Below are 69,934 nucleotides of genomic sequence, written 5' to 3'. Positions count from 1 at the left end.
TGTCGCCTTGAATGTAGATAAGCTCGTTGTGATTCATGATGATCAGCCCTCTTCCGCTACAGGGTATGGATCTGCTGAGTTTGATAAAGCTGGAGACATTTCCAATAAGGAAGAATCTAGTGATATTGTTGGAGATAGCAAATCATATGAAGACAAATCAGAAATTTTCAATGAATCTGCTACGTGTGATGAGTGTTCCTCCAGAATTGGAAACGAAGGTTCCTCTACAATTAATGAGGAGACACACAAAGATATCTGTTCTGAAAATGTGAAGGCGTCTACTAAATCTTCTGATGAGGTTGAAACCAAAGGCATGGAAGGTATGCAGCCATTTTCTTTTGGTATTCATTTTATTTCTTTAAATGTATTATTCCCCTTAATGCTAATATTATTCATTTCGGGAGTTGAATGCTTACTATCATAATTCTTGTATAACAGCATTAGAACATTCATCTGTTGACATGGTTATTCCGGCTAATCTGGCAGAACACAAGGATGATGACAAACATGCATGTCATGAAGAGACAAAGATTGTCGAGGATTCCATTGAGTTGCATGGAGATCTGGATAACAATAATACAGGAGATGCACAGGTTATTGGGCAACAGAAGGTATACATAATAAAAGTCCCAAGATTTGCGGGTGAAGATCTCTGGGCTAAGACACAGAATGCGTATGCGCATTTGGATCAACTGACCCAGGAAAGAGATGCAATTAATATTCGTAAGCAAAAGCAAAAGGTAGTACACTTCTTAATGTTTGTATTTTAAAAAAGTTACCTTTCATCGTCTTTTTCCTCCCTAGCATGCTTCTTACTTTTGTACAAATATATTGCAGGCTGTATGCGATCAATACAGGGAGAAACTAGAGGCAGCATGTCGAGAAGAGAGGGAAGCTAGGGCTGCCCATGGAGATAAGAAGAATGATTTAAATAGTGTACGATCAATGATTGGGAAATTGAACCAAGCAAATTCAGTTGAAGAAATCAATGAGTCGGTAGGAATTCTGCAATGGTGTATTGACTTTGTCCCCCTTTTAATACTATGCTATGGTAGTTTAAGATCTTAACTCCTTTTCTTCTTCTTTTCCTTGATGTTATAGATTGCGACAAAAGAGAAGATTATGCATCATGAGACCATTTCTTTGAAAGAAGAAAAGCTTTTACTTAAAGATATTAATGATCTTAAAGCACGACGGAAGCAATTGTACTCGGATATGGGATCACAGACTGAAATCAATGAGGCATTTGACCAAAAAGATCATATTCATGAGCGGCATAAGGTATTAAAAACAGCATCTTGTAATTGTACTTTTAATTCAATTCCATCATTTTTCATACTGACCATTTTTTATCTTGTCTAGACATTGAAGAAGGATTCTGATGTTTTATTTACCAACCTGAAATCCCTAGAAGAAAACACAAGAAAGATTCAAAAATCTTTTGACGATGAAAGAATAGTTCTCAGAAAATTAAATGAGGAATACCGATCTGCTAATGAAATGCGTCAAAAGGCCTACAGGGACTGGTCTGAGCTTAAAGCAGAACCCTTCAAGAAGGTATGAATCTTTACTTCTATCAACTTCTATCAATGTACGCTTTCAGTTTTTATGCATTTGGTTCTGCAATATCTTTTCTTTTATGTTAAATTGACGAGGGAGCCGTATGACATGGTTAAATATTCAGAAAGTTGTGTATGTCATGTTAAATTGCAGTTCTTTTCTTTTATGTATGTCTAGTTGTACATCATCCACAAATTTGAACTATATGACATGGTTAAATATTCAGAAAGTTAAAATATACTAGATAAAGCAGCAAATTGAATATAGGATTAGTTCGAGAAAATACCTGATCACATGGGACTGAAAGATTGACTATGTGTTAGCAATAGCAATACCCTTTATCAGTATTATCACTCATCAGTGTACATATTTTCCTCCTATCTGTTACACACATGTGGTCATGTTATCAGAATTTGATAACTGAGGGTTCCCCTAGCTAGCATAAAAGTACCGCACCAATGGCATGCAACACACTTAACACACACTGGCAACTTTCTTAGAAGGGAAGCATGTGAACAAGATCCTTCACGTTTGTTTTGCGTTGCAGAACCAGTACTTTTTCATGTACAAGGATGACCGCAAGATTGCAGATGATTACAAATCTTCTGGTGATATGTATGGGCTTCAGTTATACTGTAATAATCAGGTAAACCACACATTCTGTCTTCAATATGGCCACACTTATGCATTCCGCAGTATATCAGCATTTAGCCCTGGTTGTGATATTTGGTCGATTAAGCTGGTCAACTTGCATTTGCTTTGAGCTAATTAGTGAGCAGTGCTAACTCATACCATTAGTGTTTGTAAGTTTCTCTGTACAATATATGTATTGCAGTACAACCGGTAAGTATTGAAACACTTAGTATTGTATTCTTAGTCCTGCCTTCTGATCAACACCAGAACTGTGGGGACTCTTACCTTATTCTCATTTGATTGTTGTTAACGTTCAACCCTAAAATCCAATGCTCTTCTCCTTGTCCCAACATTTTGTATTTTAGGATATTTCCTTTTTTTCTCTTTTAGATCGAGAGAGTTATGGAAATATGGAAAAAAAATGAGGACTTCCGCAAGCAGTATGTTGAAGCAAACAAGGTTAGCACACTAAGGAGACTAGAGACTCATGATGGACGAAGACTTGGCCCTGATGAGGATCCTCCAGTCATTCCAAGCAGAAGATCAAGCAATCCATCTTCATCGACTGTTTCAAGGCCGGATGTGCCCATTTCAGCTTTAGAAGCAGCACCTGTATTGCCTCCAGTTTCAGCCCCTGTCAAAGAGGACTCTCTTCCTGTTTTGCCACCCCCCCAGATCAGTAAGCGCGCCAAATCGAAGGCATCTGATACCTCCACCCAGAATGAGAAAACTGCTGTTAGTGTGTCAGAGAGAGAAGTTGTAAAACAAACCGAACAAACTGAAAAGGAAAAGGCTCGTCTAATGGAGGAAGAATTGGAGTTAGCAAGGAAGGCAGAGGAATTGGCCCGAAGGGAGGAGAAATTAAGAGAAGAGAGGGCTGCAGCTGAAAAGGAGCGGCTCCGGTTGGAGCAGAAGGCCAAAGCTAAGGAGGCTGAGGAGAGGAAGAGGCGGAAAGCAGAGAAGGCCCAGGAAAGAGCTGAATTCAAAGCACGGAAGGAAGCTGAGATGAAGGAAAAGGTATGCTATGTTTTACAATTTTCTGCTTTGATGTTAGAGTTACATTCCTTGATGGTACATTGCAGACTGCCCGTGCAACAAGTTTCTAATTCGAAATACAATGTTTTCAAACATCTGCAGAAGAAAACAAAGAAAGATAAAAAGAAAGGCGCAACACCAGGAGACTCAACAAGTGCAGTTGGTGACAACAGCGCTATGGCCATGGCTACAATAGATACAGGCATATCTGAGAACCCAAGGGAAGCTGAAGTTTCTCAACAGACAGTCCATAAGAGGATATCTAGACCAGCAGCGGCAATTAAGCAGCTGAACAGGGTACAGCCCATGCCAGCGCCCCTTCGTAACAGGGGCAAAAGGAAGATGCGGCAATACATTCTGTTTGCTGCGGCCGTGCTATCGGTGCTCGCATTATTTGTGGCAGGCAACTACATTCCCAGATTGAGCTCATTGAAGTCACTTCACTTCTAAGTTTATTGGTACTCCCTATGGATGACGGCTCCGTCGGCACATATAATTTCAACCGCAGCCATAGGGGTCAGGCGGTGGTTTCTGATACTGATAGTAGAGGGGCGGCAATTCTGTTGGTGAACCTGGTCGTTCTACGTAGATGCTTCTTTTTCTATTTGGACCGTTCCCGTTGCTTTGTATTTAGTTTCCCTTATAGATTTGTGCTGGGGTGCATTGTGTTAAAGTTATTCGATGGTGGTGAAATATTCGTTATAACATTACAATAATATTTATAGATTCATTGCACATACGTCTCGGCTTGTGTATCTAGTGCTTTATTTTTGTGCTATTGGTTGTTGCTTAGCCGATCAATTTCATCACTGGTATAATCTCATTCGCACTCCGGGAAGAGTCGATCTGCATGCATCTCTTCCGCGATGGTAGCTCATTCCCATTATTATCGGAGAACTGGATCCAACCTAGAATTAAGAAAGGTTGCAGATTCCGAGCGCATGTCCTGATGGACATGGACGTGTATGACTCATTCTTATCAATTTCGTATCGGGCGGCTTGGAAGGTTAGTACTGAAATGCGACTGCCCATCGCCCCATCCTGCCCACAAAAGGCCTAAGCACAGGCACTACTGCGACACACAGCACCAGTAAGAGAGATCTTTTTTTTTAACTTTGTTCTAAGAGGGAAGCAACGAGAAATCTCAGGAAGCGTCACTTGGCGCGCCTGCTTGCTCAGCAGCAACCAGCTCGGCCAGTCTCCACTTCTCACAGCACAGGTCAGCCAGTCACCCACCGAGCCCGGCCGCTCACAGCACAGGCCAACCAATTCAACAAATGTTAGTTTATATTAATGGCGAGTAATCGTTTAACAGATAGTTATATATGCTATCAAATATCAATATGTTGTTATCTATGACTCATCAGATCCACAAACAACTAAAATATATAGTTTCTTATGTTGAATTGATGCTATTATCGTGTTATATAAAATCATTATTTCGTAATTTGTTGTTAAAGCTGTAGGATATTCACAATCAACGAAATAAATAATATTAGGATTCGAACAATCCAATTCAAATTAGTATTCAAAGCTATTTGAATTTGTATTCCTATTCATTTCGAAATATGAATCTAGATGTGAAAATTGCACTATCGGATCCTATATTATCCATTTCCACCCCTAAATTAATCACGATCCATGTCAGGAGCCAATTGCAAAACCCGTTGACGGCGGTCCACCATGGGGCGGGCTATCCATAGCCGTTGGATCTAATATATGCGGTGTAAAGGCATTGTCTGACAGGCCAACGACCTCGAACTTCGTAGTGACGTTCTGGCCGGCTACATTTCATATGTTCTATTGGCAAATTATGAAGAAGTGGTGACCACATGACACATCTGTTCAAGAACTCGCAGACTATGAAGCTCAAGGCGTCTCTACTCTGCCAAACAGGGCAAGCGTTTGCTCAAAGAGGGGGCATTGTCATGGCCAGCTTATCTACTTCAACGGTTGAGATCATAGGATACCTCTTTAGGAGATATCGGATGGCTAATCGTTGTTTCATTTAACGTTGAGGTGCATATAACCGTTTGCCGGATTACTACAGTTATTTTTTACTTGTTAACACTGTCGTTATGTCTGTTAATTTTGCCATTTGCAGTAATTTCCATTCGGAACTGTAATTCCGCTGGAAGTATATAACTAGCTGGGATACTAGATGAGGAGACAAGTGATGAGAATGATGTACTAGAACCTTCTAGATTAATACTCTAATAGATAGCTCCAGTATGCAACTTCCCCCAATTTCATTCATTTTTTCATCTGTTCTTGCTCGGAGCCATTTGATTCTCGACCGCGTTTGACACCTGTCGACCCGAGCCTGCCGTACAGAGCGCTCGTTTTGCCATCATTGAGTCTGCCGCACCTAAATCAGAAGAAGTTAGTAGACGAGAGAGATGGTGGCGGAGGCGGCCATGGACTGCCCACACTGCCACTCCCTCTACCGCCGCGAGCCCCAGGCATTCCCTCTCCCTAGAACTTCTTGTGTTCGCATTTGCCTACGCGATGATAGTTGCGTGAGTGCGTGATCCATGTTGCACAAACAAGTCATTCTTTAGACGCAAATAGTAGAGATGTATAGACCTGTGAAACATGTAAATGTGGCATAGTTATCCAGTTGTTATACTGTTGTAACAACAGTAGATATCAGCGAGAGTTTGTTTCAGTTTGTTGTAACAAATCAACCAATCACTGATGCTTTGCATCGAGTATATATAGAGAGCATGCCACAACATTTGGCTGTGTGTGCATTAACCCTAATCACCTTGTCATCGTTAATTTTTACATGGCACCAGAGCCTTTCGGAGATCCGCTCATCATGACCTCTGTGAACGGTGCAACGCAGACCTCCCCAGCAGCAACGTCGCTCTTGCTGGGAACCATGATGGCTGGACCGACGGTGTCGTTCACCTTTGCGCTCACCAGCATGCCGAACCCGGTGCAGTTCGTCAACACCAAGTTGTCCTCAGACAACTACATCCTATGGAAGACACAGATCGTCCCAATCCTCTGAGGTGTTGATCTGATGGGGTATCTTGATGGCTCCATCGCTTGCCCAGAGAAGTTCGTTGTCGTCATCAACAATGAAGTCCACACACAAGTGCCCAATCCAGATTACGTCAAATGGGTGCAACAAGATCAAGCACTGATGGCCAGCATCCTGTCCACGCTCGCCGCTAAAGTTCTCGGGCAGGTGACTCTTCTTCCATCGGCATGTGTTGTGTGGATCACGCTGGAGTGCCTCTTCTCGTCTGCTACCACGTCCAAGGTAATGCAACTTCGTATGTAGCTCACCCATCTACAGAAGGGAGAACTGTCAGCAGCTGCCTACTTCCAGAAGGTGAAGGGATTCACCGGTGCCATGTCGGCAATCAGGAAACCGCTCGGTGATGAGGAGGTGATCGCCTATCTGTTGTCCAGGCTTGATGCTGAATACGACTCCCTCGTCAACTCCATCACCGCATGCGCTGAGCCTCCGTTGCTCAACGATGTGTACGCGCTTTTTGTCAGCCACAAGACATGCGTCGAGATGTGCAACAATGTTGTGCAGATCAATCTTGGCGCCTCTGTCAACTTTTCTTTGTGTGATGATTGTGGTAGTGGTGGTCGTGGTGGCAGCTGTGGTGGCGGTGGCCGCGGCAATAGTGGTGGTCGCGGTGGCGACGGCGGTCGCTTCAACAGTGCGAGCGGCGGCACTCGCAATGGCAGCTCCAACAATTCCAATGGGTTCAACTACAACAATCGTGGCTCCAACAATGGAGGCTCCAATGGTCGCCCGACATGTCAGATCTGCTCTCGTCTGGGGCATACGGCACTGAGGTGCTATGATCACTTCGACCATTCCTATCAGGCTGAGGACCCACGTGTTGTCAACTACACCGCCAACAACGCCGGCTACAACGTCGATAACAACTGGTACATCGACACTGGGGCTACAGATCATATCACAAATGATCTCGATCGCCTTACTGTGCGTGAAAGGTACAATGGAAAGGAGCAGATTCAAACCACCAACGGCATGGGTATGTCTATTCTCCACATTGGTTGTACTCAACTGGATACACCTCATAAGAGCCTCAAATTAAACAATGTTCTTCATGCTCCAAACGCATCTAAACACCTTCTTTCCGTTCATCATTTTACCCGTGACAATGATGTCTTTTTTAAGTTTCATCCTGATTTTTTCCTCATAAAGGATCGTGCAATGAAGATGGTGCTACTTCACAGCACATGTAGAGGTGGTCTCTACCCCCTAGCGTCTTCTCAGCGTGCTCTCTTGACGGAGGCCATGCAAGCCAAGCTGTCCTCCACCCAATGGCATCGTCGGCTAGGGCATCCATCATCGGTCATAGTTCATCGAGTTCTACAAAATTATAGTCTTTCCTTTGTTTTGGATAGGAACAATTCTGTGTGTGATGCTTGTTAGATGGGCAAGACTCATCAACTTCCATTTTTTGATTCCAATTATGTTGCTATGGCACCTCTTGAATTAATCCATTCCGATGTTTGGGGTCCAGCAATTGCTTCTGCCGGAGGTTACAAATATTATGTGAGCTTCATTAATTCTTATAGCAAATTCACATGGCTGTTTCTGTTAATTAATTTCCGAAGTGATTAGAGTGGCGAGTACCAAGGGCTTAATGCCTATCTCAAAAAATGTGGCATCTACCATCGTGTATCATGTCCTCATACACATAAACAAAATGGCACTGCTGAGCGTAAGCATCGTCACATTATAGATATGGGTCTTGCACTTATTGCACACTCTTCATTGCCATTAAAATTATGGGACGAAGCCTTCCTCACATCGTGTTATCTCATCAATCGCTTGCCATCTCCTACCATAAAAAATTCTACTCCACTTGAAATTCTTTTTGGTACCAAACCAGATTATGATTTTCTTTGTACGTTTGGTTGCGTGTGTTGGCCAAATCTTCGTCCTTATAACAATCACAAGCTGTCTTTTAGATCCCAACAGTGTGTGTTCATCGGGTATAGTCACGTGCATAAGGGCTACAAGTGCTTGCACATTCCTTCTGGTCGTGTTTACATTTCCCGAGATGTCACATTTGATAAAAATTGTTTCCCCTTTGCTCTGCGTTCTGTCTCACGTCCGGTGTCTGAAGTCACTGAAGCTGCCTTGCTTCCGCTGTACTTCCCGCTCAAACCACAGGAAACTACATCGCCCAATATGCCTGCACCTTTGCATCAACTTACACCTCTGCCGTCTCCTTCTGTTCCGACCGCACTTCCAGTTGAGGAAAGCCAGTCAGAGGATATGACTAACCCTAATGTTGTTGCTCCCGAGTATGTTGTTGAAGTGCAGATACCTGGTCCCGCGGCAGCACCGAAGCCTGAACATCGTGTTACACGACTTCAGAACAACATTCGTGTTCCCCAAGAACTGATGGATGGGACGATCTTCTACGACCTGTGGAAATGCGGTTTCGCTGCCAGCACAGCCTCCATCGACGAACCGGTCTCCCATGATGATGCGCTTGCTCAACTTGACTGGAGGCGTGCCATGCAAGAAGAATACGTCGCTCTGCAACAGAACAGCACCTGGCAGCTGGTTCCTCGTCATCTGGGAGCCAACGTCATTGACTGCCGCTGGGTTTTCAAACTCAAGTGACGAGCTGATGGCACCATCGAGCGGCATAAAGCTCTCCTTGTTGCCAAGGGCTTCCAGCAACGTCACAACATTGACTATGACGACACCTTCTCGCCGGTTTTCAAGCCTGCCACAATTCGTCTGGTGCTCTTTGTCGCCGTTTCTCGTGGATGGCACGTTCGTTAGGCCGATGTCAAAAATGCCTTCTTACATGGTGTCCTTCAGGAGACGGTGTATATGACTCAGCCACTTGGCTTTGAAGATAATCATCGTCGTGATTTTGTTTGCAAGCTTGAGAAGGCCATATATGGCCTGAAACAAGCTCCACGGGCATGGTTTGCCAGGCTCAGCTCCAAGCTCCAAGATCTTGGCTTCCATTCGTTGTCTGCCGATAACTCGTTGTTTGTTCGTTAGGCTGCAAACACCACTACATACATGCTTGTGTACGTTGATGATCTCATCATTACAAGCTCCTCCACTCTAGTCATTGATGTACTCTTGCAGCAACTTCATTGCGCTTTCGCCATCAAGGATCTGGGCTCTCTTAACTACTTCTTGGGCATTGAGGTTACCACAGATCCAGGGGGGATTGCTTTGTCTCAGCGCAAGTATGTTCGTGATCTTCTTCGTCGCACCAACATGGACAACTGCAAACCTGTAAGCACCCCATGTCTAGCACCGAGAAACTGACCAAGAACACCGGCACACCTCTCTCCTCTGCTGATGTGACAAAATACAGGAGTACCATGGGAGCATTACAGTATCTTTGCATCACGAGGCCTGACATTGCATACTCCATTAACCAGGTATGTCAGTATATGCAAGCACCCACAGATCTTCATCTGGGAGCAGTCAAGAGGATTCTTCGTTTTTTGAAGCATAGCTCCACAGATGGCCTTCACATTCATCGGTCCGGGTCTCTGTTGCTGAGTGCCTTCTTTGACGCAGATTGGGCCGGCTGTGCAGATGATCGTCGGTCGACTGGAGGTTTTGCAGTCTTTCTCGGAGCCAATCTCGTTTCTTGGAGTGCTCGGAAGCAACCGACGGTGTCAAGGTTGAGCACAGAGTCCGAATACAAGGCTCTTGCAAATGCTATGGCTGAGTTGGTGTGGGTACAAACTGTTCTTCGTGAGCTAGGAGTTCCTCAGCCAAGAGCTCCATCGCTGTGGTGTGGCAATCTCGGAGCCACTTACCTTTCGGCAAATGCAGTCTTCCATGCCCGTACCAAGCACATAGATGTGGATTTTCATTTTGTTCGAGAGCGTGTTGCACAAAAGGCTCTAGAGATTTGGTTTATTCATTCCAGAGATCAGCTTGCGGATATCTTCACCAAACCATTGCCAGCTGATGTATTCTCTCAACTACGCTCCAATCTCAACATAGTTACCTGTCGTTGTGATTGAGGGGGCCTGTAAATGTGACGTAGTTATCCAGTTGTTATACTGTTGTAACAGCAGTAGATATCAGCGAGAGTTTGTTTCAGTTTGTTGTAATAAATCAACCAATCACCGATGCTTTGCATCCAATATATATATAGAGAGAGCACGCCACAGCATTTGGCTGTGTGTGCATTAACCCTAATCACCTTGTCATCGTTAGTTTTTACAAAACATGCACGCTGCAATATCAATACTACAGCCTGTACGTATATGTATCTGGTACACTTTGGCGTATGAGACGAACAGCACCATGAAGCAGTGCAGCATATTTTTTCGTTCATCTGAAGCTTCTTCTGCTTCTCCCAATGTTCTCGACGAAGGCCTCGCCGATCCCCTCCCCGATCCCCTCGATCAGGCCGCCGATGACCTCGAACAGCGCGTTCACGGTGACCTTGGCCGCTGTCGCCAGCGCGTTCCTCTTCTCCGGCGGCACGATGCCGTGCACGTACAGCCCGTTCACCATGTCCTTGGAGCACTTGGCGTGGAGGTAGTACCCGCAGGGCAGGCACTGGTAGACGTGGCCCGACCGCTTCGTCCTCCGGCAGACCTGGCACACGAAGCTCGTCTCCGAGCCTTCCAGCGCCGGCGCGAGGAGCAGCGGGTGCTCGTGCACGGGAAGCTCCATCCGCCGGGTCATCGCCGCGCAACACGGGTGCATGTCGAAGCTGCACGACGCGCACCGGAAGGAGAAGCCCTTCACGGACTTGCCGCAGATGTCGCATTTGCACCGAAGAAAGCCACCTGAAATGCATCGACGTATGCACTCAAGCGAGCCACTACAAATCACTACATTGCAACTTATGCCATTTTAGGTCCCGTTTGGAACGCGGGAATTTCATGGGAATCTTGAAGGATTCGTACCAGCGTTTGCAAACAGGGCCGAAGAGTGCAATTTGTGTACCTGGTTTCACGAAGAAGAGGAGGTGCTGATGCTTGGGGTGGAACGGGTGGTCGTGGAGCGACGGCGGAGCCAGCGCGCAGAACTCGTGCAGCTGGAAGCCGCAGGTCTGGCACATGAACCTCCTCCCGGCGCCGTACTCTTTGCACCCCATGCACATGAACAGGTACGGGAAGTCGAACCGGGCCAGCCGGTGCTCCGGGTGGCTGAAATGGACGATCTCGCCGTCATCCTCCGGCTTGTCGTGCTCGCTCGTTTCAGGAACATCTTCAGATGGCAGCTTGCCGCTGAGCTTTCTTGAGTTCATGGACATGCACCTGCTCATGTTGCTTGAGCTCTGCCTCCAGCTTGGTTACCCACTCTCCATTTGATCTTTACCATTGCCTAAGCTAGAATTATGGTAAGTTATATACGGCAACATATATGGAAAACTTGTTTAGGAAGATCTCACCGGTTTGTAAACGTTGCACATAAATTGTTGGTCTGATCTGGGGTACTGCACGCGGCAGCCTTATTACACCGTGTGGTAAAGCTAAGTTTTGATGCTTGTGTGACGGACAAGTCTGGTCTCCTGTGTGGAAGTTACAGCATCAAGAAATCTTCTTTCCCTTTACAACATCTAATTCCTGAAAGATTCGGAACTCATGCCAAGCTATGTAGAACAGAAACTACCACTTAAAGAAACATGTTACCTGCGTGATGTGAATAGGCCCTGATATGTCCGAAGACCCTGAGATATGTATGCTCAAGTTCGGCCTGAAGGCTGTCCATGCATTGCTTCTTCTTTAAACTGCCTGCGCACATCGACTTATATTTAACTGGACTTCGAACCAATCAAGTGGCAGGCTCAATTTGAAATGGTGATTTTAGCAAGAATTCTTTTAGGGGTCTGGATGTTTTCTGCACATTCATGTGAAGTTCATGCATTCTGAAGTCTAAACAGAATTTAGTATATCAACTATGAACCGATCTGATAGTCAGATAGACAACATTAAGGGCATGCGTGCAGGGTAATACTCCATCCCGCCAATACAATGCTAGTTTATAACACTAGCTCCAGTGGTAAAGGAAGGAAAATTCAACTCCGCATTTGCTTGTGCACACATAATCTATCTCTCTTACCTGATACTCATCAATCTATTTTTTTATATTTACTTTATAATTTTTTTACCTATTATTTTAATATGGATCCCAACACAAATGAATGGTTTGTGTGTTTACGAGGTCTAGTGAAATTTTCGTGTTAGGAAAGAAGGGAAAAGAACGCATACAAAAGATTGGGCCTTCTCTCTTGGGCTCATCAGATCCTTCGGTTTACACGTCTCGAGGGCCGGCCTTTTAACACTTGACCCGCGCGGTTCAGCTTCCAGACGCCGACAGTGCGAGAGCTGGACGATTCGCGTCAGCGCCGACCTGAACATGCGTTCGTTGGAGCGGTTGAGGAGAGCACCGGCGCGCGGCAACCGATGCGAACGAGCAGGTTGCTCACCATGGATGGCAAAGGAGGTCAACTAAAAAGACGTTCTCATTCTTAGAAAAAAAAAAGTCAAGTAGAAAGACGGCGAGCTAGAAGAACTTTGTTTCCATGTTGATCCTGTTTTGCTTGTCCTCGAATGGACAGATCAGTCGTACAGACGACCTGATGGCTAGTCCTCGTGCACACTTGCATGGATAGATCGAGGACTTTTCCAAAGATCTTTTCCGGAATATTTAACAAACTGTCCTTTAAGATAGCCGTGTTTCTTGTGTCCGCGGTTCATTGGGTCCGTCTAACTGCGTGCTCAGAGCTTGTTTGTGTTTCTTCTGTTTATTACAGTTGGCCAAGAAGAGGCCACGTCGAGTTGCGAGAGGGGGAAATTTTCGATGCAAATAGCAAATATCGAATCTCGTTCGTTTAATCCAGATATGAAGATAACTCTTTCTCTTATCATCCCATCGGCTCTTCTTTCTAGATGAAAAATTTCACGACACATAGGGTTTCTACAAAATGACCAATGAGTGGTGAGAGGAAGAGCTAACTTCATATCAAAATCGGATAAATGAGATTCACTATTTACAACTTTGCACCGAATGACTTGTTTGCACCAAATGTTTTCCCCTTCAGAGAGACCCCATGGCAGCCTGTTGGTATGTCATGTGAAACTTTATAGGACCGACACTAATTTGTACGCACGGCGAGCTGCAGCCTGTTGGCATGTCATGTGAAACTTTATAGGCTCAACTGAGCTGCATGCATGGAGTGCTGTGCTCTCCTTGTCGCCGTTGACACTGACAGCGTGACGAATCGGCCTGCGTCATCGCACGAACACCCTATAAAACCAGCAGCATTCGTGCACCACTTGCCCGTATCGACACGACCAGATCAGTCCACCTGACCAGCCAGATAGATCGAGCACAAATATATATCGACATTAATGGGCTCTTTCGTCTCGCTCTCGAGCTCGCCGCCGGACTCGACAGCAGCAGCGGAGCTCGGAGGAATGGCTACCGCCACGGCCAAGGTCGTGGATCTGGACGGCGCCATGGTGCAGTTCCCGGTGCCTGTCACGGCACGCGAGGCGCTGGCGGACGACGGGCGCCGCCGCGCGTCGCCCTGCTTAGGTGTGGCAGCGGGAAAAATTTTCACAGAGAATGGGTAACCATCTCTATTCTGATTGGGAAAAATTTCTTTCGTTTTTGTCCTCGTCCTTCTGTAGGGGAGAAAATTTTTTCATTCTCGTCCCCGCGCGGGAAATATGTACCCAACGGGTTCCTCGTCTCCGCTACGCTAGCACGGTGAAAGACACAGCCAGCGGATTTGCTGCTCTACGGGTTTTGGTGGGTTAGATTTTAATTTGACCGTTTCTTGTATATATGGGCCATGGAGAGTTTAAGAATTTCAAAAAATCAGCCCCGCAGGGAAATGGAGACGGGGGATAAGAAACTGTCTCTGTCACCGCCATACCCGACGGGGAAGACTTTTCTCCCATTAATCCTCTGCGGAGGAAAATTGACCCATCATCATCTCCTAATAATGAAATTTTCCGTCGAGAAACGGGGATCGGACCCGTTGACATCCCTAGCCGTGCTTCCTCTGCAGCTCCGACGAGCTCTGCTTCGACTCGCCCCCGCGCGCGTTGGCCGCGCAGGAGGCGCTCCAGCCCGGGCAACTCTACTTCGTTCTGCCCGCGTCCATGCTCCGCCGGCCACTGTCCGGCCAGGACATGGCCGCGCTCGCCGTCAAGGCAAGCACAGCGCTTGCCGTCGCCGCTGGCCTTACCACCTCTGGCGAAGAGTCGTCGCGGAGCAAGAATCGGGACGCCGGCGTGGCCGTCAAGGGGCGGCAGACGGCCCGAGTGGCCCCGCTACCTGTAGCCGCGAGCATTAAGGAGAGCCAACCCGTGGGTGTCTCCCGGAATCACCACGCGTACAGCGCATACGGCACACACAAGATCACCGTGAACGACGGTGATCGGACGGTGGGGAAGACGAGACATGGAGCTGGCGTGCCGAGGTTAAGCGCAATAGCGTGTACATGCAACTTTGGTTCTTTGGTGTACGTATAACTGCAAATTTTACTACACATCTAAATAACTGTGGACCGTTATCGCACAGAGACAAAGAAGAGAAGAAAACAGAAGAAAAACCCAAGTAGCCGACCAACACTGGAGTCAGTCACCTAGAGAAATCCTAGACGTCGAGGACCCCTTAGCATGTAGTGTTTGGAACTTTGATCATGGGAAAACTTGGCGACTCATCGATGAAATTACGAGTGATCTAACAAATGCTTCGTGTCTGCTTGGGTGAATGTGCATGTAGCTCGAACACACTGCAAATGGACATTTCATGAAAAGACGCCAGATTCGCAAAGTTTTCAGCGCTTCGTGACAAATGGAAACACACTTCAAGAACTATGTGCCCTAAAGCGGGCCAATTGGACTGGATTAAATGGGCTAGCATGAGGCACAATGATTTTAGGCTGACCTACATAGCATAGCCTCATAGCTAGATAAGCTACGTTGTGTCTAGGCCGACGTTGCGGCACGCCGTGCCGGCATGTGCATGGCAAGGCCGGGCAAAATTTCTAGCCGATTTTTTACCATTTGGGCTCAAAAAATTTGAAAAAAATACAAAATTTATCATTTTTACCTATAAATAGAGTACCATCCTGCCCTCCCATTCCATACCAGCAACAATATTTACTCTCTTGTTTTCTCATCTCATTCTTCTTTCAAAATTCTTGAGAAATTACGATAATTTGGTAAAATTAGTTTGAATTGTTGTCAAATATCTAAAAAAAATTAATACCGTCATCATGTTGTTTTGAAAAAAAACTTGGTGACTTTTGCATCGATGTTCTTTCTTGTTTCTTCCATTCTTTGTTCTATTATTTCTGTTTTCTAATCCGAATATTTGATTTTTTTTTTTTTTGCCATTCAACGTTGATCATGAACGGTGATCATGATGATATATCTATCAATCATGTTTTTTTTCTTCAAGGACTCGCATGAGACTACGACCTTTTTGATAGCAGCGTTGCAGATGGAGAAGGACTCAAATAGTGAATCTAAGGTTCACATGCACCATCACCTCTATCATCAGGCTCTACAAGTGCACATACGTCAGTAAGCATCGGCTCCAAAAGACAAGAGCCACTACTTCCAAAGTTTGGAAAAAATGAATTATCTGCAAAGTCTGCAGGTGGAACATGACACATGAAGAGGAACGCCGTAACTTGCTAGCAAAAGAGTGGAGCAGCCATGAAGCACGCGATGTTGCAGTACAACCCTGACGATTCTGTTCGTCATTGGGAGTATGACTCCTCCAATGCTCGAAAAAAGCTGTGTCGCTTCATTACAAGAGCGGATCTATCACTTAACATCGGTGAGTCTGCTACATTTGATGATCACATTAAGCAAGCTCATAATTTTAGATTCACGCATATTTCTAGATAGATAACTACTAGAGATATGATAAAAATACTATAATACGTGTCATAGGAAGCTTAAAAAATATATATTTTTAGTTTTTTTTTTTACCTCGGACATATGGGTAGGTAGGGTTAGAGAGGATTATCTCAGTGTGACTGCTCATATTTTAATAATGATTGAAAACTAGAAAAGAAAATAATAGGTTTCTGATTGATTGATAATACGCATACTGATGAAAATATTTCTAAAAAAATATCTCAAATAGTTAAAGACTTTGGGCTCATAAATAAAATATTATTTTATCACTTTAGATAATACTGGTACAAACTCTAAAGCAATGGATATTCTTACTCTATTATTTAGTATATATATTGAATCTTTCTTGTTACATCAATATTGAGCTTGTCATATTATCAATTTTATAGTAAATCCGATTTAAAGAGGTTGGCCTAGAAGATTTTCGTATTGCAATAACTTTTTTAACTCCTCTAACCAACTAATTACAGTATATAAGTAGTATTGTGTTTCAATAGGTGTGCATCTACGTAAGTTTGTTGTTGACATATCGGTAAGATGCAACTCTACTTTCTTGATGCTAAAAAATATGGTAGCATATAAGAGCACATTTAGTGTGTTTATTCATACACACTATCATCAGTATGGGGTTAAACTTTACTCACGAAAATATATTGGTATGTTGCCAAAAGGATACAAGAATTTCTAGAAAAATTTATAATTCAATTGTTAGTTTATTATGAGTTTATTATCCAACATCTTGTTTAGTAGTGTATAATATTGTAGAAATTGTAACTCATTTAAACAACTATAAAAATAATCCGCCACCCACTTGGCCTATACATAGCCACCATCCTAGTGATCCCACCACAACAACACCCATAAAACCTCTTACGACTATATATCTCTAATTCTCTATATTGCTATCTCTCTTTTGCTACTTACTAGCCATTTCAACAAATCAATTATATATGTCCATTGATGGATCAAGATGCCAAAAACTCACGGGCATAGTTATCAATATGGCAACATTTTGAAAAGATCTACAGAGAAATAGACGGGGAATATATAAAATTTGCTAAGTGTAATATATGCATTAATGAATTATGTATAAGGTCTACAAGTGAAATGGGACATTTGAGGAAGTATATTATATGTTGCAAGAAAAAAAAATCTGGTGTTCTTAATAAAACCGTGTAATTTTCGGAGTATAGGTTGTGCTCATTTTTTCTTCTAGTAGAAAGGTTTTTAGTGAGATAACTTATTAATAAAACTCATTTTATCTATTTTCCATTTTTTTTTTCATTTTTAGCCATTATTTATGAATTTTTTTATTTTTGGACAAATTTTTCACAGACGAGCCACGCCACCTTGCCGTGCTGCAACAATGCTCAGGCCAGCCTGGCCCAGCACGGTCGCTCACGGGACACGCCTCTGGCACGCGGGCCAGCATGACACAGCATGTTTAGTTAGCCGGGTTTGATAGGTCATACCTTAACCAAGTCGGGCCTATGCCAGGCCAACCTATCAGGCCCAGTTGGCCAGATCTGATGTGCCCAGATTAGATTCCTCCCCTCTACTTTCATCCACCAACTGTACTGCAAGTCCACAACGACCAAGAAAAGCTTCCCTCGGCGATCGGCCATAAATGTAAAAGGAATAACCAAAGATTAAGATTTCATCCAAATTTCATGAATTTCGGAAATTTTAGAGGGGAATAAAATATCTAATTTTAGAATTTTCTTTCACTGATACGTAGGACTCACATAGCAGAGGACGAAAAATAACCAAAATTTCAGCAAAATTTTGGGAATTTCGGTATTTTCGCTGGGGAACGAAAAAAATGTAAAACCAAATTTTGGGAATGTCGACCTATTCTTCATATCGTACTACATACGTTGGTGAGAATGCATGCGACCCTACCACAGCTCACTCCATTTCGGCTTGTACGTCTCAGCTACTCCCCGACGTCCGCTTTCACTTCTCCCGTTCTCCGATCCACACGTCAAAATGATCCTTGCTGATTAGATGTCGCTATATATACTGATTACAGAAACAATTGCAGTAGCCAATAGGTAGGATACTACTACCTTATATTAGAGAGGTCCAGACCCCTCAAATGCATCAGCGTTTGTTAAGATGGCGTGCGTCGATCGATAAATAAATAGTAGTAGTCCTGAGATATCTATCTGTTGAAGTCAACTTGTATCTATTTGATTGTATCTTAGGTTAGCTAGGTTAGGTGAAATGCTGGGGGCTGAAGAATCGTCGTCATCATAAGCGTGTAGCTGTTGTTAACAGGCAATGTTTAACGTAGTATAGGTTAGAGTAAACTCTTGATTTGTTCGAGATGTACTCAGCATAGACTACAACTAAGAGCATATATATAGAGAGATGATGTGGCAGTGTAGTAAGGTAATCAGCATACATGATAGCTACTCTCTCTAATCATAAGTTCATATCGTTTTTAATAAGACACGATCTCTAATACATATCTTTCACCATTACTACATCCATTCAATAATACAAAGCGTATTTTATTTTGAAAAGGTCAAACTTTATATATTTTGATCAACAATTAATCAAATTATATATATGTTTAGCATATAAAAATCATACAACTAAATTTATATTTCAAAACACTTTCACACTATATTGATTTTGTAGATATAAACTATATATTTCATGATAAAACAGTGCACAAAGTCTAACTATGAAGAGTGAGTCAAAACAAAATACGCCTTGCATTTGTTGAACGAGGGAGTATTTTCTATTTGAATATATTTATAAAATTTATTGAATTGTTGATATTATGGAAGTATTTTTCAAGAAAAATTCACACATATGATTTTAAGATTTCCAAACTAAATATTTTAAAAGCTATTATTAGCCAAAGTTTTAAAAATTTGACCAAACCTTTTTCAAAATAACATGTGTTTATGACTGGAAGGAGTGTATAAGATGTACGAGTGCAACTGCTAACAAGTGTATGTGTACTTAATCACTTGGGTTTTGTTTTGTTTATATAATGGTGAACCAATCGCGATAGAAGACAGGATCGACAGTTCAACAACTAGCCTAACGAACTAGCTAGGTTCCATCCATGATACATGGTATTACGTGCTAAGCTACCGTTTGATTCAGCTTGATGATTAAGAAGAGAGAAGCAAGCTAGCGCCTGCATGATACTCCTCGAATAAGCTAATCAAATAGTAGTTGAGATCGATACGATTTCGATGGAGATATATAGCGAAGAGAAATGGTGGATTAGTTGTGCCTTGTCTCCTTGACTTGGCCGCCGAATTCTTCTTTTGCTTGCGGTGACGGAGAGATTAGTCTGTCAACATGCATTGCAATGTTTTGCCGTGTTGCAAAAATGTGGTTCTTAACTACAAGCTTCATTGATAACTAAATCTGGCTTCAGTGGTAAGTAGAGGTGATTGTACTCGTGTCTATTAGAAATTAAATTTTAGATTTACTTATTATATGTTTTAATAAGATGAAATTTTCTTTTAAGTAATAGTCGATAGCGAGACACTGCTGCATGCAAGTTGTACCGAAGTTTCTAGGAAAAAAAAAAACTATGAGATTCATCGTGGAGGCCGGAGCAGAGCACGTACTATTTTTTTTAAGTAGCACTGATAACACCTGTATAACCAATCTACCCGATTAAATTAGAACAGTGCATCATGACTAAATGGGGACCAAATAATAAATAATGGTGTTACAATGATTTTTGGTCCACGATGACAAATTGTATTCCACCGGAATCGTATCTTAAGCAGAGCCAGAGGATAAACAGTATTGTGACATTAGTTTTTCTGAACCGTTAGATTTAGGACAGACTTATCAAATTATTTGCTACCGTACATCTATAAACAGTAGAATTACTACCGTAATTTGTTACAGTAAATAAGAGCAGGGTACCGTTCACCCAGCTTATATTATACATTCCGATGACATTACTTCACAAAGTCAGAGGATATACGTCCATTCCCACCTCATAACCGAAGACAGTACAGGAGCTGTATTAATGCCAGAGTTGCTCACGGGCAACTGAGAGTTCTAACTCCAGTCGTTTTTTCGTACCATAGGATCTTACCGCGCAGTTGGTGCTTCAGAAGCTCGTCGCGTCGTTCTCCTTCCGAGTTCCGGTGTCCAAAAGGATGCCCGTAGTAGCTGTAGGAAAGGACGGATCGAGGAAGGCAGGGAGAAGTTTAAGTATCCTACTCGTATAGAAAAAACGGACGATGGTTTGGTGGTCCTATGATCCTATCAATGTCGAAGCAGCTGCGTGCGCCATGAAATTTCCTTGAGATCACAAAAGTTTCGTCGCAGGGTCCGCCCTCACAGACAGGCGACGGATAACGCAGCGGCCAGATGCTCTGCCTTTGTTTGCCCCTTGGATCCGTCCGCCACCTAGCATAGCAGGCAGCACAGTGAATGGATGCTAGCTTTCCGATCCGCCAGACGGCCACCGACAGACGGCCGCGCGCGCGCGCGCGCACGCACGGACCCGACGGGGACAGGCCGCTCAAATTCTTGTTTTTCGATGGGTTTTAACGGATTTATCTTTTTTTCGTGAAGTCGTAAAGATCCAACTACTGTTATGCTCCCCTCATTTTTTAGGGCCATCTGATCGACTTCGTTCGTGTCTTTCAGCAGCCACACGTGTAGAAATTGCAGAATTGTTATCAGGGTGTTTATAACGAGGTGACGTCAGCGGTTTAGAAAAAATATATTTAGTATTTTATCTGATATGAAATGAAAAGAAATAAAACAGAGAAAGATATCATCTATTAATTAACATAGGATCTAAAACAAGTTGTCTCTAGACCGGGTGGTCAATGGCCACATCTCTTGATGTTGTTGGCATGAGCCGCCTCGCCTCCCTTTGCATCCGCGCATGCTGATCGGATAGCTCGTCGCTGGGTTGCCGGCCCATGCCGGGGCGGCGTATCGGTCACCATCGATCGCCCAGAACAGGGTCGCTTACATCGTACTCTGACCCGTACTGCAAAACATCGATACGCCTCCGATCGAGAGCGTATCCGTATTGGAGATATAGCTCTGATACTACTAGGATACGTATCCATCATATATTAGAAAAAAGAAAAAAAACAAATCAGATATGTGCTAATACTTAGATGATACATCTCCGATACAGCCTAGTCTATGTCAACAGGGTCTCTTCAGTAACCTAATGCATGATCCTTTCAGTCTCTCTCCGTCTCTCCACACTTAACACCTAGCCGCCTCTCTTTGTAGCCACAACGAGTGCTCGGCGGTAGGCCGTGTGACCACGTGCCGACGGCGACCGACGATCACCTCCACCAGAAAGGGTTGTCGCATGGGCTTCTATTCTTTGCCCTCGGACCACACAGGCACGCACTGCTGCATGACCCGCCTGCAGCGGTAATGGGCGAGCAACTGTGAGCACCCCTCCTCACCTCCTGCAGCCTCGACTGTAAGCCGGCGCCCAATAGTGACCGCGTGATCGGTGAGTTCTTCTCTCATTTTCTCTTTTTCTTCCTCCCTATTGGCTCAATTTAGTAGTTTTTGTAGGTTCAAGTTGAATGCTTCGTTTTGTATTAGTATACTCTAGGTTCAATGCTTCAACTTCAATTTGCAGTGTGGTATATACTTTATAGTATGTACACCATACTCAACTAGTGAATTGCTATGTGCTATGTTATGAATTTAGTATGTAGTAGCTATGTATTATACTATCTGATTAACTGATTTTATAAGAGAAGAAAAGATGGTTGAAGTGGAAGCTTTCTCATCCTCAAAGATGATGTAATTAATATGTTTCCTCTCACTTTTATTCACTATACACTTGTGGTTTATAATTGTAACCCTCTTCTACATTCTTTTTTAATCTTGGATGTTGGCTACTTGATCTATTGAAAAAGAGAAAAAAAAAATAACACAAGAACAAGTTAATTTATTCATGCTATTATTATATACATCATATTAATTATTTTTTAAATCAAACATATCCGTGTATCGAGGTTTTTTTTAAAACACATCCGTATATCATACTGGTACACGTATCCAGGAGCGCATCTCCGCGACGGCGGGAGCGGGAGCGGGAGCCGGACGCGCCATGCTCTGGCCGCGTCGGCAGGCATGGAGGCGCCTGGGAGTCGGTGCACGCGCGCGCGGCGGCCCCGGCCCCGCCCCCGCCCTCGCCGCGTTGGGATGCCATGCCACTATACTGTGCAGCATCAGAAGCTCCATGCTCGGTGAAGATGCTTCTTACTCGCTTTGCCTTGTTGTTTTCTCGCGGAACGCATAAAATAAGCACTGGTTGCTTAAATTGATCTACCCCATCGGATCTCGGCCCATCCTTGTCACTCCGATCTTCGGCCCCTGCTCCTTAAATTGATCGTCGGAGCACTGATTGCTGGTCGTACTACGACGAGTACTACTACTAATCTGACGCAAAACGGCAGCAGGACACCATTGTTTATGAGCACAGCGCAGAGTCGCATGCCTGTTTGGCTGCTTGCCTCGCAAATGCACGGGCGGGCGCATGCATCTCTGCACCCGGAGCTGATACGATCTTGGCTCGTGCTAGACAGTGGCCCAGTGCTTGCTTCCAACTGTTTTAAGATTTTGGCAATATTGTTGCGAAGATCACAGGATAGTGAGATGAAACGTCGCATCAGAGAAGAGACCAAGCTCTGTTTTTTTTTGCATGGGTCACGGGAATGAGCAAGCCTGCAAGGTGCCACCAGCGTGGTGAGCAATCTTATACTTGGTGCAAGGCGCCGTCGGTTCGGTTTGACCATCAGGTGAGCCGTCCGTCATGGTTCACTCAACCGCGTCGCTTCTTTTCCACAGAAAGGTGCAGCAGTTTGCCCCAAGCAGTGTCAAAGAATCTACATCTTCCAGCCAACACTAATTTGAAGGAAAATGGCATTTTTTTCCCTGCAGAATCAAGGGAACCAACATATAAAGAGTATACTCCTAGATGGGAGAGCAAATGCTCCATGAATTTCACAAATTTTGGTTCCCAATTCCCCATGCAAGGATGAAGTTGACCACCCTGATCTAACCGTCTGACGGCTACAAATGAACTGTCCTGCTGCTAACGGAGCGTCAGCCAAAAAATAACCAAGTTGCGTGGTGGTGAACTGGTGATGGACCAAGAATAGTTGGCTATCTTTGGCTTGATCATTTTGCTTTCCCAAGAAAGCCAAGGAACTGGAGAAGGCAACAACCAAATCCCCTTGTTCTCACCTACCCTCACTGCTCCCCCTCTGCTCCCACACCTAATAATACTCTACTCATTCGGTCATTCTCACATCTCCTCTGGCCAAAAAATGAAAAATCCTTTCAGCACAGGGATTTGGTGCTTGTCCCCAGCCTCTCCCTCTCAGCTTCTGATGCTACTACTACTAATCCAACGAGTATTATAGCCAAACAACCATCATCTCTCGATCCTGCTGTTGCTGATTCGACCGCAGTGGTTTGGGAATCAATCGGTCGATCGCTAGCCTTTCCCTGTTCCTTCGGTTAAAGAATTAACAGCGGTGGGGCAGAAGGATTGATGCCATTGTTTGATTCTTCTTTCTCTCGTTCTCTCTTCCTGTTCCCTTTGCCTCCTTTTAAGCCCTGCTTTTTTCTGGCCGTCTTTTCCATTCCCATTTGTTTTGGCGGCTGCTGCGCTAGCTTTCCTCTGCCTCATTCGCCTCCAGGGCTATCTCCACTCCCTCTTGCCTTTCAGCCCACATTCACCATTCTTATACTAGCACCATTGTGAGCAAACGATTAGTCATCTTCTCCATGATCCGTAGTAGCCTGCTCTGCTAATCTGCTTCTCCTCCTTGTTGCCCTTGCCGTTGATATCCAAGCGTTGGCCTTTTTCCATTGCATGAGCAAACGAGCTCAGTTCTTCAGAGAACCTGCGCACTGAGCTCCCGCCGCCCGGACAAAGCTGAGCCACGGCGCCTTTCTTGCTTTCTATATGGACAGCTCACTCTTCCCGGCAGTAACAGCTCAAGGTATGGCATCCCGGCTGTCAGATTCTCTAGTGCTACTACTACATTAATGCTAATAGCTGATTAATCGGATAAGATAGTAGCGTGAGCGATCAGATGCGTAGCTGTGGATATTGCTTGCAATGCATATTATACTGCTCTTGGTCATGGATTCATGGCTGGCGCTTGGCAGGTTCTCGGTGAGGGGAGAGAAGGTTCAGGCAGCGATGGAGAGGGAGTCAAGATCAGGGGTGTTCTCGGAGACGGCGTCCTGCGCCGCCACGCCCAGGTCCGCTCGCTCGTCTTGCAGTCTCCAGCATCGGTACTCTTCACGGAGGTTAGTTCTTCTTCTCTCTCAGCATGTCCTGAAATCTGAATGAATTTTTTTTCTGTAACTTGTGCAATTCGTCATGATTAATCGGTACTGCACATACTGAAAGAGTACCCTTGAGTAAGAAATTGAGAGTACATGAACGCACATGGGAGAGTAATTCACAAGCGCTGATGGGGTGTGCAGGAAAACTAAATGAAGGACAGACGTAGACAACTACTAGCCTTCTGAATTCTGATCCGTGTTTGAGCGCTGTGCAGTTCATCATTCATATGTGCGTAGAGAGCAGTTACGCATTATTTTAGTTCAGCAAACTATCAATTTCTCACTGTGCTATTCAACCGTCCTCTTCAGATCACATTGAATACCTTTAGATCACATGTACGGTACCACTGTAGAGTGTAGACTGCTGTCCAGTGTTCATCTTCTAAAAATGGTTGACAATGCTGTCAGTGCTCCACTAACTCTTAATTTTATTTTATCGTCCATAAAGAAGTAGTGGGTAATATTTGAGCATAAGAGTTTCCAATGCATAATTTTAGTTTAGTGAATCTTGGATAGGATTGATATGTTTTCCTCTGTACCTCCAAATTCCAAGTACTGAACGAGGCCTAGGGTGCTGAGTGACCGCCAAATTAATTTGTGCGAATCTATTCAGATGGAAAACACTGTTCTAACTATTTACTACTTGTCATTTTTAGCATTCTGAAGACACATGGAGGTGCACTAGACATGTCACCGCGATTCTCCTATTGCAAGCCTGTGAGTAAACTGGATCCATCTTGCGTTTTTTTTTTTGCATAAAATATTTTATCCAGTTTACCTATTGGAATGACTTTCGTCATGTAGACCACCCATAGAGATAAGATGCTCCACAGAAGGCACTCACTTAACTTGCCAGAGCAATTGCCGAGTCATTGCTCCAGTAAAACAACAGAAAGAACCCAAAAGGCGAGCTCAAAGGTTTGTTGCTACTACTAGGAAAATTTTCAAAATGTCAAGGCTTGTATAATTTCTCAAAGATGAAAAAAAATGCATGTGTTTCATTCAGTGGTTAATTTTTGCTATTGCTTATTCATTAGAGTCTAAGTAAACCACTAACATCCTTGAAACCATGCTGATCATATCTGGGCGGACTCCAGATTTTGGACCAAAACTATCTTTTGAATTATGTATCTGGTTTATTCCGGGGTGAGGTTTAAGATCTAAACACAAACATTCTTATGCATAGTGAAAACTGAAAAGTGAGAAAATTAATATTGGTATGCGTTTTCATCTATGCCATTTAATTCTAGATGTATTCTTAGTTGTGACCTTGCAGTGCTGCAGTCTGTTGCAGATTTAGTTGGGGAGATTGCCGCTCTCGAGCAGGAAGTTATACGCAAGGAACTGCATCTCCTTTCCCTCTATAGAAGAACATTTGATCAATATCTTTCTGAATCCTGCAGTTTCACAAGCGAGGTACATAACTCATTGATGCTAGGTTGGATAGTACAAAGTTTAAATGTCCAATGTCCTAATATTAATGTCACTTGCAGCAGGTGGATCAAGAAACACTGAAAAATATCGATGAGGGCGCGCTCCGTTTGAGGGATATCAAGCATTCCGCAGCCTTCAACTTGCCAGCCGTCTCAAATTCTGTTAGTGCACAGACTATTTCTCTTCATTCTATCATACTAGTAGAATAATCTTTCTAGCTGGAAACATCTGACGCAACTCTCATATGTTACAGGAGGTATCAAAATCAGGTTCAAGGCATTCCAGCCTTGTTAACTTCTTGAGTGCTTCTATTTCTGACTATGTACCTAAGATTTCATGCAAATTATCGGAGGACATTTTAAGCTGCATCGCCTCTGTCTACTGCAAACTTGGAAGCATGCCATCGCAAGATGCAGACTGCATGACTTCACCAAGTCCTTCTGTTTCATCTTCAAGTACTTTTTCTCCGAGGCACCGCAATGATAGCTGGAGCCCTCGGTTCAACTTTGATAGCCCTCGCCAATATGGATTCCAGAAAGAGAGGAATGAACAAAGCATAGGCATGGTTATTGTTCCGAGGATACGTATAGATGCTGACAAGTTTGATTATGCCTCAAAAATGCTTGAGACTGTCAGGTAAGCAACTAAAACAAGAAAAACAGCAAAAAAATTATCTGAACTATTTATCTTCTCGACGGGGAGTCAGGGATAGTAGACTTAAGAAAGACCTAAGGCTTCAGTTACTGATTTATATATTGTTCATACTGTGTCCCAGGTCCCTGATACAGCGCCTCGAGAGAATTGACCCAATGAAGATGACACATGAAGAGCAGCTCTGCTTTTGGATCAACATCCACAATGCTTTAGTGATGCATGTATTGCTCTATACTGAAATTCCATCTCACCTTTCCTATGTCCATTGTTAGCCCCATAACTGAAAATGCATGCTGAACCTATATTACTTCCTTGTGATATGTCAGGCTTTTCTGGCCTATGGTCCACATGACAAACGCATGAAGAGCACAGATATGATTTTGAAGGTACATCTCATTCTCTAGTGCTATCTCTACTTGCATGCAAATGTTTTTTTTTTCGAGGAACGCTCGCACAAATGTATCTGATCATTTTGACAATTTTTTGGTCAGGCTGCATATAATGTGGGTGGCCAATCAGTGAATGCTCAGACTATTCAGAATTCAATTCTCGGATGTCAATCCCATTGTCCCTCATTGGTACGTACATATGCAAAATATGGTACTTTCCATTTACAATATAAACACAATCGATCATCAGAAATGCAGAACAAACAAACTAATGAGCATGGCATTGCAGTGGGTTCGCTCGCTATTCACACCGACAAAAAGGTCCATGGCAGGGATGACCAGGCACGCCTATGCTCTGCACCATTCAGAGCCGATTGCGCATTTCGCCCTCTCGACCGGGGCATTTTCGGACCCGCCTGTAAGCTCCTCAGTATAGCATCATCTCCTGCTACCGATTCAATTACGCATGCAAAATCTGACAGCAAAACCTTCTTACTGCAGGTCCGGCTGTACACGGCCAAGAAGATACATCACCAGCTGGAGGTAGCCCGGACCGAGTTCATCCAGGCCAACGTCATGGTGAGGAAGCAGGTCCTCCTGCTGCCCAAGGTCCTGCACTACTACGCCAAGGACGCCGCGCTGGAGCTGCGGCACCTGGCGGAGCTGGTGTGCGAGAGCATGTCGGAGGCCCAGGACAAGGAGGTCCAGCACTGCCTCAGGAGGAGGATCGACAAGTGCGTCGAGTGGATGCCGTACAAGTCGTCCTTCAGATACGTTGTACATAGGGACTTGGCTGAGTAGGCATGCTCCACCGGTTTTCTCTCCTTTTTTGGTTGGTCTTTCTCCATTCTGGATGCGTCGTTGCAGCTTACAAGTGTAAGTAGTGAAGCTAAGATGACCCGTAAACCACTGGTGTGTGTGCGTGTGTAAATACAGGTGTGGGTGTGGCTGTGAATTGTGATAGTTTTGAGTTAGGGCCGGTGGCTTGAAACACTGTACCTTTTTTCTTTGTGGTTGTGCATTGGGATTGAGATGATGAACTGATTGATGGTACTATCATCCAACGAAATCAGTGGAAACAAATTGTACCGAGCCAACCTACCGACAACCGGAGATCCGATCTGGCCAGCGTATGGAAACCGGCCGCCTTTGAGGGACGGAGCCGTGTCTCCATCCGAGCCGGCACTAGTTGTTTGGCGATCGGAATGCCGCGGCTTCTGCCTGCTCAGTTCTGACCCCTGAGCTGCAGCGGTGGATGATCCGAAACGCCACGCTACTGGCGCTTCCTGCGTAGGTGTGGGTCGCGGTTGCTCGCACGCACGGGCCGCTTGGCTTCGGTCGGATGCCCCATTTCCTTGGGCCGCGGGCGCAGCCGCACTGCCGATGTGCTCGCCGTTCCTTGTGCCAATGGCTGTAGGGATAAAAATGGAATGTAACGGTCGGAAATTTTTTTAACCATTTTTATTTTTACATTTTCTTTTTAAAATAGAATTAAAAATGAAAAAACAAAAAATGAGTGCGAATTCGGAAATGTCGGGATATCGGAACGAACCAATTCGAACAATTCATATCGGGAACATCGACCCGTAGAATTATGATTCAAGCATCGACACGATACACAATTAATTTACACTAATAAAGTAATTCATACCGAATATACATAGACCATGTGATGACATAAATCTCAACTAAAAAACAATCACCATATCATCATAACTCGAGTACTCGACACAACACATATTCATATAAAGTCATCGAGTCACAAATAAACACAGTCACACACCAATACACAATGACACATGTTACAATAATAGCATGATAGAATAACAAAACACCAAAATAATCAATCTTCCATTCAATCTACAGCTCATCAGTATCATTCACCACGATTCATGTATGAATCACTTCCTATTTTCTCTCTCCTCATTCTCCTTCTCCTACAATTGAAAAAACAAGAATCCCAATGGAAAATTCCTGATTAAAAAACAGGATACCGACAATACAGTCGAGAAACAGCAAAACCATTTCTATCCTATTTTCGCGTAAGTCCCAAAAATCTGAAAACGATCGAGAAAAAAATATAGAAAACGGATCAAAACAAGACGGAATTTATCTAGTCCGTTTTCATCCTTAAATGGCCATACGAGTTGACATCCTTTGTAGGTTCAAGAAGAGATCATCACCCGCAACCACAGGCATAGCAAATGTAGGTTCGCAATAATGTGTAACCTTCCTCTGTTATTTTATTTGGTTTCCTGCCTGTGCCAAGGTGAGAGATCGACAACAACAATTTAGGCAAGGACGTCGTGTTTTCGTGGAAGGAGCCAGCCAACCAGGGTGGGGGGGAGTCGCAGCAGGTGGACGTGTTTGTCGTGTTGGCGCGGCACACCCGGAGGAAGATGTTGTCTGCCGCCATCGCCGTTTGCGGATGGCGGCTTGTCACTAGCGACGGATGCATGTGCAGATACGGCGATGAACACAACGAGGAGGAGATGGTGGTGGAGGTATGAGGATGAGTGGCGCGCCATTGGCATGATCCACGGCCTGGGCATGTCCTCCCATCAGTTTGGCTAGTCCGAATTGCTTATTGGGTGGTGATGATGGAAGCATATATAATTAGAGGGTACGTTTCCTTGATTTCTGAGTGCTTTGATGACACCCAGTTAGTACTTTCTAATTTTCATTACACCTAACTAAAAAATTTAAAAGCTTTACTTTCTAGAGAAATTAAGAACATCTCTATTATATAAAGTAGTAGTTGGTAGTTAGTGGTGGGTCACTTCCTCCCCTCTCCTCTGCACCCTCGCTAAAAACTGCTGAAAAACCTAACCATCCAAAAACCACGTCCACTTGAAAAACCACGCAACCACCGAAACCCCAAATCGCAAGGGGATGGGCAAGGGCCAGGCAGCCCCTTCCCCTCGCTCCTCCCCACCTCCTCTGCCACCCACCCACACGCCGCCGCCTCCGCCTCCCCACATCCCCGCCGCTATGCTCCTGCTCTCGATCCACGGGCTGAACGTGTCCTCCGCGCCTTCGTCCTCGACCTTGCACAGATGTGGTCTTGGACTCCTGGTAGCGGATGGTCGGGCTTCGGGGCGATGCTCGCAACGGTGTCCTGCACCTGCAAGCAGCGCACACACCATTCCTGCTGGAGGCGATAGTAGCCACGGTCTCGCACCTCCGGCGGTTATCGCGCATGGTGTGTCAACTGTTATCGCCTACTTGATTTTGGTCTTTGATCGGTAGGTGTCTATCCCTTTGAGCCTCCAAAGATGCAATTCATCACCAAAGTATGGTATGCAAGTTTACTCCCTGTTGTTTTATATTGGCAGTTTTTCATTCTGATGACACAACTTTCATACATATATGTATTGCTACGATTGATCTGGTTGCAAGTAATCAGTGGCTGACAGATAATTTATATTTATCCGGTGTCGCTCCACAAGCCCCTGTGTCGCTCCTAGGGGCGACACGGGCGGCTCCCCGCTGCGTCGCCACCAACCCACCTCCCTCCCCCCTCCACCTCATTGCTGCCTGAGTGGGCTACCGAAAGCCCGACAACCTCGAGGACGGCGGAGGCGAGGCTACCCACTGCCAGATCTGGGTTGTAGGGCGGCACGTGGGTGGTGTAGCGATGCAAGCGACGATGGCAGGTCAAGCGGTGGTGGAGATAGAGCATGGTGGCGGGCTGACGCATTTTTGGAGGATGCAACCACAGGCTAGTCGGCAATGTCCATGCACAGGGTGAGTGCTCTTCACGGTGGACGGTTGCGGGAGGCGATGGTGGCCGAATCCAGGGGCAGCACCTGGATCCGCGCACTGGCAGCCTGGATCCGGTTGCCTAGTGGTGGGCTAGCAATGGAGGCGACCAGATCCGGTGATAGCGGTGGTTGGTGGAGGCATGTCGGCGGCTGGTTTTGGTGAAGGGTAGCCGGGATGACACTGCGGCAGTTGGTCCCATAGGGTGGTGACCAATTTGGTGCGGTTAATAGGTAATTGGCCATTACTCGATTGTCACAATCGGCTGCTCGAATAACAGTGGTGTAGATCTACAACCACTCGTTGGGATTGATCTTCCTGTTGCATTTCTGGATCAGGCCCGCTTTGAACTTCTCGAGCTAGCGAATTGATCGAAGTTCGTGTACGGAAGCCTCGCAGCCCCCATTGAACTCTTCAGGAGGAGGTCGTGGAGGACTGTCACGCCTGTTTCTTCGAGCAGGGGAGTTATGTCGACCATCTCGTCCTGTAGATCTGTGGTCGTAGTAACGAAGATCGTCTTCATGGTGTTCCTCACGGCGGTTTTTGATCACCATCCGTATATCATGCCGGTTGTAAGGAATACGGTTCCTCAGATCTTCCTGATTTCTGTGCCTATGGATATGGTAGCTACAGTTTAGCCCACCGTATTGTATTCGGGCTCGACCACCTAAGCTTCCCATCTGGGAATCCTCTACTCGAGAGTGTTCCCGCACGTGGCTCCTCGAGCCGGGACAGTTCCAACTGGGGAGCCTGGAGTTGCGGGGATTGTTTGCTCAAGCAGCTTGGTTCTGAGCCGCATTAAGTAGGATCTTGACTTGATTGACCATAGGAGTTAGTGGATTTGTCGGATTCAATTCTGGAAGGGATCCGAGAATCAGATGAGCTCCTTGCACGTTAGCGTCCGGAGTACTGAATATGTCGCTACCGAGGCTCGGTTGCGGTCGAGCCAATGAAACCTCATCATGACTGTTCGGAGGGAGCTTGTCTCTTAAGCCGTGGGCTGTTACAGGTGTAGGTACGCCCACCGAAAGTCCGTGAAAGGCCAGGAGGCATCTGCCTTCCTGTGGTCCGCCGGTGGAGGCCCGTGTCGAGTGCACGTACAACTTCAAATGCGGATGTTTCGAGTGGTAAGTCGGCACCGGTACCATCAGCAGCGATGGCTGTCGCTGGACCTCCAAGAATTTTCTCACCATTGTCGACCGTGGCATTTGTATCTGTCACCATTGGGTTAGCCGGTGGGGGGTCGTCGACTCTAGTCATAAACATGAATAGATCTGTTTGGTTGATCTGGTTAGCATTAGAGTCACCGTTGCCACCCTCGTCGCTGTCGTTGTCCATGAAGTGGAGAACATTAGGCTCTGCGGGATCCCACTCGAGATATCCCACCTTATGGTACGCATCCAATGGTCTGGACTCGAGGGTACCAGAGTGGATCAGTCCACCTTGATCGTCCCAACAGAAAACCATAGTTCCGAAGATGATTTCTGAGTCGACAGGAGGGGACTCAAAGATGTCCGTCGTTGACTTGAAGTGGTCGTAGAAGCCGGTGTCGGAGAATCCAACGCAAGAGTGAGCCTGAGACATGATTAATCCTACAAAACAGAAGAAGGCCCCTACCGGCGCGTCAACTGTCAAAGATTAGTTCCCGACAATATGTACATAAATTGATTGGGTACCTTCGAGTGTAGGGATTAATCACGAGGCGAGACAAACGATGTATACATGTTCGGGCCAATTGGAGTAATTACCTACGTCTTGTGAGGGTGTTACTGTCGTATATTGATGATCTCGAGTACAAGCAATGTGGCTAAGACTATTACAATGAGGTGATTGGATCTAATCTATCCTTGGGCTAAAGTTGTCGAGTAATTCCTCTGTTGGGGTCTTGATGCTTGTCTCTCTCTTGTTCTCTCATGTGTTTTCTCGTCCCCTCCCCTTAGCCTTTCTGCCTTATATAGGGGTGAGGTACCGAATCCTATCATGTCGTAGTCGATAGTGAGTTATCTTCCTTAACATCCAAGTAGATGGATCTATTTTGAATACTAGTCGTATCAGGTTGGGTAGCCAATCTATACTTTCCTATTATGTACTTCTTTGATTTCGGGTGTATCAGGTATCACTGATTCGGTTCTGTGATATCCGGAGTTGCCAAATATGCATCGTACATGCTCTGTCTGTGTATAATATACTCTTTATACATATATATCATATAGTTAGATATTCGACGGGTTTAAGGAATTCATCAGCATCCTGGCTGTTGTAATCGATCAAACCTGACGCAGAACGTGGCGCACTTGTTTCTTCAGCACAATTAGTTTCTCCACTAAATGGCACATTGGTGAGATAAGGCTGTGGAATTTGACTGCTTGGCTCAGTTCGTGGATCAAAATATGTGCTTTCTTGAACTATACAAGAAAGACTACCAACTGGAGCACCATGAGATCCATGGAAATCTCCCATGCCGACCTACCAAGCAAAATAAGATATCTTATGAATCTGAAACATTGAGTAAAATATTTCATGCATATTATTACAAGATGTAGCTGGCTAGCTACATCAGGCAGGAAAGGTCAGAAACTACGGTACGTATTCTAGTATATGCAAAGGACACCAGGAATTCTTTTACAACTTTTAAAATACTAAACTGAAGTAATTATACAAGCATGATGCATAAGCTAGCAATTAGAAATCACACTGCAACATGTTGAGGTTTCCAATATTCTAATGGATAATTGGTGCAAATAATAACTTATACACAGCAGGACAAACCTGATTGAAATTATGATGAGGAAATGCTGTTGGGAGATCTGGCAGAGGTTCAAACATTTCCTGGTCATTGGCTATTTGCAGCAAAAGCCCTTCAAGATCCCTAGTGGAAGTTCTGTGCCGGTACATTCTGCTGTCAGCACAGCATCACTGGTAGCAGTAGGATTTGCAGCACAAACTTCCTGCCCCCTATCTTCATCGAGCCAAAAGTGATGATCGTCACACTGAATCTGCAATTCCGGCATGGATATTGGGAAATCATCGTTTTGTTGATCATCAGATATTTACTTTAGAAGCTCCTCAATATCCCCAGGGAGATCAGTGCATGTATTACCTAGCACGGCACCACAATCATTGTGTGAGAATGAAATTGCATAGAAAGTGATTTAGCGAAATTGTATATGGTGATGTGCATGTGTTTACTTGGATATGCTCATGATAGCTTAGTCACGGTTTTGATATTGATGTAATGCTCTTTTGTATGAGTGGTGCTGTGAGATTTAACATTGAATTAAGTTGGAAAGAACTTATACTCTAAAGTGGTTTTATGTTTGTTTATGTGTAGGTGTGTCTTGATGATAATCATAGTCGGTAACAACATCGAAACTAGATTTAAAAAAATCTAAGGTATAGTCGATTAATGATGTCATATAGAACATTTGAGCTAAAAAATAGTGTACGTGAAGATTACAGGTGTGCAATAAGGTATGTCAGGGAGTACGGACGTACAAGATGGCGTCACGGCGGAGTGTGGCGCGGACGGCATGGCTGTCGAGGGAAGCAGTCGGGTGCACGAGACAGAGTGTGAGTCGGCCACGGCTGGCGAGCTAGGTGACAGCACATATTTGTGTTGTCGGGCTGGCTCAGCCACAACCTGTGCCGTGCATGCATGCACAAGGCTCATGCATGGAGCTGGTCTAGTGCTTGCCTATTAGACGAGCGGCAGCCTCGACCGAATAAAAGGATAGGGAAATGCTGCATGGCTTGGTGGCTGGTGGGGCCATGCATGCGACCTGGCCGAATAGTAAAAGGGCTCAGGCGAGGTCGGCCTGAGCATATAAAACAGTAAATTGATTGCATGCCATCGGTAATCATCTTAATTCATGATTTATCACAAATTTCATTTTTATCATGGGCCTATGGCAATTAAAAAACTTACACTCCATGCAATTACCGTAGTGTTACCGTGATTTAGCATGTCAGATATTCTCAAAATGTCTATGTTGCCATTGATCCAAAGGACAGAGCGAGGAACCTCATATGATCACACCGTGAACACAGCCTCCTCAGTCCTAAACTAGAGTTTCCTAAACCTGTTCATGGCTCCCAAACCCTAGATCAAGATTGGAGGCGATTGGGACAATGTGGCACACTGCGAGGGCAACTGCGGTGATGGCACCAGCGGCAATGGAGCCCGCATGCAGTGGGGACAACAGGGCAGCATGGGTCGTGGCAAGGATGGCAGCTGCTTTGCCATCCACGGTGAGGATGGCCAGGTATCTGCACCCACCTGGTTGCCTGATGGATATGATTTTCCACCTTTTATTCTTTAGGATTTGTTCATAGGTCATTAAAATGTTAGCTTTCTATAGGATGGATGCATCTACGACATACTTGCTTAAATTGAAATTCACTCGAACAAAGAATAGGGAGGGATTTTCTTGTTACTCAGTGGAATGGCCAATTGATTCCGACACAACTAATTTCAAGGATTTCATGGATGATACTTATAATAAGTATCCATGGGGTTTACACGAGACTGTATATGTAAGTGCATTTCATGGATAGTGTAAAGGGTTGTCCAATTCAAGCCACCAATGATCAAGACTTAACTATGATGTTTAATTGTTTTCAGCAAACTAAAATTGGCGAAGTAGTTCTGACTGTCATTGGTTCAAATGATGTCATGGATGTCATGGATGTAGGGGACTTGACCTTCTCTTTGAGAGCATTGATGACACATTTGTAGAGGTTAAAGAACAAAGATATGGTAGATTGGTGGCAAGAGGCACATTGTTGATCTAAAAGCTAGGACTTGCACATGCAAGGCATGGCAGGTCTCAGGCAAGCCATGTGAACATACTCTGTGTTTCATTACTTCAGTAAGGACCCTCAAAATTGAACACTTTGTTGATAAGTGTAACAGCGTGGGCAAGTTTCCAGCTGCCTATGCTCACCACATCCTTGCCCTCACAAATACTTCTTAGTGGCCAAAGGATATTGTCGGAGGATGAACTCCTCAAATGGGGATCATGAGGGACCCCCTTTGAGATTCGGCCAGGGGATGATTTTGAAACTACCTCGTATGTGAAATTAATGAGAGTATATGGGATGTAGGCGGGGCGGATGATCGGATGCTAGCGGGAGTAAATGCTCAAGGGATTTTAGACAGGTTCGGGCCGCACGAAGCATAATACCCTACTCTTGTGTGTATGCTATAAATGCTATGGGAAATGCCTTTCTCTAGATATCTTGTGTTACAAGGATTTTTGTCTAAGTCTAGAGCTTCGGTCTTCAAGCGCCGATCTCTCTGAGCTTCTGCTCGGCTTCGTGCTTCGTGTGTCATGACTTTGTTAGCTTGTCTGAGTCCATCCTCTTCTCCGGTGTGCGCTCCCCCTTTTATTCCGTCGGGGAGGTTGGGCGTGCCCAGAAAGGAGGGCACGAGTCCCCATGAGCCATAAATGGAAAGCAACCATAATAGGGCTGCAGTTTGATATTACGGGGGGTTGAAAATGCATCCCTGACTGGTCATGTCGCTCATCATGCCACCTTTTAGCGGGTGCAGTAGGGGGGCCCACCGGGCAGCCACTGAGCAACCCCGCGTGCCCGCCCATTCAGAGCAGGCCTGACACAGCAGGGCGGTAAGCGATATGCCTCGAGCCCAGCGATGATATCTCCAAGCCGCGTAGGATGACGTGCGATGGGACCCGTCGCATTAAATGTCCCCACGCCTCCCTGCCAGGCGGTGGCAGGGGCTGACACCAGGCGTGGGGGGAGTGGTTGGAAGTGACAGACCACGCTCCCTCTTAAATGCAGCATCGGGCCTCTCACCAATTGACACCTCACCGTTGAGCCCTTGTGAGATCCACCGACAAGGGGCTTCGCAGGCCCTCGGGGAACTCTGGGTGCTCGGGGACCACTGTTCATAGCCCCGAGCGCCCTCTCCCGGATACGTCTCTTCTCGGTCCTTGGGGAACTCGGGTACTCGGGGACCACTGTTTATGGTCCCGAGCGCCCTCTCCCGGAACTGTGTCTTCTCGGGTCCTCGGGGAACTCGGGTACTTTGGGACCACTGTTTATGGCCCCGAGCGCCCTCTCCCGGAACTGCCTTCTTGGGCCCTCAGGGAACTCGGGTACTCGGAGACCACTGTTCATGGCCCCAAGTGCCCTCTCCCGGAACTGTGTCTTCTTGGGTCCTCGGGGAACTCTGGTACTCGGGGACCACTGTTCATGGCCCCGAGCGCCCTCTCCCGGAACTGCCTTCTCGGGTCCTCGGGGAACTCGGGTACTCGGGGACCACTGTTCATGGCCTCGAGCACCCCTCCCGGAACTGGGTCTTCTCGGGCCTTGGGGTGGTAGTCCCCGAGGGATGGCGTCATGTGGCACTTTGCTGTCCTGGCCTCGGGGCTCGGGGACCCCTGGTTCCCATGTCACCGACAGATACCCATGACTTTTATTTGCATCCACCAATACTAAAGGGACCTACATACAGTAAAAAAAAAGAGCAAAGGTTCAAGGGCGGTCTTGAGGGCAGGGGTAGAAATGGTTAGCATCAGTGTCCCATGTGCAAGGGCTATGTCTAAACCTATGTTTTAGCTAAATGTTCTATCATGTTATTCAAGCTATGTGAATGTTTGAGGTGTATCTAGTGAACCATTTGTGCTATGTATTTGAGCTATCATGCTTGAGTTATATCTAGTGAACCTTGGTGGACCATTTGTGCATTCTTAATAGAGTCACAGGAAATGGATTCTGGAAAGCAACAGGAATAGACATACCAATTTACTCTTCTGACGGGGTACATATATGTGTTATATTGTTCTCATACTTTGCAGTCCATATAAGATTCACACTTTGCTTTTGAAAGCTTCTCTTGCTCAGCAAATTGGTTCAATGGCCAACAGTGTTTGCAGGTGCGGCAGCAGCAGAAGCTCAATAGTTCACAGGATGGCTCTTCATGTAAAGTCATAAACTTCAACCTTGGTGGTATAGAGTGAAATTCCATAACCCACAAAACAGGGGTATAGTGGACTTTTCATATGGCCAAACAGAGCTGGTATGAAGTGAAGAATCTGGCATTTCAGTAGTATGGAGTGAAATCAAACTTTCTCGATGTTAAATAATGAAACTGGAATAATCTCAATGGCATACAATCAATCAACCCCATATAAAAGTAAGAGAACGAACGGCTACGGGATGTACGACAGAAAGGCGATAAAACAGAGAGGGGTTTTGGCCACCGTTTTCTTCAAGAAAAAAAATGCATCTAGTGTTTTCAGAATTTATGGAGATTTTTTGTAAGATGCTTTTAAGAGGCATCTTATGAAAACATCCAATTAATAATGATCAAGTTTTGCAAGTTGATGTGTTGATAATCTCGTTCCTCTTTCTTGCTCTTCATTTTGCATGCCTGGTTTTTATTTTTCTCTTGAATTCATGATTCTATATGATTTGCTTTGAATTGATCCATACAAAACCTTTCTAGGACAGCAAGTTACTGAAAAGTTTGTTAATTAATCTTTCATAATTCTTTCTTAATCACAAAATTAAGGTTTAATCCATTCTCGTCACCATCTGACATAATCTGCTTACGAAGGTTATAACTCTTCGTCTAGATATCCGATTTGACATGATTCATATGGGGTTAGTTTTGCAATTTTGCCTAGTTTCACTTGTCAAAATTTTAGGTCAATCAGAGCTACTGAGAATTACATCATTTTTAATAAGGTATCAGCAATTTGTCTTGAGTGTAATACCGATGTTGAGTTAATGTTTTGATTAGGGTGAATTGTTAATCACTAAAATTTTATTTTGGCTTATGCAATTATTCACCCCCAATCTGATTACCTCATTGACATGTATCGATCTTACATATTAGGAGCATCCACAACCTCTGCCTAGTCAGCACCATTACCGAGCCAACCCTGACCATGTTGAAGTTGACTTTTGGGGATAAGCTGGCGTCGAGAAATCTAATTGTGATTCACCATGCTCCTCCTGATAATTTCCAATTTTGGACTAGAGCCGCTCAAGATCACCAATAGGAAGCACACGGTCAGTATGCTCCTCAAATGTAGCAACATAATTAGTGGCAGTAGGAACATGATACGGGTCACGCGGGCTGCTCAAGCGATCACCGCGCATATGCCAGTCACCGCCGACGGTGCAAGAGGCTCGGCGTTGAGGTGGACATCATGAGCGCTAGGTTTAGCAGCTTCCATGGGGTTCTTGACGCTCTTGCCAAAAAAAATTCCTCCACAGAAAATAGCTTAACTTGATTTGAAGAGGGTGGAAATAGTGGAAAGATTGTTTTGATTGGTTGATGTCGATCGGGATAACCTTTTCACTTTTCATTTTGAATATTGTGATTTTGATTTTGAAGCCAGCTTTTCCTTTCTATATTTCAACCATGTCATGAACCTATATATACATAACCCTGCGATCGGTTTGCAGATCATCGAATTCAAAGAAAAACCATTAGTGAACCTTCTTCCGAGTCTAGGAATCGGTTCCTAGAACAAAACAATTCTTAGCTAGCTGTTGCATCACAACCCGAAGATATCAGCAATATGTTTCATATGGCGACCCGGCAAGGTATACCCGTTGATGCGGTGGTGACGTACGATGGCAGCGGCAACTACACCACCGTTAACGCTGCCATCACGGCTATGCCGCTCAAGAGCACCAAGAGGCACGTAATCCATATCAAGACAGGGCTTTACAAGGAGATTGTCAGTGTAAGCGAAGATACTTGGAACTTGACTCTGGTCGGTTATGGGATGGACACCACCATAATCCCTGGCAACCGATGCTATGCTAATGGACACTATAATACGTTACAGACCACAACCGTTAGTAAGTATCACTCTCTTGACTTAATTGTGTTTTGTGCGATTGTATGGTAGCACAAATAACCACAAATATACTAAAAATGCATGCATTTATGATGAAGGCTTCATAGCCTGTGATCTGACCATAGAGAACACGACAAGGCCAACGAAGGAGCTAGGGCAGTGGCCCTCAGGTTCAGACCTGATAACTCCGTGGTCTACCATTGCGCCCTGAAGGTTTACCAGGACATCCTCTATGCATCGTTCGATAAGTAGTTCTGTCATGAGTGTCGTATCTCGGGCACCGTTGACTTCATCTTCGGCAACCCATCGGATGTCTTCCAAAGTGCACCCTCCTCGTACGCAGGAGCGGATCGCACTGGGGAGCCCCCCCCTGATTTTTGTGTGTAGGTTGGAAACAGTTGGTAGGCGCCCCTATCCTGGAACCGTTGTGTCAAAGTCGAACCGAGGAGGAAGACAACTAGAGTCTGTGATAGGCCTTGGCGAGTTTGGGCTAGAGGGGACGAGTCTAGAGTCCCCTAATGTGCATGTTAGATTACTTTGTGGTGTATCATTGTGCATTAAAGGGCTACCAAGACACCCTTTATGCATATGCAAGGTTCAATAGGCAGTTCTACCATGAGTGCCATATCTCGGGCACCGTTGACTATCTTCAGCGATGTGGCGGCTATCTTTCAGAAGTGCACCCTCCTCTTACGCCTGCCAGGGGCAACATAACACTATCACTGCTTAGGGGCCAGAGAATCCTAGCAAAAACACCGGGTTCTCGTTCCAGTTTTGTTATATGATAGCCAACGACGAGCTCAATCGCTCCAAAGCAACCATGAAGACGTACCTTGGTCGGCCGTGAGAGCCCTTCTCCCGCGCGGCCTTCATGGAGTCCTCCATGTCAGACATCGTGCATCCCAAGGGGTGGCTTCCATGGGAGAACGACATCCCTACTGACGCGTTGTACTACAACGAGTACAACAATGATGAGCCTGGTGGAGAGCTGAGGGGGTGGGTGAACTGGTGCAGCTTCCTTATCATTCGTGATGCATCCGAGGCTAGCGCCTTCACAATAGAAAACTTCATCAATGGCAACCAGTGGCTACCGAGCACAGTAGTCGAGTACACGCTCGGCCTGTCGCTATAATCAAATGAAACTTTATCAGTTACTCCCTCCGTTTAGAAATAGTATGTTTTTTTTGTGTAGCGAAAATAGCCCTATTATGTTGATTATGATTTTGGTGATTAATGACAACATAGTCATTAGGACTAACATGCTTGTCAAGAATATATATTAGTAGGTTTCATGGATGCAATACATCAAGAAGTCACCGTAGGCAGGATAAAGTTTGATTGAATTGGAGAAGTACTGGGAGAATTGACCTCACCTGAAGGTCCGGTGCAGAGGAGTTTGCACTCACCGAAGCATTATACACAGGGGCTGATAGCCTCGCTGGATAGTCCGATGCTCTGTGTGTTAAACTCACCGGAGTATTTCTGACAAATGGGAGAAGGCTGAAGATCTCAGCGAATAGTTTGGTGATTTGCACTGGGTAACACCAAAGCATTTCTTGTAAAAATAGTGCAAGTGCAGAAGACTGAAGATCAACCCAGAGGGGAGAAGACAGAAGAATGCAAGTGCATTATATTTAGGGGGAGTATGTCCTATAGATTATGATTTTGAGACTAACATATGTTGCTAGATATATCTTTTGTAGTCTCATGGAGAAATCAAAATGTCCCCAGAGGTATGTAATGCTTAAATGTTTCAATTGGTATCATTGTCAATTCATTTCTACATTTAAGCTACATCCATGTATGATATGACTTAAACTTTATACCTCTACTTATTGTCTAGATGTGCATATATTGCTACATTCCTACGAGTGATATACACAAGTGGGTCTTATTATATATATGCACATATAAAGGGGGAGTTCATATTATATCATGTGAGTTTCATGAATTATGATTCTTGTTTATCTTTTTCAATTGATATCAATGCCTCATATCCTTACAATTGGTATATCTTTTCAATTGGTATTATTTCATTGGTCATGATTTATGAAGCTATCTCCCATGTGACCTAACGTTTTTTCTTGAGTTCAACATATGTTTGTAGCCCTTTTTGAGATTGTTGACAAATGAGGAAAAGTTTGATGACCAAAGCAAGAAGCAAACATACAAAATGTCTAGGAATGCCGAAGTTGACAAAGAGGAGAAAAAGATATAAGAAGCAACATGAAGCACCTAGGTTGATAAAAAGGGAGAAGCTCTTGCATGAGTCGATCAAGGGAGATAGTGGCAATAGAAAAATAGGGAGCCATAACAAAGGGAGACTAAATGGTAAGAACATGCATCCAAGCAATGTGCTAAGGCTTTGTGCTCTTTACGATTGATATCATTTATTATTTATCACTTGCTTTGATTGTGTTGTCATCAATCACCAAAAAAGGAAAGATTGTAGTGAAATGACCCTATTAGGTTATGATTGTGGTTTTGATGATTAATGACAATATAGTCATTATGACTAACATGTTTATCAAGAATATATATTAGTATGTCTCATGGATGCAATACATCAAGAAGCCACAACAATCGGGATAAAGTTTGATTGAATTAGAGAAGTCCTAGGAGAATTAACCTCACTGAAAGGTCCGGTGCAGAAGAGTTGCACTCACCGGAGCATGGTGCATAGGGACTGATAGCCTTATCGGATAGTCCGGTGCTGTCGGTGTATCAGGAACCAGGGGTCCCTGAGTCCCGAGACCGGGCCGGCCATCCGCCACGCGTCACCATCCCGCGAGGTCCACCCTGCAAGATAAGAAGAAGCTAAGTCCCGGGAGAAGGTGCTCGGGGCCGCCGCCTCTAGTTCCCGAGCACCCCAGTTCCCCGATGACCCGCAGAGTCCAAGTACCGGGAAGGAAGTACTCGGAAGGGTCCTCGCCTACCCCCGAGTACTGTAATCCCCCGATGATACAAACAGCCAAGTGCTCGGGAGAGAGTACTCGGGGCTGCACGTGGCAGCCCCCGAGGACTCGGTTCCCCGAAGGTTTCCCCCGAAGTGCTCGGGAGAGAGTGCTCGGGGCTGCACGTGGCAGTCCCCGAGGACTCGGTTCCCCGAAGGTCTCACCGAAGTGCTCGGGAGAGAGTGCTCGGGGCTGCACGTGGCAGCCCCCGAGGACTCGGTTCCCTGAAGGTCTCACCGAAGTGCTCGGGGCTGCACGTGGCAGCCCCCGAGGACTCGGTTCCCCGAAGGTTCGCGCAAGATCGTCCGACGACCCGAAGGGTCCCATCGTCGGGGTGTCAGCCAGTCAAAGGCCCAATGCCGCATTTAATAGGCACGCGCGGCCTGACATCCTGACATCCTGACATTCTCAGCTGCCCACGCCCTAGTATCAGACCCTGCCATGCTCTGGTAGGGGGGCGTGGGACCATTAAATGCACGGGTCCCGTCCCGTTTCACCCGGGTGCCTCGGGATAACATTGCCAAAATCGAAGCGCTCTGCCTGCCACCCTGCTCCGGCAGAAGAACAAGACAGGGTGGGCCCTCTTAATAGCGCCGGAGGACATCTACAGTGACGGATGGTCGGATGCACGCCGCATTTTTCCACCGCCTCTGTCACTTCGCCAAGATGGAATGATGACGCCTTTCTCCGTGGCGCCTTGGCACTCGCGGCCCCTCTTTCCCATTCAGGATAAGTCGAGGTCGGCGCGCCTATAAAAGGAAAGGATGGAGAACACATAAAAAAAAGACCCCGAAGCTCAGATCAAAAGACGAAGAACATCACAAACAAGCTCGAGCCAAGCTAGAACACGAGAGTCTCAAGCTCTCTGTAGACAGCTCACCCCTGTAACCAGATACATCCTTGAAGAATTCCCTTCAAGGAAAGGTATAGCACTCACACAGGAGTAGGGTGTTACGCCTCCGTACGGCCCGAACCTGTCTAAACCCCGGTGCACCCATCTTTCTTGCACTAGGACGATCATCTCCCACCACCAGCCACTGTATTTATTTCCGCTCCCATCTATTTCCCAGACAAGCTCGTTCAGGATCACCCCCCCGGCCGAATCTTTAAAAAGGGGTCTCTCGGGATCCCTGCGACAGGAGTTCATCCTCCGACAGGTGCTCTGTGTGTTAGATTCACCAGAGTATTTCTGAGAAAGGGGGGAATGTTGAGGACCTCATCAAATAGTCCAGTGATCTGCACTGGGTAACACCGGAGTATTTCTTATAGAGAAGAATGAAGTGCAGAAGACTGAAGATCAATCCACTGGAGAGTCCGGTGCTTGGTTTGTGCACACTGGAGTATGGCACCAGAGTATTTCTTGCAGAGGTGACTGTAAGTGCCGAAAAATAAAGATCAACTCATCGGATAGTCCGGTGATCATAGAAATAGTTACACGAGAGCATTTCTAGGGAAAAAAAGAGAATGTTTAACTCATCGGATGGTCCAGTGTGAATGAAATGAACACCGGATAAATGCATCGGAGAATTTTACACAGAGAGGCTGCAAAGGCTCGAATGGCTCAAGATTACTCACCAGAAGGTCCGGTGATAGATTTGAAGGCACACTAGAGTGCGGTGTTCACAGAGGCTGTGAGTAGAATTCCAACGGCTAGTTTCTGAGATTGTACTCATTTGATGATTCGGTGTTAGTACTACTGTTTTCACCGGATCATCCGGTGTTAACAGTTTTTCTAAGCCATTAGTAAAATGGCTAGTTGGCGGGTTCGAGGCTATAAATACTCATCCACTTAGTCATTTAATGGTGTGGTATGCTGCTAGAGTCTAGAGAAAGCTCATATACACTTGAGAAGACATCCAAGCCACCAAAGTACTTAAAGTGATCATCTAATGCGATTAAGTATAATATTAGTTAAGTACAATATTAGAGTGTTTAGTGCTTATAGGCCTAGAGTGAGTTGTAACTAGGTGCTGTAGCTTGAAGAATGTATCAAGGAGTGATCCTAGCTTGTACCGAGTGGTACGTCGGTATCTTGGAGTCTTGGTGACTCACTCTTGGGTCTTGATGGCTTAAGCTTGTTGACCATTTGACTTGGTGTGGAGCGGCAACAAGACACATGTACGGGGACGAGAAGACTCTTTCCTTGGTGGCTCAAACTTTGAAGTGATCACGGCGGCAAGTGACCAGAAAAGAGGCTAGTGGTGAGACCTTGTCTTGGTGGCTCATCGTGCTTGAGACCTTGTCTTGCGACTTGTTAGCTCAAGAGCCGTGATCGGAAGAGACTTGACGAACGAGAGTATATTCTTTGTGGAGCTCAAACATGAATTAGGGGTGACATTCATGTCAACGATACCACATGATAAAAATCTCTTACGCCAAGTTTATCTCTCTACCTTAATTACGTTTTTGCATTTACATACTTATAATTTTCCTTGCTAGAGTAGGTTACAACTCTCTTGAGCAGTAGAGTAGACACACTAGATAAATCTATAGCATATTTAGATAGAAATTGATATAGGTTTATCTTGTGAAGTTTTTGGAGCCAATTTGTTTTAGGTTTCTAAGTGTCCCAATTCATCCTCTCCTCTTAGGACGTCACCGTTCCTCACACTCAGTCTTCGAAGTTAGATTTTGACTAAAGTTTTCTCACAAAATATATCATTTATAGTTACAAAACTATATAGTTTGAAATCATTTTGAATTGAGAATCTAGTTATATAATTTTTATACACTAGATATTTTTATAATTTGATTAAATGTTAGTCAAAATATACAAAATTTGTCTTTTCTAAATAATGTATCTACTATTTTTGAACGAAGAGAGTAGTGATTTGGTTATGTCTTTTGATATTTACATTCGTGTGTCAGAACTTTAGTTTACCCGAAGAAATTTGGTATGTAATTTTAGTTAGTAATTACCATATACGTTAGTAGCTTTGGTTATGCTTAAGTGTTGCCTCTGTGATGGGCTAAAATATCATGTGCTAGCTTGTAGCGTTCCTTTTTCTTTTCCTGAAGTCCTTTTATATTGTTTGAGTAAAATTCCTGAAAGTTCCTAATTATTAAATATCCCTATAGAAACTAAGGTTTTTAAATTTGGATAGATGCAACGGAAATTGGAAAGCACTAGCTGGGTGCATCAAAGCACGCGGAAATCAAGGAAACATACCCTCTTATTAGGAAGTAAATTTTATAAGATTCGGTCTCACATGTAGACCCTGTGATGTGTCGACACGTGTTCTCCGTCATGCAGGCATGTACGCACGCAGGTCATTGGATCAAAAATGAATGACGTGAATAGAGATCTCGCATGATCTTTCTCAAAAGAGCCTTATAAAATTTGCTTCCGTGTAATTATATATCCTTCCATCACCACCACCCTAGCCAAGCAATTCGGACTATCCAAACCGACAGCAGGATGCGTCCGGACCGTGGATCATGCCAATGGTGCGCCACTCGTTCTACCTCCGCCTCTATCTTCTTCTTGTCGTGCTCATCACCGTATCCACACATTCATCCGCAACTAGTGACAAGCTGCCATCCGCAATGGTGGCGGCGGACAGTGGCATGCAAGCACAATTGGGAGAGTGCTGGGGACGCGGCCCTCCCATCGCCGGTAGGCAAGAAGGTAGTGGCCTGCTACGTGAGTGTGAATCTTTACATGGATATTGCACTCGAACTCATGAATCTATACTCCTACTATATATATAATTCATAACTTGTGGCTAATCCAGATAATCTCTAACATTTACTCGAGTTGATCAGATAGTCACCGTATATAGTTGGATCTCGTTTCTCCTTTTAAAAGATACATTTAATATTCTATTATTAGTCTTCCATACCAAAACGTTCAATATTTGCCCTCCAAATATTCTAAATTCAATATTTCATTATTCGTCTTCCATACTTTTTCAAATTATTATATATTATGTTGATTCCACGGATGTACCACAAATATAGCTTCTCGTATCATAAAGTTGTGAATGTAACCTAACCAAAACACGACTGGGATCCTCTGCTTTTACGGAGCAAAGCCACCGTGCTACAGTATGTTTGCTAGTAAATGTGAGTACTGCTACAGTAATTTGCAGTGAATCACTGTAGCACGGATACTATAACAATAAATCTCAATTGTCCGTTCAAAGGCTACTGTAGCGCGATGAATTTGCTCCGTAAAGACAGAGGATCTCAATCCATCAAAACGCGTGTGGCCTGAATAATTAAATGTTTTGCTGTGTACTAGTATCTCCGAGTGATTTGCTTTTGCTTATCTAGATTTGTACTCCCTGTTCTTTCATATAAGATTCCGGGGTGTAAAAAACATTCCTAGTTAAAAAAGACAAATTAATATCCACCAAATATGGTTTGAAACTAGTTGATTTTCGTTGGATCTACAAGAAGCCCTGCGGCTCTCATGACCCATGACCAACTCCTATGTCACTCGAACGCCAAGGCCTTAACGACAGCATCATCAAAACGAGAACAAATCTGATGATATTACAATTTTGATATGTAAGACGAAAAGTGTGTTGAACTAAATATAAGCAGCATCGCCCTCCAGTCTTGTGTTCCTAAACGTTTCTTCTCCACAAGTATGCTGCTTTCCAACTTTAAGTTGGTCGCCCCAGTTTCTTTTCCTGACTGTCACAAGATGATGGAATGAGCAAAGAAAGCTGACACAAGAGCCTGCAAACTCATTGTAAATCACCCGACTTCATTTTAGTCTACACCAACTTGTCACCTAGAATGTGATGCCTCCTGAATCTACTGTAAATCTACCTTCAACCAACCCAGCTTGTATCTGTTAACTACGATCACCAAATTGGGTTGATGCATGTACCATTCTTGCTCTCCCTTCTCTAGAATATTCTTTGTGGCGCCTATAAGATCGAGAAGGTCGATTTGGACCGGAGCTCAGCATCACTTGCATCAGTCTACGAAAATGGTGAGCTCAACCAAGGGCAAGGTTTGTGTAACCGGGGCTTCTGGCTTCATTGCATCTTGGCTCATCAAGAGACTTCTCGAGTCAGGGTATCATGTGCTAGGGACAGTCAGAGACCCAAGTATTTTACATATACGAATTAATCTTAATTACGATTTTATTTTTGCATATTGATCCTTGTTACTCGCAGTTGCGAGTTAATGAGTTACTGATTTTCTTTGCAACTTGACAGGAAATTACAAAAAAGTGGCACACCTTTGGAAATTACCTGGTGCTAAAGAGAGGCTGCAACTTGTGAGAGCTGATCTGTTAGAAGAAGGGAGTTTTGACGATGCCGTGATGGCTTGCGAGGGTGTATTCCACACTGCATCGCCTGTCCTCGCTAAGTGTGATTCCAGTAGCAAGGCATGCTGCATTTGCTCTAAACGGTTAACTTTATCGTCATTTTGCCATCATGCTACTATATATATGTAGCTGGATAATCTTACTGCATTCATTTCATTCTTGGCTTCGTTTATCGAGTTGTTGGGGTTTTACTTTTGCTTTAGATGGTGTTCTGTGGAAGTGCATCTACCATGATTTTCACTCTTTTTTGTGATATTCATGTTGCAGGAAGAAACGCTCGTTCCTGCAATAAACGGCACTCTGAATGTACTAAGATCGTGCAAGAAGAACCCATTTCTCAAGAGGGTAGTTCTTACATCTTCGTCGTCTGCGGTGAGAATTAGGGATGATGCTCAGCCAAACATCTCACTGGATGAAACAACATGGAGCTCTGTGCCACTCTGTGAAAAGATGCAGGTGATATATGGAAACAATCTAGCCCCTAATTTGGTTGTACTTTACGATTAATATATTGTCTTAAACCTTGATCTGAAAACTGCCCTTCTCCCATGTTCCTCCAAAGCTATGGTATGCCCTGGCAAAGGTATTTGCAGAGAAAACAGCATGGGAGTTTGCCAAGGAGAATAGCATTGACCTTGTGACTGTTCTTCCATCATTTGTCATTGGGCCCAGTTTATCCCATGAATTATGCGTTACCGCTTCAGACATCCTTGGCTTGTTTCAAGGTACTTATGTCCTTCTAGTATCACCATTAATCTCCCAAAGTGTGTTTCTATGTTTTTCATATGCTAACCCTTAAATACTAAGCTAATCTACGCCAAGAAAAATAACAGCTATTCAGTTAATTAAACGGGTGTCGAAAAAAATGGTCTTTCAGGTGACACTGGCAGGTTCAGTTCTTACGGAAGAATGGGGTATGTTCACATCGATGATGTCGCAAGCAGTCATATTCTAGTGTACGAGACACCCGAGGCTACTGGGAGGTACCTGTGCAGCTCAGTGGTGCTGGACAACAACGAGCTGGTTTCCTTTCTGGCAAAACGATACCCGATCTTCCCCATACCTAGGAGGCTAGTCATCCAATCATGTGCTCTGCTGCAAACTTAGACTGAATATCTTTTCTTGAAATTTTGACTGATTGTCATGGTGTCTCGAAATTGCCATGCAGATTGAGCAACCCGTATGGGAAGCAGTCGTATCAGCTGAACACATCCAAGCTGCAGGGGCTGGGCTTCAGGTTCAGAGGAGTGCAGGAGATGTTTGATGACTGTGTCCAGTCGCTCAAAGATCAGGGCCATTTGCTGGAGTGTCCGCTGTGATGAAGAGATCTTCTGCACGAATGGCAAACGCAGTTACAATTACGTCTAGAGAATTGTCGGCTCCTCGTCACTTTGTTTCAATAATTCCATGTTAGCTTGCTCGCTTAAACCGCGATTGTCAGTGTATCAATCAGGGATTATGGGACTTAAAATGAAATATCTCCATTTGCTCCTTTTACTTGTGGGTGATGATTAAACAAACTTTGTTTCAACAAACTTGTAACACCCCCAGGGAGCACCATATGCCCGAAGTACTAACAAACTAACCTACGGGTCGCCGAATAAGAAAATTTCAGCATCATTTTCCTTGTAACCAAAGATATAATTGATCAAACACCATAAAGTGAGAGATAAATATATCATCACACTGAAAAATAGTAAATATCCTAGCAAACGAAGAATATGCCTCAAACATACAACCATGCCACAACCAGACGAACATACAACAAACAACTAAAAGTCTAAACTAACAACACAACTGAACTAAACCAAAAGTAGAGGTGTTCGTGCAAAGACATCTTGCAACCCATTTTGCATACTCGCCGCCACCTCAAGACGTACCTGAAAAAAAACAAGAGTGAGATTTAAAAATCTTAGCAAGTGAATTGCTTTAATAAGCTATTGAGCTACAATTGATTAACGTTTATCTTAGCAAAGATAATAAGTTGAATAAGTTAACAATAAATGTATAACATAATTAAACCTAACAAGACAACAACAACCACATACTATCATCCGCTAGCTATGATTTACCATATCAGTTTCATCCAAAACGGTATTAAAGACTTCTTTATGATATAAGAACGACGTCGAAGCAATTAAAATAAAGATATCCATATGAATGCAGATGTGTGCATAGGTTGTGCTCTTCCTTACCCTTCCCCCTTCTCAAGTAACGCATAAGGTATGCACGTACCCCTTCTTGGGTAACATACGGTGTTGTAACAATATAGTCGCAGCCACAAGACGACGATATAACTTCCAACGCATGATGCATATGTATGACATGCTTCATGCATAAGTAACAATATAACTTCCAACATTGCATATAATAATAAATGAACAACTTTAAAGCGACAAATCTCGCTTACTTCACTTCTTAATTTTAGGATTCAAGTAAACTTTAGAAAGTAAATATTAAGTCATCAAGCATAATCGAGGGACATAATTTCAAACATAGGTATATACGTCATGCTTCGCATTCGAGAAATATAAAGAACTGCAAGAGAGAAGACCTATCTCACTTTCTTTAAAAAATTATTAGTAAGTATGGTAATTAAAAGATAGAGGTAACCAAATAACAAGTGCAGCAAATTACTCCACCCTTGTCATTTGTGTCGACCTATGATTTGTGTTGTCGTGCCCTTGTGCGTGAATTGCATGTGGTGGTGGTGCAACACATGCACTCCGTTGTGTGAGAACTCCGTCCAGGCTTCCTCCATCCTCCGACTAGCGATATCTTGTGCGCGGTGCCTTCATCGCGCGCGCGTGTCTGCCGTGTGCTCCGGTGCACAGTGTACCTGCCATGCGTGCGTTGTCTTCCTTGGTAGCGTTTTGTGTGGTGTTGGCTTTGTTCTCACTGTGCCTTGCGCTCTGGTGTTTGGTGACTTCCTCCCTGACCCGGTGTTGGTGCTCCTCACTGTTGCGGCTTTGCTATGCTCCTCGAGTGTTGGCCGTAGTGTACCCTGTTGTCGACACATTTGTATTGTACCCCCGCAAACATTCACCCTATCGACCTCAGCATAGAGGGAGTGCCTTTGTTTTCTAGGACAATGCTTTCTAAGATTGCTCCCATTGCCTTTAAAAGTATAGCTTGCAATTTTGCCATAACTGAAAGTGCATCTAGGCTCCAAAGTGGATTTTGGTGATAATGACAAAGCAATTAAAGAACTAATAAGTTTTATGAGTCATGAACAGGTGTTAATTCCATCAAGTAAGATATGTGATGCATTGTGAACCCCCCATAATGGATAAAGGAAAGCTACTTGGCTCCTATACTTTTAATTTTTTTTTATACTTTATAATTGAGTTTAGGATGCCGTACTATAAAGGGGGATATGAAATCTACTTGGTTGTACAGAAACAGTGCTCAATACTCCAAACGAACCCATGAGAGTCATAGCAAGTTAGCCCTGAATCTTTTATTTCAGAAAAGTCCGGAAGGACCGCACTTTTGTGCGGAGGGTCCGCACTTTAGTATTTCTCTCGGCTAACTGCGGAGTATCCGCACTTTTCTGCAGAGAGTCCGCACAAGTGTAGAGGTTCCGGACTTGTGCGGAGGGTCCGCACTTTTTCAGAACATAACGGCTAGTTTTTAATTGTGGAGTATAAATACCTCAACCTCTTCAATGTAACAGCTCTCTGACTTTCCATTCCGACCAGCTTTGAGACAAAAGGCTTCTAGCACACTAAAAGCTCCTTTCCACTCCCATTTGTGATTCTAGTTGAGATCTTTGCTAGGGTTGAGTGGGTTTAAGCAAGAGTGCTAGTAAAGTTCATAGCCATCATTGAGCACTTGTTTCTTTGTCAAAGCCGGTGATTTTAAGTTTATTACTCTTGGTGGTTTGTCCACCTAGATGGCAAGGAGTTTCCCGTTGAGCTCCCAAGCGTGTGGTGAGCCTCGGGAAGTTTGTATCATCCTGAAAAGTTGAGTAAGAAACTCGAAGCTCGATCTTTGTGGTCGCTTTGGTGAGGAGAGGGTTGAAAAGACCCAGCTCTTTGTGAGCACCTCAACGGAGACGTAAACACCCCTTTGTGGAGTGACCGAACTCTGGTAAACAAATTCATGTGTCAGCTTTGTTCTATTACTAGCATTTGTGTATTATCTTTTGTTTGAATAGAACTCTAGGTTTTATACCCGATCTCTTTTATTGCAAAGTTTGAGTTGCAGGTATTTGATCCTATAAGTTGTAATACTCCTACTGATGCTTGGTAAACCTTAACCTTGTCACTCATCACCCCAGATTTAACTTCAGTTCATAATCTCACAAAAGTCTGGAGTATCCGCACTTTTCTCCGGAACCTCCGGACAAGTGCGGAGGTTCCGGACAAAAGTCCGGAAGGTCCGAACTTTTTAATCCGTTGTTTTGAAGTTTGCAGAAAATTTAGATTTCGCCTATTCACCCCCCCCCCCCCTCTAGGCGACATTTCAATAATGTGTGCCTATATCTATTGTGTACAGTTGTTGGGAGTAAATTATAAGTTAGAATTGGTGGGGTATTTGCTCTATGATGATAGCGGACCTAGGGAGATCGGTGTGACAATATAGTAGCTGTTCTAGAGTGTAGTTGTGTAGAATTCATATTCTAGCACAATAATGTTTATTAGCGAGCAATATGCATTTAACTTTTATATGCTAATAGTTTAATTGCTAAATAATCAAGACCCTGAATTTGTTAACTACAGTCTAGAACAATAGTTTGGTACTGTCACACTGATCAATGATCTGGATTAGCCTTTGGCGTTCGATGACTGTTAAATCTGTAACCCGTACTGAAAACTCATTAATTAAATTAACACTTGTTGATATGTTTCTAGTGTTGTCCCACCTTAATTTGCCGATTGTCATATTTGTTTCATTTTGAATATGAGTAGTAATGTTCATGCTCTAATTAATTTTAAAATGCTCATGTTCATGTGTGTGATATACTACAATGGCTGTCATGGCCTGTTTATTATGTTAAATCTGGAATCATTTTAATCAGAATGTTGCTAAAACCCACTTTGAAACAATAGTTGCTACTACTTGCTATCCGAGCCCTCAATACAGGGCAGTGGAAAATGCCAAATTCTACGTGGTGGGTCATAGTCCAACATTGTGATTGAGGAACTATCTGTAAATTTGATGAGGATTGTCTCAACAAAGAGAAAATGAACTATTTGCCACTGAATAGCGATTGGTTCTACGATTCGCTATGGATTAGGTCTAGTTTCCTTCCATATCATCGAATAGCGAGTTTTCTTCCTTTTATGCTATCGCCTCTATTAGGCAGGTTGTGGACCTCCTTAGACGCTATAAAAAGGCTATGTTACCCTTATTTCAGTATGTGAGTAATTTTCTTCATTCCATTGCGAATTATTGACTAAATTTTTGTTGCTATACGGCAAACAAAAGCTAAAAAAATTCTCTTTTAACACTCAGTTTAAAGTTGAAAAACAAATTGAATATATATCACATACTACTAACAGAAATTTGATCAGTAATTCACAATGACATGAGAAAAATTACTCACATACTGAAATAGAGGCAAAATGATCTTTTTACAGCATCTAACGAAGGTCACAATTAGTCTAACGGAGACGATGGCATAAAAGGAAGAAAACTCACTATTCGATGGCATGGAATTGAAGCCGGACATGGAAGGAAGCCGGACCTATTCGATGACGAATTGTAGAATCGGTCGCTATTCAATAGTAAATAGTTCATTTTCTCCTGAACAAATGAATTGCAGGTCTTAAATATACAAAAAAAGGAGTCATCTACTTCTCAAATGGGGAACAAGAGACATATACATGGACATGGGATCTTCAACTTTACCGATGATATGTACAAAAACTGCAGTTCTTTCATTGTTTAATTACATTCAGCATACATTTGCCTCAAAGCGTACATGAGGACAATAACTTCGTAGGTATAATATTACCATCAGATACCTCACATTTGTTTCCTTTATTTTTTTCTATTGCATAAGCTCAATGCTAACACTTGTAATCACTGTACCGCCCTTAAAATGCTCCTAGCTCTTTGCCCTTTTGAAAGGGAAGGGACAGTGAAACAACTCATACTGAGAACCAAAAAGAATTAGAAAGGACTAGATCACCAGCATAACAGGAAAAAAGTTGTTGTCGATCCTGTCATGCAGAAGAGGATTTCCATAACCCCTTGAATAAATTGACCACAGACCCAGCGGTAAAGGTGCACATGACAGCAGCAAGTAAAACCAGTAGAGAGCCGACGATTAGTCTGCCACCTCTTGTAACCTGAATAACAGGGGTGCTTGGTTCTTCACTTGCAGCCTGTTGTGACCTGTAGCTAGAGATGCTCTGTAGTGTTCTGTTAATGACAGTGTTTTCTTCACCTGCAGCTTGCTGTGACCTGAAGCTAGAGATGCGCTGGAGTGTTCTGTTAATAACAGTGTTTTCAATTTCAGCAGCCATTGCTGGACTGCTAGGTACAGAGTCCAACAAGGCTGACAATGCCGCATTGAACCATGATTTTGAAGCACTTGAGCCCCTGTTAGGTGGCTCATTAACTATATGAAGATTCGGAGTGTCTGCAACGTTCAGGAGTAACAGGCCAAATCAGATATTGGACAAAGTTATGTTTCAAGTGATGAAGTGATCCTACAAAAAAAAGTTCAAAAATGAAACGAAATAATTAAGCACCTGATGCATGTGAGGATAAGACAACATGATCATGTTGCATATGTCTCTGCACGTTAAGAGCGACCTGATAATGTGTCCTTATTTCGGTTGTATATTGATATCCCTGGTTCTGAATTCCACTGTTGCCAAAATCAACAAATTGATTTTCAGCTACCACGCCAACTGCGTCGAATGGCCCAGGTAGGAACATAGGGGCATCGGAGTACTCCAAATTGTCAAACATCCCATTCGTTGCAGATATCAAGTGCTCAGTTGTTGTAAAATTCGTACTCTGTTCGACATCGTCCAGATCAAAGAAATCATTGATTTCAAGGAACTCCTCGTCAGCATCATGGCTGTTGTAACTAATCAAACCTGGCACGGAACGTGGCCCACTTGTTTCTTCAGCAGAATTAGTTTCTCCACTAAATGGCACATTGGTAATATTAGACTCTGGAATTTGACTACTTGGCTCAGTTTGTGGATCAAATCCTGTGCATTCTTGAACTATACAAGAAAGATTACCAACTGGAGCACCACGAGATTCATGAAAATCTCCAATGCCGACCTACATAAGTCAAAATAAGATATCTTATGAATCTGAAACGTTGAGTAAAATACTTCATGCATATTATTACAAGTTGTAGCTGCATCATGCAAGGTCAGAAACATATTCTAACATTTGCAGATGACACCAGAAATTCATATGTCTTTTAAAATTCTAAACTGGAGTGATTATATGATCATGATGGATAAGCAATTAGAAATCACACTGCTAAATGTTGAGGTTCCCAACCTTCTAAAGGATGAACTAGTACAAAGTATAACTGATACACAAGACAAACCTGATTGAAGTTATGATGACCAAATGGTGTGGAGAGATCTGACAGAGGTCCGACCATTTCCTGGTCATTGGCTATTTGCAGCATAAGGCCTTCAAGATCCCCAAGTGGAAGCTCTGTGCCAGTACATTCTGCTATCACCACAGCATCACTGCTAGCGGTAGGCTCTGCAGCACAAACTTCCGGCCCCCTGTCGGCATCAAGCCAAACCTGATGATCGTCACACTGAAGCTGTAATTCTGGAACTGATGTTGAGAAACCCGAGAACAATGCGGCGTTCTGCTGATCATCGGACATTTGCATCAGAAGCTCCTCGATATCCCCAAGAGGGAGATCAGTGCAAGTATTCTCTGCCGCTACCACAGCACCAGCACTACTGGAAGCACCCACAAGATCAGCCTCGTCGCCACGATCACTGAGCCATCCCTGATCATGACCATGCTGAAGCTGAACTTGGGAAGAAGCAGGTGTCGAGAAATCTAACTCTGCTTCAACTTGCTCCTGATCGTTTTCAATTTGCGTCAGGAGCTCATCAAGATCCCCAATCGGAAGCTCACGGGTAGTATGCTCCTCGACTGTAGCAGCAGGACAATTTGTGGTTCTAGGAACAGGACGAGCGGCAGCATCCGCAGCAGGCACTCCCTCATCCTCATCGTCACTCAACCAATCCTCCTCCCGGAAGGGCGCGCCGTACTGCTCGCCGTTCTTCGGGCCCGCCCCGCTCTTCTGGAACAGCTTGTACAGCGCGAAGGCCTCGCGCCCCAGCGCGGCCGGCGGGAGCGCGTCGGCGAGGATGGTGTACTCGTGCATGACCCAGTCCGTGCGCTCCCCCCGCGGCGCGCGGCCGTGGTGGTACACGAGCGTCTTCTTGTTTCCCACCGCCCGACAGCCGCCGCCGGCGCAGACGAAGCGGTCCTTCCCCGTGGCCTTCCAGTAGCCGTCGCCGGTGGTGCGGCTGGCGCGCGAGCCGTTGGGGTACTTGCGGTCCAGCCGGCTGAAGAAGAACCACTGCCGGTCCCCCGTCTGCAGCGCCGACCTCTCTGCAATTCCGACGACGATTTCAGGTCACGAGACCGCGGGATTGCAAGAACCGAAGCGATTTTTTGGGGGGGGGGGGGGGTGAGGGGGGGCGACACTCGTACCGGGGAGGTGGGAAGGGTGGGACTTGTAGACGTCGACGTCGGCGACGTAGGGGGTGGGGCGGCCGGAGGCGATCCGGCGCTTGAGGAAATAGAGGACGAGCTCCTCGTCTGTGGGGCTGAAGCGGAAGCCCGGCGGCCACCGGCGCGGCGGCGGGTTCTCCATCTCGCCGCGGATGTTTGGTGACTGGCGTGCCGTCTGCCTCTGCCGGGTCGGGTCAACTCGACGGTCGCCCTCCGGCTACTTAAAAGCTAAGAAATATGTATAAATGGGTCGTGTAATATGGCCAGTCTGAGTATAATATTATTGGCATGGTTCAAGCACGGTTCGATCTGAGTTTAGATGGATCGAGTCGGCACGATACGGCACGAGATCTCGGGTCGTGCCTGGGCCGAGTGTGCGGCATGGCAGGCTGGATATTTTGGACCGGCACGGCAGGCTGGATATTTTGGACCGACACGGATACGACCCAGCATGGCACGGCACGGCCTGAGTACGCAACGGCTCAGGAGGCACGGCCGGCCCGGCACAGTATGGCCCGACGCGTCGGCTCGGCATGCAGCGGCTCAGTCGGCACGGCACGGCCAAGCGCGCGGCGGCACGGCCCAGCGGGCACGCCTGGACCGGTAGTAGCTGTTGTGGGCCTGGCTGGCATGCGGGGGCACAATGGGCATAGGGGCACGACGGGCACGCGGGCCCGTTTAACCAGTTAACCCAATATTTTTGAATTTTATAGTCGTTTTGTGACCAATTAAGCTTAAAAAATTCAAAAAATGCAAAAATCACCATTTTTCATGTATAAATAGAGGAGCACCTTGTCCTTCCATTCCACTCCAGTAACACCATTTTCTCTCTTGTTTTCTCCTCTCATTATTGTCTCAAAGTTATTGAGAATTAGCAATAATTTGGCAAAATTAGTTTGAATTGTTGCAAAAAATCCGAGTAATTCCAAAACCGTCATCCTGCTGACCTGTTGTCTTGAAGTTGAAGAAATCTTGATGATTTTTTTAATCGTTGTTCAGTCTTATTTCTAACTCTGAATATTTGCAATTTTTTAGTGTCATTCGACATTGATCATGCATGCCGGTGATCATAATACATCCATAGATCATGATTTTTTTTCTCCAAAGACTCACAGGGGACTACGGCCCCTTTGATACCAGTGCTGCAGGTGATGATGGACCCGACGGTAAACCTCCGGTTGATTCACATGCAGGTGATACAGAATCACCTCCATCATCAGGCTCTACAAGTACGCACACATTAGCAAGCACCGGGTCTAAAAGATCAAGAGCCGGTACTTCCGAAATTTGGTAAGACTTTGAAAGGTTATACAAAGAAAAAGATGAGGTAAGTGTCAGGTATGCTAGGTGTTATATTTGCAAACATGAATTATCTACAAAGCCCTCGGATGGAACGGGGCACTTGAAGAGGCACGCCACAAGTTGCAAGCGAAAGAGTAGAGCAGCCATGAAGCAGACGGTGTTGTAGTACAACCCCGACGGCTCTATTCGTCATTGGGAGTACGACTCTGCCAATGCTCGAAAAGAGCTATGTCGCTTTATTGCAAGAGAGGATTTACCACTCAATATCGGTGAGTCTGCTGCATTTGAAGACTACATTAAGAAAGCTCGTAATCATAGGTTCACGTATGTTTCTAGACAGACAACTAGTAGGGATATAGTAAAATACTATAATGCGTGTCGTAGCAAGCTTAAAGAAATATTGCAAACATGTACATTTTTAGTTGCTTTGACCTCGGACATATGGACAAGTAGGGCTAGAGAGGATTATCTTAGTGTGATTGCTCATTTTGTTAATAATGATTGGGAATTAGAAAACAGAATATTAGGTTTTTGGTTGATTGACAACGCGCATACTGGTGAAAATATTGCTGAAAAAATATCTTAAGTAGTTGCAGACTTTGGTCTCACGAATAAATATTTTCTATCACTTTAGATAATGCCGGTGCAAATTCTAGAGCAATGGATATTCTTACTCCGTTGTTTAGTACATATACTCAATCTTTCTTGTTACATCAACGTTGTGCTTGTCATATTATCAATCTTATAGTAAAATTCAGTTTGAAGAGGTTGTCGTAATACCTAGACGATCTTCGTACTGCAATATCTTTTGTGAACTCCTCTAACCAACAAATTGTAGCATATAAACAGTATTGTGTTGCAATGGGTGTGCGTCTACGTAAGTTTGTTGTGGACATACCGGTAAGATAGAACTCTATTTTCTTAATGCTCAAAAATATTATACCATATAAGAGTATATTTGGTGTGTTTATTCATACACATTACCATCAGCATGGGGTCAAACTTTACTCACGGAAGCGTATTGGTATGTTGCCGAAAGGATACTGGAGTTTCTTGAATTTTTTTATAATTCAACCGTGAGTTTATCATGAGTTTATTATCCAACATCTTGTTTAGTAGTGCATAATATTGTTGAAATTGCTACTTATTTAAACAACTATGAAAATGACAATCTTCTAAGAGATTGTGTAGTTCCTATAAAATTTAAATTCTTAAAATATTGGAAAGAAATTTCTTTGTTGTACGTATTTGTCTTTATTTTAGATCCTAGAGCTAAAATTGCAGCTTTCTGTAGAGTTCTCACAATTCTAGGTGATGCTCTTGGCCACGATTATTCTAATTATTATACTAATGTTCGTTCTAAGTTATTCGGAGTTTATAGTAAATATGAAATAAAATATGACGGAGTTCACCTGCAACGACCTCCACTAGCACCCACAACAAGTAAGAAGACGACAACGTGGGGAAAATATTTGGTGCAAGTTCTTCATCAAGAAGTTCAGACTCTTCGTCACGATCGTCTACGAACACTGAAATTCTAACATCCGGAGAGGAGCTAATTACCTTCATTGACAGTGACGTTATCAGCCATGAACAAGAAAACTTCAACATACTGCAATAGTGGCATGAGCACAAGACGAATTATCCAGTGCTTTCACTGTTAGCGTGAGATTTATTAATGGTTCATGTATCTACAGTTTCTTCTGAGATTGCCTTCAGTCTTAGAAGAACAAATCTATCAAGTGAGATGGTTGAAATACTCACCATAGTAAAAGATTGGGAACAAGCTGAAGCACAAATGCAATACACTGCAGAGAATACTGAGTTTGAAGAATCATTCCAAATTTTGTATCTAGATGTTGATGAGAACGTGTAATTTCAAATTTTTTGAGCTAGGTTGTACTCTTTTTCCCTTTGCTAGAAATGTTTCAATAAAACTCATTTTTAGAATTAATTATGTGTCCCTATTATTTCTAAGTTTTTTATTTTATTAATGTTTTTTCTTTATTTTTTCGAAAACAACCCCAACGACCTCACCCACATCTCATTTTGGCCTATAAATACCATCTAAAACTCCATGTGATCTCATCGGCCACTCATCTCTCTTTTCCTAGTTGCTAGCCAAGTAGCCAGTAGTCACTTCACATCAAGAAATCAATTCCATATTTCAATTCATGGATCAAGACGTCGAGAACTCACGTGCATAGTCATGGGTGTGGCAACATTTTGAAAAGGTCTTTAGAGAAATTAACGGGGAATAGGTAAGATTTGCTAAGTGTAATATATGCAGCAATGAATTAGGTGCCAGATCTTCAAAATGGAGCGGGACACTTGATGAACCATATTAAATATTGCAAGCAAAATTCTGGGATTTCTAATGAAATCATGTAATTTTTGAAGCACAATCATAGGTTGTACTCTTTTTTTCTACTAGAAAGGTTTTTAACGAGGCAACCAATCAATAAAGCTCTTATTTATTTATTTTATATAATTTTTTTTTGATTTTTTGAAATTTTTTAGCTATTATTTTTTTATTTTTTCCTATTTTCAGAGTGCTGGCGGGCCGAGCGTGCCTCCACCGTGCCGGCCGGGCCCGTCGTGCCAAACAGGCCCATCGTGCCGTGGACCGACCCGACACAGCCCGGTGGAAGATGGGTCTTGCCGTGGGCCGAGGACGCGGTACGCGGGCAGGCACGGCCCGACCCGTTACAGTAATCGGGCCTATCGGGCCGTGCCAAGCTGGGCCCGTACCGGGCCGACCCGAGTGGCCTATTTAGTCATCTCTGGAACTCCCAGTTTGTGTGGACCCCGCGGTTCCTATGTGACTTCCTGGTAACTTTGCGCCCATTTTGCTGGGCCAAAGGCTCAAAAGCCGACCACCATAATATTGTAAAACACAGTCGATTCCAATGTCACTTCTTACCCTACTCACTTCTTATCTAATAATAAACTCTAAAATTTAAATAATTTATCTATTTTAATTATCTATCTTTTTTTCAGTCTCCATGTCTCGTCAGCGGCTAAGAACATGAGACCGTTTTACTAACGAAAATAAATAAAGAAATTAACATATAATATCATCCATATTTTCAGATCTCATTTTAAATCAAACTATAGCATCACTCTTAACGTATTCATTTGACGATGCTCTCGTAAAGCATTCACATCTTCGTACCATAAATTTATATTTAACATTACTATATATAATATTTATATTTTTATTGTAACTTAGCTAGGTATATACAATGAGTGCACAACAAGGGCTGCATTACTAGGCAACGAGCCCATGCCGCCTGGTCCAAATGTCAGTGCCTCCCCCCTCCCGCCCTGGAGGTATTGCAATTGCAACACCATACCTTTTTTAGACGGTCTATCCTGAGATATCATTGTAGTATTTGAACTCACTCCCACACACACCCTATGTGCAAGCAAAGACCTACATCTATACTCAAACTCATACCTTGGAGTTCAGGAATTTCACAGAAATCTCACAGGAAACAGTATAACTCCTACAAAAACTCCGCACTGCAAAATAGCAATGCAGCAATGGGCATTGTGTTCATCTCAGGGGGGGAAAGGAAACAATGGACACTGCGAACAGACATTCCAATTATCAAAGTTACAGAGAAAGGCTGGAGATGATTGCCACGAGCCATGACTTTGCGAAATTTTCACATATGGGCCATTGACTAAAACAATTATGCACCCATAGGCACATTGGAAAAAAAGAGGAAGTGATAGTTCATGTACAACAAGCCTGCCTGTACACAACACAAAGGCTGCCGTCGTTGCATGATTGATTGATTACACAACTGAAGAGAAGAAAAAAGATGCAATATATAACCAGCTGCTGCCTCACTCTACTACTACTGTTACAAATACAAATGAGGACCATGCGATCATATACTACACAAGCAATATGGTACAAAATGACGACCCATACAAAACGAAGTTACTGCCACTCGAAGCAGTCATGGAACGGGATCCCTCTGCGCGCCAGGTGGGGCAGTAGGCATTGGGAAGTTGAATGAAGAATAGCCGCCAAACTGAGGGGCCTCCACGTATGGACTCTGAACAGAAATAAGGGAAGTTTTTAGTCTTTTGTTTGACAGAGCAAAATTGCATGTCCAAAAAGGGTTTTGTTTATCATAAGTATCTAGAGTCGGAAACAATGGAATTATGGATTGTGAGTGTTCATAGCAGAGGTACAACTAAGGAAATGGCCAATGGTTGTCAGTATATGGATAGTGCATGCATGTCAAGTGATTCTCCATCATTTTGTATTCTCTTTCCATTGAGTTTATGGGATGAAAGACAATCTAGGATAGGCAACTCAACACTTATGTTATGCCATGGCGGTGTAAGGTTGGAGTTGGGTTTTAGCGCATGCATAAGTGCAACAGGTTGTCTTCGACGTGATGCAAAGCTCGCAGCACCAGTCATTAGATATGGTGGTGGAAAAAGCAATAAAGGATGGTTATATGTAATTGAAATTGGATATAGGTGGAAAGTCAATGCAGCTTGACATCAATAGGTTACCATGAGGTGTGGTGGATACCGTCATACCAGGACATTTATGTAGGTAACTTAGTCTAGTCGGAACATGTTAAGATTTAGCTAAACAGCAGTGACCTATCCAAGAAGTATAGTAGAAGTTGGAGGCGTACAACTGCTAGGAGCCTAGGACAAGGATGACCCAGTTAAGAGGTCATATTGATGCCCTGGTTTTAGGTAACTCTGTTCCAAAATTACTCTAAACCTGCCTATGCTTGTCTCAGTATGGTAGACTATATTCATCTACTTTTGAACTCTTCTAAGTCAGGTTGGTGCTGCACTGCTAAACCTTGCACGTATCAGGTCTAGTCCACACTACTAAGTGATGGGGGGGGGGGGGTCCTTAAGTCTTGTAACTCCCAGAGGTAAGTGACAACAACGATTGTAGCAACTACACACCTGGGAATATGGTGGATTTGGATCGAATGAATGTTCCCTGGGAGATCTTGGCGATGAATCCGGGGAACTACCATCATTGTCTTCCGAGTTATTTATTGTATTCTCCACTGCTGTTGGCTCCCCCTCGGTAGAATTGAGCTTAACACGCTGCAGAATAAAAGCCCAACTTAGCTCATGAATAATAACACTAGATAACTTACACATCAGAAATGCATGGATAAATATATGAAAAACAGTACCTGGAATATTTTGCCTAAAGTTTTCAATCCTTTAGCTCGAGCTCGCAGTTCCTCTTTCCTGACACTGTTGTCTTGAAGCACCTGATATTGGTAAAATGTTTTAATCCACTGTTACAACTTACGACAATGAAATGTAACCCCAAGAACTGGGAAAGGTAGCCTAGACATGAAAACAGACCATTTGACACACATGCGATAGAGTTGCTTCTATATCCATAACATTAAGCTTCCATAAGGAATCGACCATAACACTTTTGTGGGTCTGCATGTACGCCTCAAGTTCCTCTTCGGTGTAGTGGCACTCAGAACTGAGATGCTTCTTCCAGTCTTCCTGCAGCTGCATAAGAGCTATTACACCTGCAGATATATAAGAAAATCAAATTCCATGAGAAAATTACAGTTCTATACAAAAACCAACATTATAAAAATTTATTCATTTCAATTCAACAAACAATGATTAAAAATAATAACTTTAACCTGTTGCAGCTGTTACTTGGGATTTAATAAAATGGCCTTTGTCTCTGAACCATTCAGCTATAAATGGAACACCCAAATATACGGCTTTCTTTCCAAGCTCCTTCGCAGCTTGTCTTGAATATACGTAACCAATAGTACTCAGCATATCAACCCCATATGCTGCAGAATGCAAAACAGGACCACAAAAGAGATCTGAGTTAATACTTAATTGTAGCCAGACTATGATCATAAAAAGGAAAAGAAAGTGCTATTGAATGTAGATTTGCTGCTTGATTCATATAGGGATATACAGGGAGAAAAATGGTGGAAAGAGATTCAAAGCTACTGTGTTGGGCTAAAAGCAGAAAAGGCATCCAGAGCTACTAGGTTGTTGAATGGACAGAACACTTAGCAAGCAATAAAAGGGTTATTATTAACAATTTGAGGAGGTGATGGAAGGATTATCATGAACACATACCTGCATTAGAAAGTCTAGTCACCTCAGCTTCAGCAAGCTGGATAAATTCCTCTTTGTTTCCTTGAACATAGAGGTGCAATCTGTTTTTCAGTGTCTCTGCAAGCTTCTCCTCCCTTTCCTTCTGTACAACCTACGGGCATAATCAAATCCTTAAATGAATACTACAGCAGAAACTAGAAAAGGGATGACACACCAAGTAGCATATTTTATAAAGTGGATATTTAAAGCACTAAAAAAGAGCATAAATTTGGGTAGAATTTTCATACATCTACAATATAAGGCATCAAGCGCGCTTAATCTCAGTCAACAATGATGAGTGATGACTATATCAGCCCCTAGTTTCATTCAATTGATATTACAAAGGTTCAACGGGATCACTAGTATAAGTTACAAGTGCTGTGGAGGTCAAAAAGCATGAAGACAGATATTCTCCAAGAGAAATCCCATGCAGAAGGAACTCAGAGAGTGTATCATGTGATGATGGAGTTTCTCAACTTCATCGTGCATGGAGGTTTGCCAGGGTTTGCAGTACATGAAAGTTGTCAAAGCATTTAAAAGGCCAAGCATGTAGGCCAACACTCCGAGTGTGACGCACAAGTAAAGCATGAACTGCAAAAGGCAATCTAACGTTCTAACATTCAATTTTCATAACTTTGTTGAGTAAGTGAGTATGAAGCCTGTCACAGATTCAAGACTTCTCCTTCCCATATCAGGATTTAAAAAAGAAATGGGAGAAATAAAAAAAAATCTAAAAATCAGTGCCAAACTTTAGTGTGTTTGTGCATCGCCTTTGTATAACCTTACAAACAACATGTTAGAAAATGTAAGTTTAAGGAAGATAAAAAGAAACATTCACAGATACGTTCTCTGATTTCTCATTATATTTCTGACTTCTAGTGTCAGGAGATGTGTTTCCCTGAACAATAGTTTCAGTTTCACTATGATATTATTAAAGTAATAGTTAAAGGTATGTAACAACAAATGCCATGACTTGCTTGTGTAGTATATACTGGGAAGCTAAAAGAGAATCGTAGTCTTATGTGCAAAACAAACAGGTCTGAATTTCCAATCAAGAATGAGTATGTCAAATATAATGGATTGTCCATAAATGATTCTGTTAAAAGGCCATACTCGCATTTTCTCCTGCAACCTCCTTTCATCGATCTGTTCCTCTTCACTAAAGATGTCAAGTGAAGCCATGGACGCCATAGCCAGTTGACCAATGTAATCCTCAAAAAGCTCGCTACCAAACAGCATTGCAAAAATTGCTGCAGGATCAATTATTGCTTCCCTATAGGATGTTGACAGAAAACAAGTTAGAATGTAATCATCTAACAAGATTTGAAAGCATATTAGAGTTACAGCGAGGAAAAGAACTAAAGAAGAAAACAATTAATTATGTCTCTAAGCAGTCAACTACATAACTATTATTCTCCTAGACCACTCCAGTTCTTTGAATATTGTTTTCACAAATAGCATCATGGGAAGTATTTCAATTATACGTACGTCGAAATACCAGATTTCCCATGTGAGTCGTAGGCTTGGCGCTGTGCGGGGTCACTGAGTACTTGGTATGCCTCACCCAGTTCCTGCACTTGAAGTAACTCAGATGAGGATATGATTCCTCTTTTGAAAACTCAAATTTGTGTAATGACATCAAATAGCATTCCAAAGTGACAAGATGCACAGAGGAGCAGGTATACTGCAGCTATACTCAACATAATGCAAAGGAAACTTGATAATGCAATTTTCGCTCCTGCATGATGGCTTCTAATACAATCGCGGTTTAGAGAAGGAGAACCATATGATATGACAAAGAGAACTGCTGATAATTGGAAATAGTTTCTGATGGTTCAGTACATTGAGGTAATATCGTTCAATACAATCAAGTAACACAGGCTTAGAAAAATCATCCAATGTGTCACTGTATCATTGATATGTGGCCCTAGGTCCCACATGTCAACCTCATATCAGATGGCTCCAATTTATACAAGATTGCAGTGGTACTGAGTTAATTATACCTAATAATTATGATCATTTTTTGCCAAAAAAGGACACTTTATGATGTACAAATCAGCTAGTAAAGTAAAGTTGTTTCGGCCACAGAAACTTGTAAGGGAACTAGGTTCTATTGCCTTATTCTTGAATGCATATTTTTTATGCGCAGAGAAGACGTTTTTGCTTAGTGATTGCAAGGTAAACATCTTTCACTGAATCACTTATACTAAACCTCAAACAATTTTATCAGCTTAGCATCAGACCATCGCTCAGTAACATGCCAACATAAATGCCCCCTGGCGTTTGTTTCTCTCCCTTCAGCATAACTAGAGAGAGCGAACACCTTTCACAATCACCTAGCTCTGTTTTGTGCCATGAACAATGAAATATTTTCAGGCTACATGGCGCAAGATACCACCAGATCCTGAATGACGACAATGCTACATTTCGAAACACGAGAGGAATAGAGAACAAGAGTGATTGCCAGTGGACGATTCCTTGCTCACTGCTCAGTGGCAGCAGCAGCAGCATGACAGCTATAGAATGAGTAGGATCGCGGTGCTGCAGTTGAGATGCTGAAGCAAAAAAACCACCGAGTATGACGCAGCCAAACAACAGTAGGACAGAGCGAACACTTGCCTGGAACTTCGCTGCCGCAAACGGATCATTGGGGTTCTTGTCCGGATGGACCTGCCTCGCCTGCAACACCAACACCACCAGCAGCAACCAACGAAATGAGAACAAATCATCTCTCAACCCACCACAAAGCTCAAGAGGGGAGGGCGTGCGGCACCTTGATGTAGTAGGCCTTCTTGATCTCGGCCTCGGTGGCCTCCGAGCTCACTTCCAGCACGTCGTAGTACCCCGTCTCCCTTACCATCGGACCAATCTACTCCTCCCTTCCGCTCTCTCCTCCTCCTCCCGCTGCTCCGACTCGATCAGAGGCCCCGAGATCTCCTCCCGCCGCCCCCCTCCTTCCTTCCCTCTCCCCGAGCGGTGGTGCGAGACAGCGAGACGGGCGAGGTGTGCTCTGGCGGCTGGGGAATGGGGATTCCGACCATAAAGCGCTTCGAACAATTCGCGCACTTATTTTTTCCTCCACCGTATTATATTGCGAGGATAAGGCCAACTCCAACGGAGGAAGCAAATTGCAGATTCGGTTGCTACAGTGTTTTGCGGGGTACTGTAGCAGCGCTGTAGAATCGGGTCCAGCGCTAAAATGTTGCTACAGTACTGTAGAGGGAGGAAATGCACTGCAAAGCAACTACTGTAGCAGTGCTGTTTGCGGAGGCTGCCGGTGAGTCTGGGCAGAAAAACGCGTCAGGTACTGTAGTTGTACTGTTCTCAGAGACCGACCGCGAGACCGAAGAGAGAGAAAGAGGAGTAGAAGATAGCTGCTGAAGATGAATAAATAAGTAATATTGTAATAATAATAGGGATACTGTAATAGTATTTTTAAGAATAAAAATTTAAGATAGCTGCTAGAGATAGCTTAAGTCACGTTAATATGAACTCGAGTCCAAAACTCCAAATTGGGCTCCCCGGGTAAGAAGATCTGGATCACCTGACGCATCTGTCTGCGTGATTTTATTTTAAGAGTCGTTCAATCATCTAATTTTTAATTGATGTTTAAGATTAAATCTTAATATTATTGAAGGTTAACACTTTTGTTAGTTATTTAATATTTTCTAATTTTATAACTAACTTAACATTTTCTGATTACTTATATAACATTTTCTGATTAGTTATACAGTATTTTTAGGTTTGGAATGAAGTTACAGTAATTTTATTTTAAATGGGTTAAAAAACCGCACGCTCAATTCGAGGTTGTTTAGCGTAATCCGCTCGCTAATCCCGCAGGCTAGCGAGTGATTACCGAGCTGGCGTAGACCGGGGTAGGTGGACCACGTGGCCGGCGGAGGCTGGCGGGCGCTGACCCGAGGCTCTAGTGCGCGCGGTCGGGTTCAGTCGGAGGGAACCGGTTCCTCTGACGTTGGTGGAGCAACGTCAGAGGTGCACAGTAATTCGTGGGATGCGCTACAGTTCTCTGACGTTGCACAGTAACGAATTTTATTGTTCATCAGTATACTGTAGCGATTTTACTGTTTATATGCCTACTGTAACGTCAGATCTTGTCCGCCCATTTGTGATCGAACGGCTCAAAACTGCCCGACTGCCCTCTGACGTCAAAATCTCCAACGTCAAATGATCTCGTTTCCAGTCGGAGACGAGGGACGGAGGGACTGGCTGGGTGCCTTTCTTTTAGTGCATTGTGACTGTGGAAATTTCCTTTTGGGGCTGCGCCGTCGAACTTTTTGGAAAGTATAGAGTATTTTTTTTCCGGCAATGAAAAAAAATCGACTTTACGCAAAATCCACTTCAACGATAAAATTTATATAAATCAATACCATTATCGTACAGCAAATTTGCTGACATGTGCATGCAGCGAGACCGCAAGAGTTTATCTAGAGGATGTGCTGGCCATTAGAAATGCTACTTGCAACTTGCAAGACGCGTCAGGAACGCGCTCCATTTGGCTTTGCCGCGCGCAGAGCTTGAGTGGGATGACTGGATTCTTCGTTCTTGAAAGGAGAGAAAGGGTCCTTGAATTGGAGGGGCGTACGTGTAAAGCCACTAGTCCAACGTCCCCAAGCTCCAAAAGCCACCCAATCACAGCCCCGTATGACTAGCGCAAAACATGCATGGATAACGTGCTGTTTATACTACACTGTTAACGGTACACCTGCCTGGGATTAGGACCAACATTGTGGAGCTTACTAAAACGGGGAAGCGGATTGTAAGACCCATTCATGAGATTACTATGTCTTATATATTCATCTTAGATAAAGTAGCTGATATATATAATATAATAATTATAATATCATAATTAAATTTCATACATAAGTATTAAGGTTATATAGAGAAAAAGATCTACAAACCATACCGAATAATATAAACATGGTATAACGGCTATCAAAAGTACAGCGGAAACATCTACCAAAGCCCCGACAGCTAGGCTGCAAACGTGACTTCTAACTCTACTCTTCATCTACGCCTCTACCTTCGACGTAGTTAGCATCTACTTCCTTATCTGAATGATAACAAGAGTGAGTATGGAAGGTATTCAATAAGTTCTATACTACTTTAAGATGTTTGATAGATGCATAAGGAATGAATCAAGGATAAGCTTTTACGGTTTAGTTTTAAGCGTAAAGCAGGTTTATGCCGTTATTCAATTGGGTTCTATAATGCTAACCTTTAAAACACTTTGAATAAGAAAAACCAAATGACAAGGTATATCTGGGGGTTTTAGATCCTATGAGAGGATATATCTTGCTCCGCAGTCCCTATCATTATATCTGATGTACCTCTAGCACCATACAGCTCTTGGCAGATTGAGTCAGTAACCTCATTACACGAATATCCAGTCCACACACTCACTCATCAAGACAACATATACCCTGTGTTGGTGTGTATAATAGGAGGGTCCCCTATTCTAAGGGTCCACACCGGTCAATATCTAGTTGGCAGAAGATTCTTTCCTGGATCAGGATCCCGCCACGCGACCAGTTTATATCTTCGTGACCAGGATCCTTACCGCATAAGGGATTCCCGCGATCAGCATTCGCTGGTCACAGGATAGGTACTCATCAAACCAGTCTATTCTTATTAAATATATTCCACTCAAGTGTTTTCTTTCGCTAGGCACTCTTCCCTAGCACACAGATCGTGGCCGGCACAATGGTGCCATGCCTTGTCCCGTAGCATTAAACATTACGGGACGGGCTCGCAGGCGTGTCAGACTGCTTCATAAGCACGCGTGCGAAACTGGTGATGGGACGGAGCGTACCGGTTGACCGGGGTGGTATAGGCATGGAGGTGTCCAGTAGATGGGATGAGCTTGGTTGCTTCATCAAAACAAAAAAAAAGGCACGTGCGCTGTCCATTTTAAATAGCCTAGGGGTAGGAGGTTTAGCTAAGGTATGGATTAGTAGAAAAGAACATACTTGTAAGTTCTCCTTCTCTCTAGTA

At 43.9% G+C, this 69,934-nt stretch overlaps 7 protein-coding genes and 1 non-coding gene across 10 annotated transcripts in view; 5 read left to right on the top strand and 3 right to left on the bottom strand.

Moving 5' to 3' along the window:
* Positions 1-3,963, top strand: part of LOC133902505 (uncharacterized) — a 6,537-nt gene extending 2,574 nt beyond the window's left edge. The window contains exons 2-9 of one of the 2 annotated variants that reach the window (XM_062344117.1): positions 1-320; positions 439-740; positions 838-996; positions 1,102-1,281; positions 1,363-1,557; positions 2,108-2,206; positions 2,584-3,210; positions 3,331-3,963. The exon at positions 1-320 is cut by the window's left edge and continues 2,097 nt beyond it. In XM_062344117.1, coding sequence (XP_062200101.1) covers positions 1-320; positions 439-740; positions 838-996; positions 1,102-1,281; positions 1,363-1,557; positions 2,108-2,206; positions 2,584-3,210; positions 3,331-3,678 — 2,230 coding nt within the window. In that variant the 3' untranslated portion in view covers positions 3,679-3,963. The remainder of the gene's footprint in view (positions 321-438; positions 741-837; positions 997-1,101; positions 1,282-1,362; positions 1,558-2,107; positions 2,207-2,583; positions 3,211-3,330) is intronic. The other variant, XM_062344118.1, reaches the window with a different exon arrangement.
* A 2,647-nt stretch (positions 3,964-6,610) lies between these two features.
* LOC133902606 (small nucleolar RNA Z247) lies at positions 6,611-6,749 on the top strand. Its single transcript, XR_009906931.1, has one exon. It is a non-coding gene; the product is annotated as a small nucleolar RNA Z247 (small nucleolar RNA).
* Positions 6,750-10,558: 3,809 nt separating this feature from the next.
* Positions 10,559-11,531, bottom strand: LOC133901671 (protein VACUOLELESS GAMETOPHYTES-like). The gene is made up of 2 exons (XM_062343108.1): positions 11,183-11,531; positions 10,559-11,022 (listed from the first exon to the last, which is right to left on the bottom strand). The coding sequence occupies exons 1-2, from the start codon at positions 11,502-11,504 to the stop codon at positions 10,559-10,561; spliced, it is 786 nt and encodes a 261-aa protein (XP_062199092.1). The 5' UTR covers positions 11,505-11,531.
* Positions 11,532-13,592: 2,061 nt separating this feature from the next.
* On the top strand, positions 13,593-14,813 carry LOC133902358 (uncharacterized). The gene is given in 3 exon segments (XM_062343947.1): positions 13,593-13,754; positions 14,211-14,672; positions 14,774-14,813. Coding segments are annotated over 3 exon segments (663 nt in total). The 5' UTR covers position 13,593.
* Positions 14,814-23,323: 8,510 nt separating this feature from the next.
* LOC133901170 (uncharacterized) lies at positions 23,324-27,985 on the top strand. Of its 2 annotated transcripts, none has more exons than XM_062342448.1 (12): positions 23,324-24,116; positions 24,286-24,429; positions 25,125-25,185; positions 25,273-25,386; positions 25,753-25,884; positions 25,965-26,063; positions 26,156-26,538; positions 26,678-26,777; positions 26,883-26,942; positions 27,048-27,134; positions 27,235-27,363; positions 27,447-27,985. In XM_062342448.1, the coding sequence occupies exons 2-12, from the start codon at positions 24,320-24,322 to the stop codon at positions 27,744-27,746; spliced, it is 1,575 nt and encodes a 524-aa protein (XP_062198432.1). In that variant the 5' UTR covers positions 23,324-24,116; positions 24,286-24,319; the 3' UTR covers positions 27,747-27,985. The 2 variants fall into 2 exon arrangements, with proteins under 2 accessions (XP_062198432.1, XP_062198431.1); XM_062342447.1 differs by having other exon boundaries at positions 23,327-24,116; positions 25,962-26,063.
* Positions 27,986-47,443: 19,458 nt separating this feature from the next.
* LOC133902230 (tetraketide alpha-pyrone reductase 1-like) lies at positions 47,444-49,107 on the top strand. Its single transcript, XM_062343838.1, has 6 exons — positions 47,444-47,564; positions 47,676-47,848; positions 48,056-48,244; positions 48,351-48,513; positions 48,666-48,858; positions 48,957-49,107. Exons 1-6 carry the CDS (start codon positions 47,444-47,446, stop codon positions 49,105-49,107), a joined length of 990 nt encoding a protein of 329 aa, XP_062199822.1.
* A 4,521-nt stretch (positions 49,108-53,628) lies between these two features.
* LOC133901807 (uncharacterized) lies at positions 53,629-56,699 on the bottom strand. Its single transcript, XM_062343312.1, has 4 exons — positions 56,456-56,699; positions 55,317-56,353; positions 54,493-55,039; positions 53,629-54,380 (listed from the first exon to the last, which is right to left on the bottom strand). Exons 1-4 carry the CDS (start codon positions 56,616-56,618, stop codon positions 53,962-53,964), a joined length of 2,166 nt encoding a protein of 721 aa, XP_062199296.1. The 5' UTR covers positions 56,619-56,699; the 3' UTR covers positions 53,629-53,961.
* Positions 56,700-61,437: 4,738 nt separating this feature from the next.
* Positions 61,438-67,002, bottom strand: LOC133901913 (chaperone protein dnaJ 10-like). Its single transcript, XM_062343446.1, has 10 exons — positions 66,696-67,002; positions 66,542-66,601; positions 65,411-65,493; positions 65,036-65,195; positions 63,905-64,034; positions 63,448-63,606; positions 63,149-63,327; positions 62,971-63,051; positions 62,732-62,878; positions 61,438-61,848 (listed from the first exon to the last, which is right to left on the bottom strand). Exons 1-10 carry the CDS (start codon positions 66,780-66,782, stop codon positions 61,750-61,752), a joined length of 1,185 nt encoding a protein of 394 aa, XP_062199430.1. The 5' UTR covers positions 66,783-67,002; the 3' UTR covers positions 61,438-61,749.
* Positions 67,003-69,934: the final 2,932 nt, after the last annotated feature.

The sequence above is a fragment of the Phragmites australis genome, chromosome 20, assembly GCF_958298935.1.
Source record: "Phragmites australis chromosome 20, lpPhrAust1.1, whole genome shotgun sequence".
Taxonomy (NCBI): domain Eukaryota; kingdom Viridiplantae; phylum Streptophyta; class Magnoliopsida; order Poales; family Poaceae; genus Phragmites; species Phragmites australis.
The sequence above is the reverse complement of the archived record's forward strand: the minus strand, read 5'-3'. Positions and strand labels throughout refer to the sequence as shown.

What these genes read in the sequence shown, in the direction of transcription:
- LOC133901671 (XM_062343108.1), bottom strand. Translation starts at nt 11,504, where the DNA reads ATGAGCAGGTGCATGTCCATGAACTCAAGAAAGCTCAGCGGCAAGCTG. An exon ending in CCTCTTCTTCGTGAAACCAG is followed by an intron (nt 11,023 to 11,182) that starts GTACACAAATTG and finishes GATGCATTTCAG; the next exon opens with GTGGCTTTCTTCGGTGCAAA.
- LOC133901170 (XM_062342447.1), top strand. Translation starts at nt 24,320, where the DNA reads ATGGAGAGGGAGTCAAGATCAGGGGTGTTCTCGGAGACGGCGTCCTGC. An exon ending in GATTCTCCTATTGCAAGCCT is followed by an intron (nt 25,186 to 25,272) that starts GTGAGTAAACTG and finishes TTCGTCATGTAG; the next exon opens with ACCACCCATAGAGATAAGAT. An exon ending in GGGCATTTTCGGACCCGCCT is followed by an intron (nt 27,364 to 27,446) that starts GTAAGCTCCTCA and finishes TTCTTACTGCAG; the next exon opens with GTCCGGCTGTACACGGCCAA.
- LOC133902230 (XM_062343838.1), top strand. Translation starts at nt 47,444, where the DNA reads ATGGTGAGCTCAACCAAGGGCAAGGTTTGTGTAACCGGGGCTTCTGGC. An exon ending in AGGGACAGTCAGAGACCCAA is followed by an intron (nt 47,565 to 47,675) that starts GTATTTTACATA and finishes GCAACTTGACAG; the next exon opens with GAAATTACAAAAAAGTGGCA. An exon ending in CACTCTGTGAAAAGATGCAG is followed by an intron (nt 48,245 to 48,350) that starts GTGATATATGGA and finishes GTTCCTCCAAAG; the next exon opens with CTATGGTATGCCCTGGCAAA.
- LOC133901807 (XM_062343312.1), bottom strand. Translation starts at nt 56,618, where the DNA reads ATGGAGAACCCGCCGCCGCGCCGGTGGCCGCCGGGCTTCCGCTTCAGC. An exon ending in CCACCCTTCCCACCTCCCCG is followed by an intron (nt 56,354 to 56,455) that starts GTACGAGTGTCG and finishes TCGGAATTGCAG; the next exon opens with AGAGGTCGGCGCTGCAGACG. An exon ending in GTCATCATAACTTCAATCAG is followed by an intron (nt 55,040 to 55,316) that starts GTTTGTCTTGTG and finishes TGACTTATGTAG; the next exon opens with GTCGGCATTGGAGATTTTCA.
- LOC133901913 (XM_062343446.1), bottom strand. Translation starts at nt 66,782, where the DNA reads ATGGTAAGGGAGACGGGGTACTACGACGTGCTGGAAGTGAGCTCGGAG. An exon ending in TTGCGGCAGCGAAGTTCCAG is followed by an intron (nt 65,494 to 66,541) that starts GCAAGTGTTCGC and finishes CTTCAAGTGCAG; the next exon opens with GAACTGGGTGAGGCATACCA. An exon ending in GGTTGCAGGAGAAAATGCGA is followed by an intron (nt 64,035 to 65,035) that starts GTATGGCCTTTT and finishes TTATGCCCGTAG; the next exon opens with GTTGTACAGAAGGAAAGGGA.